The sequence below is a fragment of the Lathyrus oleraceus genome, chromosome 6 (genome assembly GCF_024323335.1).
Source record: "Lathyrus oleraceus cultivar Zhongwan6 chromosome 6, CAAS_Psat_ZW6_1.0, whole genome shotgun sequence".
In the NCBI taxonomy this organism is placed as follows: Eukaryota; Viridiplantae; Streptophyta; class Magnoliopsida; order Fabales; family Fabaceae; genus Lathyrus; species Lathyrus oleraceus.
Window position 1 is genome coordinate 377,626,407 of NC_066584.1, and position 72,089 is coordinate 377,698,495.

At 35.5% G+C, this 72,089-nt stretch overlaps 3 protein-coding genes across 5 annotated transcripts in view; 2 read left to right on the forward strand and 1 right to left on the reverse strand.

Annotated features, from left to right (window-relative positions):
- The first annotated feature begins 5,614 nt into the window (after window positions 1-5,614).
- On the forward strand, window positions 5,615-9,621 carry LOC127091571 (NAC domain-containing protein 53). Of its 2 annotated transcripts, none has more exons than XM_051030241.1 (6): window positions 5,615-5,954; window positions 6,044-6,318; window positions 6,438-6,791; window positions 8,198-8,704; window positions 8,791-8,896; window positions 9,020-9,621. In XM_051030241.1, the coding sequence occupies exons 1-6, from the start codon at window positions 5,798-5,800 to the stop codon at window positions 9,418-9,420; spliced, it is 1,800 nt and encodes a 599-aa protein (XP_050886198.1). In that variant the 5' UTR covers window positions 5,615-5,797; the 3' UTR covers window positions 9,421-9,621. The 2 variants fall into 2 exon arrangements, with proteins under 2 accessions (XP_050886198.1, XP_050886199.1); XM_051030242.1 differs by having other exon boundaries at window positions 9,023-9,621.
- An 18,673-nt stretch (window positions 9,622-28,294) lies between these two features.
- LOC127098517 (malate dehydrogenase [NADP], chloroplastic) lies at window positions 28,295-32,119 on the reverse strand. Of its 2 annotated transcripts, none has more exons than NM_001426978.1 (13): window positions 31,618-32,119; window positions 31,442-31,532; window positions 30,818-30,904; window positions 30,654-30,738; window positions 30,348-30,529; window positions 30,191-30,261; window positions 30,020-30,110; window positions 29,742-29,918; window positions 29,518-29,640; window positions 29,328-29,396; window positions 29,176-29,244; window positions 28,977-29,030; window positions 28,295-28,874 (listed from the first exon to the last, which is right to left on the reverse strand). In NM_001426978.1, exons 1-13 carry the CDS (start codon window positions 31,788-31,790, stop codon window positions 28,821-28,823), a joined length of 1,326 nt encoding a protein of 441 aa, NP_001413907.1. In that variant the 5' UTR covers window positions 31,791-32,119; the 3' UTR covers window positions 28,295-28,820. The 2 variants fall into 2 exon arrangements, with proteins under 2 accessions (NP_001413907.1, XP_050893086.1); XM_051037129.1 differs by having other exon boundaries at window positions 28,444-28,874; window positions 29,176-29,240; window positions 29,324-29,396; window positions 31,618-32,030.
- A 37,660-nt stretch (window positions 32,120-69,779) lies between these two features.
- LOC127091019 (probable CoA ligase CCL5) overlaps window positions 69,780-72,089 on the forward strand; it is a 2,619-nt gene continuing 309 nt past the window's right edge. The window contains exons 1-3 of the mRNA XM_051029516.1: window positions 69,780-71,476; window positions 71,556-71,658; window positions 71,963-72,089. The exon at window positions 71,963-72,089 is cut by the window's right edge and continues 309 nt beyond it. Coding sequence (XP_050885473.1) covers window positions 69,993-71,476; window positions 71,556-71,658; window positions 71,963-72,088 — 1,713 coding nt within the window. The 5' untranslated portion in view covers window positions 69,780-69,992 and the 3' untranslated portion in view covers window position 72,089. The remainder of the gene's footprint in view (window positions 71,477-71,555; window positions 71,659-71,962) is intronic.

The window sequence follows — 72,089 nt, forward strand, 5'->3', positions numbered from 1 at the left end:
GATTTGAAAACTTCTTATCTTTGGGTTTTGTTCGTACTTTTCCCTTTTCCCTTGGAAACAATAAAAGCGCGATGACGACTCTAGTTTAATTGACGTCTAGATTATCCATAACTTGATGGTAATGAATTTACCGCTACACCTTGGGCTTTAAATCAAGCAATATCAATAAGAAAGTAGCAAAATGAAGAGCAATGCATCAAATAAAGATGTCCACATCCAAGCTAGCATCTTCATAGTCTTCTTCTTGATCTTCACATGTATCAGATGACATACTCCTTGAATGGCTCAAAATAAGGCATTAGACACAGGTTCATAGTAACATTTGCATCAAGCTCATGTAGCAGATGAAATCAAATGGGTTCCAATACTTGCATCAGATGAAAGCTCGAATCACAATAACTTGGTTTCAGAAGTGTTGACATTGGCCAAGTCCTTTTGCATAGGGAATGTTGCCTAATTCTAAGTCCAAAACTCAGATCAAATCCAACAGTCCACACAAACATTTTTTAGGGTTTTTGTTGTTTATTAGGTATTTTAAGGTCCTAAGACCACAAACACAAACAAGATACATAAACAAATATATACAACCACAATATATGGCTCAAATGAGTAAAGTGAAAATTACATAAATATAAACAAGTTAAGTGATATGTAAATGGCAAATGGAATGGTAAATGACTTGAATTTAAATGACATAAGGTAAATGACTTGAAATTTAAAAGCAATAAAATAAAAGTTAGTTAAATGTTAGTTGATTAGATGTTAGTAGTGTTTTGCTTTTCAATTGATTAAGTCATTCTTTGGAGAACACTCAACCCTCTATTCACAAGCATGGATCCTTGAACCAAGACATCTTCCAAAGGAAGGAAAAAAGGCCAAGTTTCCACACAATACCATGAAAGAAGGGGACTTACAATCCCACTTACTAGAATGTTATGCCTTTTGGATCAAATTTTAGCTCTATGTTAAGAAATCATAATTGGACTTATATAGAAGTCACAACTATCTGAGGTCGAACAATAGAAATTTAGGTGCTAATGCATGTTAGAGATATGGTGTAATGAACCATACTCCTAAAACATACCACAATCAAAAAGAAAATGATCAAAGGATGCACCTAATCTCATCCATATTTGTATTGGTTCATCTAACATAAAGTTATTGATGAACCAATTAGCCTTAGGATATTGAGATGTCATTGGTCAATGGAAGGGATGAGATAGAATGGGATTGAATATGAAGAGGGATGGGAGATGAGACAAACACAAATTAGTCATGGGAGAAATCTTATCAAATTAAAATCATTCATTCATTTTGGAAGATGAAATGTACATTTCATCAATCCCCTAAATCCAATTATTTTAGTCCAACAAAAGTCAAATCAACCTTGACCAAGGCCCAAACACATAGTCAAACTTCACAAGTCAATACAAATGGCTCAACATAATTTCTACACAATTAATCAATTAAAAATCAAATTAAAATGCATTTAAATTAAATTATGTTTGATCAAAAACCTAAAACCTCTTCAAAACACCAAATAAATGGCCAAGAGATTTATCCTAGGTCAATGAAGGTCAAAGGACTTTAGACAAAAAAATTCATGATTTTTGAAAAGTCAGAAGTATTTTTAAACAATTAAAAATATGCATAAAAACAATTAATTCATGAACTCAAATATGGGTGGATGTCAAGTTGATCCATTTCGGAATAATGGAAACCCTAATTGGCCATCATCCTATATATAAGATATGAACCCAATATACACCATACACAAGCAATTTATCTATTTTTCCCATCTGAAAAGTATTCAAGGCATTAGGAGTACCGATTGAGGAAGAACCATACAAGTCACCAGATGTTCATTATTTGTCTTTTAACTTTCAAGATTACTGCAAAAAAAAATCTCAATATATCCAGGTATTCTTTCAATCCCTTATCTCATATACTAACATGTCGTAGATCCTGTAATTATATATATGTTCGTATTATCTATTCTATTATACACTAAAGTATGTCATAGTATGTAGAACATGTATATGTGATTAATTGTTATTGATTTAATTCCAACCATTCATATATCATAACAATTCATATATTATAGTATGTTAAAATAATTAAATATGATCAAATTATTTATATTAAACATTAAACTTGGATAAATATTAATTTCAACTAACTCCATATGAATAATAAAACTTCCAAATTTTTTCATATATCAATAACATTTTATTCTTCAACTTAGTTAAGAAAGAAAAACCAAATTAATTGCATTAAAACATTCATATTTTACTTATTCAAATTTTTTACAATATTATATTTCTTATTTTATGATTTTTATGACAATATATATATTTTTTATAATAAAAAACATAGTCCAAATACATTTGTAACAAATTTCTATATTATAGTAAAAGATTTTGAAAGACAACTCGAGCTATATCGGTACATAAGTCAGTCGGATAATATTTCAACAACTATTTTATAAAGTTCATTGTCTTATGGGTTGGTGTTGTTGAATGATAGAACATATAGATGAAAATTTTACGTTAGCTGACTTACTAATCAAAGACTTGATATATAAGATCTTTCATATGATTGTTGTCACTAAGGATCTCCTAGATTAGTGAAAGTCACTCATTCTTTATGTTTTATAATATTGTTTTGATATCGATATATACTTTATGTTAAGATTATCTGCAGAAATAAAGTTTATAAGGTTATTATTGTTATAACAATTTCTATATCATTTGTGTAAATATTGAATTTGCAAATGCCAATTTGATCTCAATAAAGAATTCAGTTGGACCCGTTGGAAATATGCATGATTCAGATATCAAATTACATGAAATTTTCATGCCACTAATCAATATCGATCTATGTCATCAACTATATTGATATGGTGATCGTTGGGATTTTGTCACCTTATATGTCCGTGACCACAACTAGGCATGGCAACGGGGCGGGTCGGGGACGGGTTTTACCTCTCCCAAACCCAAACCCGAATCCCCAAACAATCCCCGTTCCCCGCCCCAAACCCAAACGGGGATGGGGAATCAAAACCCAAACTCATCCCAAACGGGTTCGGGTTGGGTTCGGGTATCCTCGCCCCGCCACCATTCATTTAGTAAAATCAATTTTTTAATAGAAATATTTATTTTTCAAAAATAAAATTACATTACAAATAATAAAATAAAACAATCTAAAAAAATTCCATACATACATTTCAAATATTTTAAATAATAATTTCAAATTAAAATATCATATTTAATATTTTAAATTATCAAAACTAAATAATAATGTACATAATAAAATAAACGGGGCGGGTTCGGGGTGGGTATTAGTGTCCCAATTACCCGACCCGTCCCCATATTTTAAAATCGAGGAAAACCCAAACCCAAACCCAGTCAAAGCGGGTTTTTCCCGTCAACTTCGGGGCGGGTTCGGGTTGGTACCCGCGGGTACGGGTTATATTGCCATGCCTAACCACAACCGCGGTGGTCCCATTATTAATGTATCAGGTGAACCAAATTGTAAAGTTGAAATCTAAAGATAAATAGCATTCAAATGCGCGCCTAAAGAATTGTGATATGATTATTTAAAATATATTGCCCAAGTGGGAGATTGTTGGAATATTTTATAATTTAAATATTATTTAATTATTATATTATATATTTTAATTATATTAGTTATTTATAAAATTAAAAACCTTAATTTATTAAAAGGTCAAATAAACTTAAAAGACTATTTAAATTTCTATTTAGTAATTAATTAATTAGATATGAACTCAAATCTGAATGGATATCATGATGATCCATTTTGGAATAATGAAAATCCTAAGTGGTCATCATCTTATATATAGGTAATGATTCCCAATATACGATACACAAACAATTTATCTCTTTTTCCCATTTGAAGAGTATTTAAGGTATTATGAGTATCGGTTGTGGAAGAACCATACAAATCACCAGAAATCTCAATAGATCCAGTTATTCTTTCAATCTCTTCTCTCATATACTAACACGCGGTAGATTCTGCAATTATATACATGTTCGTATTATCTATTTTATTCGGCATTAAAGTATGACATGGTAGGTAGAAGATGTATATGTGATTAATTGTTATTGATTTAATTCCAACAATTCATATATTATAGTATGTTAAAATAATTAAATATAATCAAATTATTTATATTAAACATTAAACTTGGACAAATATTAATTCTAACTCATTCCTTATAAATAATAAAATTTCCAATTTTTGTTATATATTAATAACGTTTTATTCTTCAATTCATTCAATACATTAATTAAAAAAAGTTTTTAGTTAAGAAAGAAAATTCACATTTCAGCTATACAAATTTTTCCAATTTTATATATTTCTTATTTTATTCTTTTATGACAATATTAATGTTTTTTATAATAAATAAAATTGTCCAAATGCATTTGTAACATATATTAAAATAGTTAAGTATGATTAAATTATTTATATTAAACATTAAACTTGGAGAACCATTGATTTTAACTATTTCCTTATAAATAATAAAAGTTCCAAACTTTTTGATATATTAATTTATTCTTCAATTCATTGAATACATTCATTAAAAAAAGTCTTTAATTAAGAAATAAAATTCAAATTAACTGCATTATACATTCACATTTCAACTATAGAATTTTTTTTTGCAATATTATATTCTTATTTTATTCTTTTATGACAATATAAATATTTTTTTTATAATAAACAAGATAGTCCAAATACATTTGTAATTTATTCCTATAGTATGATAAAATAGTTAAATATGATCAAATTATTTATATTAAATATTAAACTTGGACAAATATTGATTTCAACTAATTCCTTATAAACAATAAAACTTCCAAAAAAATTCATATATTAATAATGTTTTATTCTTCATTCATAGAATACATTCATGTCTTTAATTCAGAAAAAAAAATCCAAATTAACTGCATTATAGAATCACATTTTCACTCTACAATATTTTTAATTTTATTATTTTATGACAATATGAACATTTTGTTATAATAAAAAAAATAGTCCAAATACATTTGTAAATATTCCTATATTATAGTATGAAAAATAGTTAAATATAATAAAATGATTTATATTAAATATTAAAATTGGTCAAATATTGATTTTAACTAATTCCTTATAAATTAAAACAATTCTAAATACATGTATAACATATTTCTGTGTTATAGTATAAAAAATAATTAAATATAATCAAATTATTTATATTATATATTAAACTTGGTCAAATATTAATTTTAACTACTTCCTAATAAATAATAAAAATTTTACATTTTTTCATATATTAATAATATTTTATTCCTAATACAATGAATACATCCATTTAATAATTATTTTTAATTTAGGAAAACAAATCCAATTATCTTACCTATATTCTCTTTGACCATTTTTTTTGGTTAATCCTTTTATTATTATTCCTTTTTTCCATTTATGTTCGATTAGTTATCATTCTACCAATTATATCCTGCCACGTCGGATTCCAATAAATTTTTCTCACTCTAACTCAGATGACTCGCGGGTGATACTTTAAATCTCACAGTACAGTTGCGATATAAAAACCCACCACCTGTGTCTTTTCTAAGACACTTCCTTTCTCCTAGAACCTTCTTTCACTGTTTATTTTTCTCTGTTTCTTAGAACCAAATTTTCAAAACAAAATTTTATTTTCCTTTTCATTTCTAAAATCCTCATAATTCTGAAAACCCTAATTCCCAATTTTCTCATCAATTTCGGTTTTGCATCTTTTTCTATGGCTATCTACGACGGTCCCGGGTTCCGTTTCCACCCTACCGATGAAGAGATCATTTGCTTCTATCTGAAGCGGAAGCTCACCGGAAATTTACCACCTTCTTTCGACCATCTCGCTGTTATCGATATCTACAAGTTCGAGCCGTGGGACCTTCCCAGTATGTCATGTTCTTGTTTATCTTTAAGGTATATATATATTTTTTTTCATTTTTCTGTTTGGTGATTGATGTTGTTTTAATTTTCTTAGGTTTGTCGAAGCTGAAGACCAGGGATTTGGAATGGTACTTCTTCACTGTGCTGGACAAGAAGTACGGTAATAGTTTGAGGTTGAATCGTGCTACTGATAGAGGGTATTGGAAGACTACTGGGAAGGATCGTATTATCAAGAACGAGAATGACATTGTTGGAATGAAGAAGACCCTTGTTTATCATTTCGGGAGGGCTCCACATGGTGACAGAACCAATTGGGTTATGCATGAATACAAGATGATTAACGAGGCTTTGGCTAGAGCTGGAATGCAGGTATTATAGTAGTCATGGATAGTGAATATTTTTTTCTATTGTTATTTATTTATTTATTCCACTGGGTTTTGGTTTGATTTTCACATGAGATGAGATTTGTGTTTGTTTTGGTGGAGAAGGACACTTATGTGCTCTGTAGGGTATTTGAGAAGAGTGGTTCGGGGCCTAAGAATGGGGAGAAATATGGGGCTCCTTTTGTAGAGGCGGAATGGGAGCATGTCGGTAGACTGGTGGATCCTGTGCTGCCTGTTAACGAGCTTTTGACACACGAAGTGTCTGCTCCTGCTCCAGCATTTGTTCCTGCTTCTGCTCCGGCACTTGCTCCTGCTACTGCTCCAGCACTTGCTTCTGCTCCTTATGTTGATGACCAGGTAGATCCCTTGCCAATTGTTGGTAATGAGCCTTTGAAACAAGAAGTATCTGCTTCTGCTCCTATTGATGATGATTTTGTTGAAGCCAAAGACCTTGACAAGGTTTGTATTGCATCTCAATTGGCATTGATTGTTTATTGGAGTAATAGTTTTGATTTTTGCTTGGGGTATAGATTGGATGCAAGTTTGTGCAGTTGTACTAATTTCATTCATGCTGTAGCTTTGATTGTTTTGTTAATTTAACTTTTCCTGGGGTGGAGATTTATTTATTTGTTATCATATAGGTCATTCCAGATATGTTCTTCTTGCACAATTTTTTGTCCCTATTCTGCCAAACAGTGAAGCTCGGACATTAAAATTTCTGCAAATAGCACTTGATACATACCGATATGCTGCGATACGTATCGAAGGAGTATCCAAATTTTTTATTTTACACAAAAAGTAAGAATTCCGATATGTCACATCCCTTCTTTAAAAACTTGCTTTGAAGCTTCTAGTGCAACCTAGCTCTCTTGTTGTGAAAGGAATTGGAGTACCTATTCAAGCTCTGAAGACTTGGTTTATTATGTGCATTCAAATTTGAGGCATTTGGGTAGGAAAAGTGAAGAATACATAAGAGTACTAAGATATGGAGCATTGGTGGAGATGTATAGGAAGTTTTGATGGTGTTGGAACTCGTGAAGTTGCATCTAGGGGTGTGCATGGGTTGGGCAAACTTGGAAAACCTCAATGAAACCAACCCAAACTGAGTAAAAAAAACGGGTCGGGCCAGATTATTGGGTGAACATGTTTTTCAAAAATGATACTGACGGGTCGCTTCAATTTAAGGCTTTTGAACATTAGTTATTTTGTGAGTCATGATATTAACTTATTTAGGATGTTGTACTTTTATTAATTGGATGCTAATGCTTGTAAGTTGTAAAGATTGTGCAATTTTGGTTTTTGAAAGTATTTTTATGACAAATTTTATTATATGTTAAGAAAAAATAGTTAGAACATTTTTTGAAAAACATCATTTATAATTTTATAAAGAAAAAGGAAAAAAAATGGGTAACCCACTACCCAATCCATCACACAAATTTGCGGTTTTACCCAAACCGATCCAATGATGTTGTGGGTGGTTATTGTACGTCACCCAAACCGGGGTACCCTATATGGGTTGGGTCTTGTTTTGGCTAAATCCAATGCAAACCGATCCATGTACATCCCTAGTTGCATCTTTGTCTCTTGACGAGCCAAATTTATCAGCCAGAGGAGGCGACATTGATACTACTCCAATATTTTAATTTAGATTTAATATTTAGTAACGTGTTAATAGTTGTATTATAAGTTGGTTTTTGTTGTATCCTATCTTAAATGTATCATATACTATATTTTTTAATGAGTGACGTAATGCCGTATTGGATATCCGATACCCATATTGTTTCTGTGCTTCATGCTGCTGATTGATAGGCATCTTTGATTTTACCTTTTTCTTTAATCTCTGTGATTTGTGATTTCTTTTTCAGGAGTTTGATGATACTAGTGATACAGTTGGAAGTGCTGATTTGGCATCGAACATCTGTTATGGGGAGTCTAGCAGTCATCCTCCTCAGCATTCCCAAGCATTTATTAGTGATCACAAGCAGCAGATGGGACCTGAGCTGTTTTATGGTAATCAGATTGATCAGCCTGATAATATGGCTGATATATTTAATGTGAATATCAATTCTGTGCAAGATGGATTCAATGGGAATCCTCTGAATTTCAATTTTGAACTTGAGGATCCTGATGATCTATATTTTGATACCTGTGGTTATCTTATGAGTTCTGAAGAAGCATATTCAGAAACCAATGATTTTAAGAATCTTGACGATGCTATTCCCACTGAGACAGACCCTTCTGGTGCTGCAATGCTAGACGAGTACCTTGCATGCTTGGATGAAGATATATTCAAATATGTAAGCTTTGATTCTCCTTTGAATGTAGGGAGTGAAAGCCCCATTGCCAACCATGGACAACCTTTTGTTGAGCAGGTTATGCCGAACTCTATTTGTAAGGTCACTTGTTTTACTTATTTGTATTATAGCGGTCTTAATTTTTATTTTGGTATCTTTAACAGAATGTGGAGAGTGAAACCAATGGTAGTTCCTTGGCAAGCAGACAAGTTCTTGAAGGACAGTCAAGTAATGGACCTTCTTTCCCAGAGGTGTCAAATTGGGTCTCAGGTGACATTTCATTCACTTCTCATCCTGATTTCTCAAGCTGTTCTTTTGATGTGTGCTTTTCTAGATTAATATAGTATGTAAACTTGTACTCTATCCCTTCTTATGTTTTGACTATTACTTTAGCAGGAGATGCAAATTATTTTGTGAAGCAAGCCAATAAATTGTTGGCCCACATGCCTGCTTCACCTGCATTTGCTTCAGAGTTTCCTACTAAGGAGTTTGCTCATGGGATATCTCTTGCAGCCGAGTCTTCCAATTCCGCTCACATAGCTGCAGGTATGATCAGCATAACAGATATTTCATTTAGAGGCAATGCGATGGATTGGATGGTGGGCAAGAATGGAGATTTTAACACCATAATGTCTACTGATGTTAACTCTGCTACTTTGCTTCCTCTTTCTGACCTGGTCTGTAGCAAAACTGCATTTATGTTATCTCATGGTTGGGTTTTCTTGGTGGGCTTCTCAGTTGTTGTTCTTTCACTGAGTTTCAAGATCGGAAGCTTCATGTATACGGGTAAATGATAAAAATCAAGGTAGGCTATGATAGAATAATCCAGTCAGTTAAGCATCCCATTGGTTGATGGCACTCGTTGAATGACTAGGATTCCATGACTTTGTAGATTTCATTGCGGGAATTTAGTCACACCCGTACTTAACATTAACATTAACATTTAATTGTAACTTATTCGCCTGCAATTAGTCACTATTATATGGTTAGTTTAATTTCAAAATTTGTAACTTAGCCTCTAACACAAGGAGATTTTGTTTCATTTGATTTTCATTGTAAAAAGTTCTAGGTTCCATCCATTGGAGTGGTGCCGTGGAGCTTTTCCCTCTCCACTTCTCCTCAACACCTGCAACCATATTTACCTTGGCCTCCTTTGAATCACCACCTCATGTAAATTTTGTTATCACAATCCATTTTCTTAAAAACTTCCCATTATTCTTTCATTAAAATTTTCCCCCACTGTAACTTGCTTGCTAATATAGTGGTACTCGTGGCTCTTCTATTATCAAAGACCGAGTTAACGGCGATGGCTTTTTCTGGTGTCTTGTGGTTGTGCTGCGTTGATTCCTCCTCCTACAAGTTTAAGAAATCAGCTGGAAGTAGAATATTTCAACCATTCATTATTTTAATATCAAATTTAACTTTGACAAATTCGAAATATCTGACTAGGTAGAAGTTTGTGTTCTTTCCACGCCACATGATGTTATGGTTAACATAGGTTTCATATGGAGCACTTGATCATGATATGTTAATATAGTCAAGTCATTGAAACCGATAGATGATAACTGGATTAGTCATATTTTGAATTCGATTTCTTAAAATAAGTCATCCCTTAAAACAGTTTCACAACAAGTATCATTTTTTTACAAATATAAATAGTATGACTTCTTTTTTATCTAGTGTTTAAAGTTTATAGACTAATTAGTTCTTAATATTTTATAACTAGTTTTTTAATGTTTTATTTTATCTACATATTAGTCCTTGATGCCACTCATTCATGAAATTCGAGAGACTAATATGACATATTTTTACCAAACTACAAAATGCTTTCTAAAATGTTAGGAATTATATATTATTTTTCTTTTATTTATTTCAAAAACTAAGAAACAATTATACTTATCATTGGTAGTACTTACCCTTTTTTATAGATAAATTGGTATTACTTACCCTTGATATCACCATGATCGAGTTCCTACATTATTTTATATTAGCTTTAGAAAGAAAAAAAACTAGAGAAAATAAAACCTCGTGTAAAAATCAATGACCATTTGTTGGAGAACATTTTATTTTGAAAGGGACCATGAAGGTTTTTTTAATAAAATAATCTTATAAACTTTTAAAGCTTTTATACAAGTATTATTCTTTTAAAATGAAGAAAATAACATTTTTGTTTGACGTGACACTTTACATGTTGCCTATTATCTATAGGATGATGTATTTATATTTTTCATTGAAATAAAATTACTTATTAATTTATTTTAAAGATTAATTACTATGCAATGTCAGTTTAAAAAGATTTACATTATCGATTCATCATTATCATCTGTTTGCATTACTTTATAGATTTTTAAAATAAAAGTTAAACTTATCTTAATATCCAACGTCTAGGATTAACTGAGATTGTAAAATTCTTTTATACTGTCATTGTATTTCAATTAAATCCTTTATTTTATATTTTACATTCTAAAAAATGCATTCATATTTTTCAAAAATTACTTATTAATTTATTTTATATTTTACATTCTAAAAAATGCATTAATAATTTTCATTGAATATATTACTTATTATTTTATTTTATATTTTACATTTATAAAAAATAGTCATCTACTTTGTAATTAGTATTACTGCATTTGTTGTTTCACTTTATAAACTAATCATCTAGTATACTTTATACTTTTTGTTATTATTTATTATTCTAATATGTGTTAGAACTTGATCTATTTTATTTTTTTAAAATCTTATTTGTAAAAATAATACAGCTTAAAACCTTGCACGAAAATTTTATTGCATAACATGTTTTGTATTTTTCATTTAGTGCATTTAATTTTTTTCAATAAACTATTTATTAATTTATTTCTTTTATAGTTTAATCTAGTAATTATTATTATTATTATTATTATTATTATTATTATTATTATTATTATTATTATATTATTATTATTATTATTATATTATTATTATTATATATATTATTATTACTATTATTATTATTATTATTATTATTATTATCTCTTCTTTGAGAGTTTTTTTAAATAAAAGGGTTTCTCCTTTCATTAAATGTCATCAATCAATCGCACATAGTTTTCTTTTCTATTTGTCTCTTATATATATATATATATATATATATATATATATATATATATATATATATATATATATATATATATATATATATATATATATATATATATAATATATTATATATATTATAATTCTCTCTCTCTTCTCTTTTATAAAAGATTTTCTCCTTTCATTAAATGCCATCAATCGTACATCTCTCTCTCTTCTCCTCTCTCTCTCTCTCTCTCTCTCTCTCTCTCTCTCTCTCTCTCTCTCTCTCCTCTCTCTCTCTCTCTCTCTCTCTCTCTCTGATTTTTATACAAGTTCATACATCAACAATCTTTATTCGATGGTTGAATGTTGTATATGTTGCATATGCGTCTAGTTATAACAGGAAATCAAATCCCATCATTAGTGTGAAAATTTTATTTAGAGATTCTTTTTAGGGTGATCTCTAATGTTTGAGAAAAGAACTTGTTAGGGAGATATCATCTGTCATGTTTTTTTGACAATTTGTTTGTCTTTGTTAGGATTTCCTCTAACATGAAAATATGCTAGATCTATAGTTGAATGATTCGTGCAAATATACTCCTCTTAGTCAAAGGTATCTAGATTTTTGTCAAAAATAAATTTATAGGACTTACTTTGTTGTCTAGTAAAGACTTCTTGTAATATAAAATATGCTAGATATGCAAATGGAGAGAATTTGTGAGGGATAGTCCTCAACAACAACATATTTCTATTTAGACTTATGTGAAAATAAATCTCCAAGAGAAATATTTTACCTTTGTTTCTCCATCAATCTCAAATAGTGTTAATTGTGATAAAAGAATATCATTAGATTGGTGGAAGAGCTGCAACATTAGATCTTATGAAAGAGTTAACTTTGAGACTCTCTTCAAAAGATGCAAGATTTACAACATCGTAAAATATTCATAGTCTGTGCATGATGCTTGTTCAATTTCATGAGGAAAATATCTATTCCTTTCCCTAATGCCCATTCCTTTCCATCACATCCTTTTTTCCTTCTTTCTTACGACTCTCTTACAAATATCATAATTGTTCTCTGCATTTGACATTTTGTTTCTTGTCCTTTGCAGAGGCGTTATGCTCGACTCATTTCCCTTTCGCGTCGTTTGAAGATGTGCAGTTCTGGGACAAGTTCTTATTTTAATTTACTTTGTTCGGTGTGCTAAATTTATTAGCCCGAATAATGTAATAATGGAACAATATCATTTATGAGTTTGGCTCTAAGTCAACTCTGTTGTGTAATTTTATTTCGAGACCATGTTGCATATATGAGTATGCACATCTTTTATATTATTCTTATTTTAATTGTCATTGATTTTTAGACATTATTTTCTTCTCTTTTTGTATGTTGTCTTAATTTTGTATATCATAATAATCATCAATATCCCTTGTTGAGTCAATCCTGATCGAGAAATTCCTCGACCATGAAATCCTTGCAAAATTCCCCTAATTCTCTCCAGGAAATGATATTGATCCTAAGAAATGGATAATGATGTGAAAAGGGATAAAAAATAAGAAGAGTAACTTATTGATTTTGACGAGAAGGAGACGCAACCAACAAAATGAAAATAGAAAACACGACAAAAGACAAGAGTTGTGAAAACAAACTTCTCAAATAATTGTTTTGATGAAGACAAACTACAAGAATGTGCTTATGTCAAAAATAATGGATCAAGACTCATTTCAAGAGCTAGTGCAATAAAGTCCAGTTTTCAAGTTTCAAAGATCAAGCTTTGGATGCTCTTAAGGATTGATCATCAAATTTTAAGGTATAAGTCTACAACCTCTCTATGTTAAATATAAATGCTCAAAAATTCATACAAAATCATATCATACTACATTACTATTTTTCTGTTGCATCAACTTGGCAAAACCTTAATTTTCTAAAGTATTTTTTCTGCCAATAGCAGTGGTAACCGTTTACCATAATTCTTGTAATCGGTTACATGTGCTCAATGCTAACTTCTTTGGTCTTTTTCAGTTGGTGTAACCAATTACCATATTTCCTATAACCGGCTACATGCGTTCAAATTTCAAAAATTTTAAACACCACTGAAGCAGTGGCAGTGTTTCAGTTATTTTTTGATGCAAACAAATTTTTGAAATGTCTTTTGAACTATGGCATCTATTCATGCATCTGTACTCATTTGGAGAGGTGTTAAGACACTATATAAACCACACTTTTCAAAATTTGAAAGACACCACTTTCATTTACAATTCAAAACTTTTTTCCTCTCATTTTCAAAACCAAGTGTTCTTAAACAAAAATTTTGTTGAAACTTCTGCACTTAACTTTCATTGCAACTTCATATAGTTTCAACCACATACATCATTGAACACTTGTGTTACATATTGAGAATTGTTTACTTGAAGGAGAAGATCAATCCAAGTGATTGATACATTGTATACAACTTCAAAAACTCTTGTAAAAATTCAGAATATTATTGAATTCCTTGTTGTCCATGATTGTTGGAAGAAAGAGAGTGATTAAGGGATAATTGTTCTCTTAAGTCACTTTGTGTGAATCATAAGGGGATTGTCCTTATTGATTTGTTTAGGATCTTGTGTATAGAGGCTAGGATTGCTTGTACAAAGTCCAAACAAGATAGTAAAATCTCTTACTACATAAGGGGATTGGAGTATCCTCAGATTATGAGGGGAACTGGGATAGATCCTCGTGTTCTTTATTTTTCCGCACTTTACCGCATTCATTGTAACACCCTTTTTTCTACCCCAAAATACTTAACATATAATCAGAGTAAATAAGCACCCATATAAACAAAAGGGCGTCACATCGACGTTTTCAAAAACTAAAAACTTTCAAAACCAACATCATTCATCATCAATACACAATACAACTGGTCATTTAAAATAACACATTTCAATTGTCATGAATATTCAAGAATATGCGTTCGCAGCGGAAAATAATGAATACTCATGCATTTCATCAAATGATTCATGTCCCATACCATGATCATCTCTCAATAATCTCTTCAAAATAAACTAAAACCATAATCAGAATATTTGGCACTATGGCCTCTCAATAGCAATTGCAAATAAGCATGTTCACAAGTAATAACATAATACTTATCCAAATAGGATACGAGTTCAATACTACTAATCTACCCAGTGTTACATGACCAGAGCATTGACTCATTACCTAGTCTTCAAACTAAAATACGGAAACTCTCCGGCTAATCTCGAATGAGCTACCTTCCACTTACTTCAGCAATACTACTCCTGAGTATCTGCGCGATACCCATGTAAAGGTAACATTCAAACAGAAAGGGTGAGAATTCAAATCATTATGAAGAAGTATAATAAGGCACAATGATTAAATCAACAATTAAAGGAATTCATCACACTTCGTATAACCATGTAAATAATATTAACCAATATTTATTTCACATATTTCACACATCCATCAAAACTCAAGGAGTATAATATTCAAATCCAATACTATATTCCCAAATATACACATAACTATAATTATCACACAATCACATATTTTGCCGAGTTATGTATCCAAACATCATCAAATTCAATTACCATATCTCATACACACATCACAATCACATCAATGCATACCCTCAATTATCACATGACTCTAATGTGACTCAATGCAAGACATGTGACTCTATGCATGTGATACCTTAATGTGAACCCAATGTTTCACCGCTTTCCGATTCAATATCTAGAATCCAAGCCACGCTTCCGATCCGGACAAGATCAAAGCCACTACGCATGTTTCCAATTAAGGATCAACGTCTATATGGACCCAACGTTCCACCGCTTTCCGATTCAATATCTAGAATCCAAGCCACTACGTCTATTTCCAATTAAGGATCAACGTCTGCTACGCCTATTTCCATTCAAGGATCAACGTCTAATACCATGTGAACCCACAGTTTCACCGCTTCCACTATGAAGCCGACCATGCCATGAATGAATGTACAAATACCAATACATATGCAATTAAGATCATCTCTACCATCTTAACGTTCCACATATCACCATAATTCAACTCTATGAATTATCCACAAATGGTACATATACACATTCATAACAATTACACCATTCACATAATATGCAATTAAGATCATCTCTACTATCTTAATCATTCCACATATAACCATAATTCAACTCTATGAATTATCCACCAATAGTACATATACACATTCATCATAATCCACTATTCACATATATAAACTAATTATCAAATACGCACAATTAGATTTCATCTCAAAATGATTACAACATTTAAAATCTCAATTTTTCACTTTTCGACAGTGTTAACCGGTTAACGCATTTGGTTAACCTGTTAACGCAAGACAGAATACAAATTTCTAACAGATTTTCAACAGTGTTAACCTGTTAACGCATTTGGTTAACCTGTTAACGCAAGACAGAATACAAATTTCTAACAGATTTTCAACAGTGTTAACTTGTTAACGCATTTGGTTAACCTGTTAACGCAAGACAGAATACAAATTTCTAACAGATTTTCAACAGTGTTAACCGGTTAACTCTTTTGGTTAACCGGTTAACGCAAAACAGAATGCTATTCCTGCGTTAACAAAAAAACAGAATGCAGAATTTTCTGCATTTTTCATCGTTGGAGGACTTTCGGACCTCCGATTTCGATTCCGTAAAAAGCCTAACGTTCAGAAAATTATGACTTATACAATACTCTAAGTATATAACATTAATTTACAGTTTTAACACAATCAAATCACCACAAATCGAGAATAATCATCAAAACCTAACAATTTCAAACAACCATACAAAATTAGGGATTTTAACCTAAACATACTTCTACCCATTGATCCAATCATACTAACCCATAATAATAAGGATTCCCCCTTTACCTCTTCAATTTTATGGAAACCCTAACTTCTCTCTTGTTCTTCCCCTCTTCTCCTTACTTTTCCTCTTCTCTTTCTCTATTGTTGTCAAATGATCAAATGAATCCTAATTCTCACTCTCCTCACCTCTTATATACTAGTATTCTATTTGGGCTTAAGGAATGATACCTCTAATTTAATTAATAGGCCCAATAAGACCTAATATTTAAATATCTCTATTTAATTCAATTAGATCAAACCAACTCAGTATACACACCAAGTTAATTAATTCCATTATTCAATTATATCTCATATCAACTAAATAATTAATTAACACACCAAATTAATTAATATAATCTATTATTATACTACCTAACAACTAATTAATTAATTAACACTCTAAATAAATAAAATATAATATAATAATTAAATACTAAAATTGGGTTGTTACATTCATCACTTAGCATTCAACTGAAAAAACAATCACATTTAAGTCTAAAACCAGAAAAAAAAAAAAGTACCTAATTCACCCCCCCCCCCCCCCCCCCCCCCTCTTTGGTGCATTCCATACTTACATTTTGGCATCAGAGCGGGTTATTGGTAACTTGCTCCTTAGATCCAGAAGATGGCTTTCGCAAGCGTAAATCTGGTTTTCAAAGATGGTGGAAGTAGCAATAAATCACCACTATTTTCCGGTGAAAATTTTGACTTCTGGAAAATATGCATGAAGGTACATTTAGAAGCACAAGGAGAAGAAATTTGGGATGCCGTTGGAAATTTCCCATTTGTTCCTATGCGTATTGTCAACAATGTAGGGACAATAAAGATTAAGAGTTCATGGGACGATGACGATAACAAAAAAGTTTTTTAAAACAAAAAGGCAATAAATATACTTCAGAGTGCTCTTAGCATGGATGAATTTTTCCTGTTTCTCAGTGTGCAGTTGCAAAGGAAATTTGGGATACTTTGGTTGAAATACATGAAGAAACCACTAAAGTAAAAATGTCTATACTAAATACATTAAGTCAAGAATATGAGATGTTCAGAATGCAGCCCAGAGAATTCATCGTCGCATTGCAAAAGAGATTTGTACACTTGACAAATCACTTGATTTCTCTTGGTAAGATTTTTACTAACGATGATCTTAATCTTAAAGTGATTAGATCTTTAATCAGAGAATGACAACCAAAAGTAACGATAATATCGGAAAAGAAAAGTCTTTCTATCATGACTTCTGCATCCTTGTTTGGAAAACTACAAGAACATGAACTTGAACTCGGGAGACTTGAAAAGCATGATAATCAAGAGAAGAAATCAAAAGGCATTGCTTTGAAAGTTGTCTCAAAAGAAGAACAAGAAGATGATGTTCCGGAAGAAGATGAAAACTTCATGCTCATTGTAAAAAGGCTTGGTAAGTTTTTTGGTAATAATGAACAATCCTTGAATTATGCAAAAAGAAATAAAGTTTTCAGGAAAAAGGATACTTTTACATCAACACCAAATTTCACTTGCTATGAATGTGAAAAACAATGACACATAAAGACGAATTGTCCAAAACTCACCAAGAAGAATGACTTCAAAAGTAGAAAGGACTCAAAATCTAAAAGAGTCTACATTGTGTGGGAAGATAATGAAGGGTGGAGATTCTCTCCCGTGAGAAAAAAACTGTATGATGTCCAGTGTTTATCCTTGCCATTAAACTAATTTTAAATTAATTTTATAACCTATAATGAAATGAAATCAACCACTGTGATTGCACTGGAGGAAAATATAACGGGAGAGGATCCTTTCCCATAATGAAGTGAGTTCATCATCTGACTCAGAAAGTGACGAATGTGCAAACCTTGCCTTGATGGCTTCACATTATTCTGATAATGAAGAGGAAGAGGTTAATAATGAACTTTTCGTTTATGATAATGATGCACAAGATGCCATAGATGAACTTCTAAATAGATGCAAAATTCTGTATAAAATAGTGTCTAATCAGAAGAAACAAATCATATCTCTTGAAGAAAATATTGACACCATGAAAAAAGACTTTGAAGTTGAAAAATAAAACTTTGTTAATAAACAAAAACAGAGTTTTGTATGCAAAGAATGTGAATCTCTCTCTTTCCAAATTGTCCAATTAAAAAGAGTCATTGAAAGATATGAAAAGGGACAAATTGGATTGGATGATGTCCTTAGTCAACAAAGATATGCAAATGATAAAAGCGGACTTGGATACTTTAAAATTAATAAATTAAGTTCTAGTAAAACTGTCTTTGCTAAGGCTAGTGACAAATCCAATAAAGAAAGAGTGAATAAATAAAACAATGTTCATCATTATCCTAAAAGAAAAAGATTTGTCAAGAAGAAATTCTATGTTTATAGATATAAAAGTAATTTTGTTCCTACTTGTTTCTATTGTGGTATAAATGGTCACACATCTAATGTTTGCTATGTAAGGAATTTTAGTATGGCAAGTGGGCATTATGTGTGGGTCAAGAAATAAACTAATTATGAAGGATCTAAAACAATTTGGGTATCCAACAAAACCTAATTTATTTTGTAGGTATGCTTGAAGACCACTAAAAATCTATGGTATCTCGATAGTGATTGTTCTAAGCATATGACAGGAGATATCAATAAATTTTCAAATCTAGTGCTTAAGGCCAAGGGATATGTCAATTATGGTGACAACAACAAAGGAAATATTCTTGGCATAAGCAAAGTTGGAACACCACCTTTCACATCCATTGAAGATGTTCTTCATGTTGAAGGACTAAAGTACAATCTTCTAAGTATTAACCAACTTTGTGACAAAGACTTCAAGATCAAGTTCACAAAGGATGAATGCTTGATTGAAGATGAAGTCACTCATGAGGTAAAACTCAAGGGTAGGATAACTAATAATATATTTCTTATTTCCCTAGATGATTTATCTTTGAAAGTAAAATGTTTCATGGTAAACAACAATGACTCATGGCTATTATATAAAAAAATTACTCATATTCATATAGAACATTTAAATAAACTAGTCAAAAATGACCTTGTCATTGGTTTACCTAAGATAAAGTTTGTCAAAGATAAATTATATGATGCTTGTCAAAAGGGAAAACAAACCAAATCAACTTTCAAGCCTAATAATGTGGTGTCCACTTCAAGGCCATTACGATTGTTGAATATGGACTTATTTGGTCCATCAAGAACAAGAAGCTTTGGAGATAATGTATATGCATTAGTTATTGTTGATGATTTTTATAGATATTCTTGGACATTCTTTTTAGTGCAGAAAAGTGATGCATTCAAGGCGTTCAAGAAGTATGAAAAGCAAATTCAAAATGAGAAATCACTAAAAATTGTCTCCATAAGAAGCGATCATGGTGGAGAGTTCCAAAATGCATCTTTTGAAGAGTTTTGTGAAGATCATGGAATCTTTCATAATTTTTCAGCACCAATGACTCCTCAACAAAATGAAGTGGTGGAAAGAAAGAATAGGTCTTTAGTAGAACTTGCAAGAATGATGCTTAGTGGTTTAAATCTTCCAAAATACTTTTGGGCGGATGCGGTAAGCACGGCATGCTATGTAAGTAATAGAGTTATAATTAGACATATTTTGAAAAAGACCCCTTATGAACTCTTCAAGGAAAGAAAACCAAACACGACATACTGTTTTGAGTCTGGTATGTAAGGATCGTCGTTCCGACGGGACTCGGTAATAAGTTGACGTAAACCTTTTATAAATCATTTGTTTGTTTTGATTTTTAATTATAATTTTGAAAAGTTTTACACGAGAGTGAAAACATTAAGGTTTGAGCCAATAAAACGAGAGTGTGAGACTTGAACCAGATAGTAAAAATTTGGCATTAATCCTAAATACAACGAGAGCGCTTTAAGATTAATTAGAACTTATTGTTTTTCAAAAAGTACTTCCTGATTGCAAATAGGCTAGCGAGAGCAGGCATTTGGTCCAGAGGTATAGCTAGAGTCAATAAAACGAGAGCGAGAGATAACGGCTTTTAAATTAATATTTCTCTACTTAAAGTGATTCAATATATTAACACACACCAATGAATTATTGAGTCCCGGAGGTATGTTGGGATACACGTTTTAGCCTCTATTTTCTACTATATTTTCCAATCTTTATTTTAACTTTAGTATTAATTTTCCCCAAATCAAATTTTCATAAGCCTTAGATTTACATAGCACCAATAGATAGAGATAAGATTGACTATTGGTCCTTGTGGATTCGATATCTTTTAAAACTACGCGATACAACTGTGCACTTGCAAATAGATATTTTGATAGACTCACTAAGTCGCGATCAAGTTTTTCATACATTGTATACAACTTTAAAAACTCTTGTAAAAATTCAGAATATTGTTAAATTCCTTGCTATCTAGGATTGTTGGAAGAAAGAGAGTAATTAAAGAAGGATTGTTCTTTTAAGTCGTTTTGTGTAAATCATAAGGGGATGTCCTTATTGATTTGTTTAGGATCTTGCGTATAGAGGCTAGGATTGCTTGTACAAAGTCCAAACAAAATAGTAAAATCTCCTACTGCATAAGGGGATTGAAGTACCTTCGGATTGTGAGGGGAATCATGATAGATCGTTGTGTTCTTTATTTTTCCGCACTTTACCGCATTCATCACTTAGCATTCAACCGAAAAAATAATCACATCTAAATATAAAACCAAAAAAAAAATTAAAGTACCTAATTCGCCCCTTCTTAGGTGCATTCTATACTTACAAGAGTGAAATATATATTTTATTTTATTTTATCACAATCATTTATATATTGATATTTTTCTAGCATTCTTCATTAGTATACTCTAACTACTATACTATCATTTTCACTGTCTCATCTGAATTATATTGAGTCGATACATTTTTAGAAAACTCCTTAACCATAAATGAAAGTGTTTCGGGCCGATCGGGATGACCATCGACCGACTACTCATAGGGAGTTATAATTTATCTAGAATGCTCGCGACGTAGGGGAATTACCCCGTGGAAGAGTATAGACGATCAAGATCGAAGATATACCAACAACTACTCGCATCACACACCTAGCAAATAATAAGTTGTTATAACCACCACCCATATGTAAAGGATATGCACGAAGAATTCAAGTACACAAATTCAAATTCAAATTTTATTTACTCTTTTCCTTCACATACTGACATGAGCATTAGAATGCTAACATTGCAAGCTAGTCCCTCCTCCTCCACATTAGAAGCTTAGATCCATTGTTGTCCTCCAGAACCACAGATACTTTTATCAATATCACATTAAAAAATTCATGAATTTTCTCGTGGATAAGGTGTTGAAGCGAATGCCAGTCCCAAACTCAAAGTTAATCCATATTTTATATAATTATGATACCATCGACAATGAGAGACCTTTATATTGCGGGAATCACAAATCTCATCCCTTATATTTGTGGATAATTTTATTTGTTATTCATTTATATGGTAAGTAAATGATAGCACATATAATATTGATTATTAATTCAATTTATTTGTTATGTTTCATCAATAATTAAGTTGTTATTTTTTAGTATTTCCATATAAAAATTTAGAGGACTAAAAAAAACTATATTATGAGAAAGAGTTTCATTCTTCTGCATCGAAGGTGGCTACATAAGCTGAGAAGGTGTTCATAGTATGACTTGATATACTTCTACCAGTAGTAACAACATATTTTTCGGGAGAGTAAATGAATATGAGTTTGAAAGTGATTTACTCCTCCATTCTTTTTTAAATATCATTTTAAAGTTTAAAATAATATTAATTGTTGTTTTGTCAAAATTATTCTTAATTATTTATTATAAAAAAAAAAAAAAAAACTAAGGATAAAATAGAAAAAAAATAATTATCATTTAAAAAATAACAAAAAATTATTGATATGTATAAAAAACAAAAATGATTTGATTGCTTCTAAGGCGACTAGGTGTTCATAGTATGACTGAAGATACTATCACTAGCAGTAAACCAACCACTTTTTCTGGAGAGTAAATATATATGTCATTCTTTGATTATTTTTAGGTTACTCTCGACTCTCTCACAGGTGTGAAGGTGATGCATATTATATTTTATTTCTATGATTTTCTTTTATAGATATAATTAAAGAAACTTTGCAAATGGGATTAAGGTTGTATTTAACAAATGGAATTTAAAAATAAGGACCAACAATAACGTATATTAAACTCCAAACAATGATCATCTCTAGCATTTTCATTTTTAACATAGGTTCCAAAACTTATGATGAATCTGAGTTCTTTGATACTTGTACACCTTCTTGAGAAGATCCAATAAGAACAAAATTATTACCATAACATGACACAGGTTGTTGATTGGGTTATATCCTCATATAAGATAAACACCACATATCAACAACTTAGGGAGCTTCTCTTGGATAACGTTCTTAATATATATATATATATATATATATATATATATATATATATATATATATATATATATATATATATATATATATATATATATATATATATATATATATATATATATATATATATATATATATATATATATATATATATATAAAATTGATTATGTGATAGTTGTGTTATATATTGATGTAGGAAGTTTCAGTTAGGACAAGATTCAAGAGGACATTGAGGAACCACCGATGAGTCCAAGATAGATTGTAGTTCAACAACAGAATAAATTAGACTCATATTCATGTGGAGTGCATGATTGAGGTGGAATACAAGATTATACATTTGTGTGTGATAGGGAACCCCGTTGTATTACACTTTCAGTCATATATGGATTTGAAGACTTAAAAACATATGCTCTTCTTATCAGTTTAGGAGACCCTTCTACCTTTCAAGAGGCTATGGCTATCTAGGAGAAAGATAAGTGGAAGGGTGCTATGGTGGAGGAGATAGAATCCTTGAAAAAGAATGAGACTGAGATCTTGTTTAGTTGCCATAAGGAAATAGAGTTATTGGTTATAAGTGTGTGTACAAGAAAAAGTCAATAGTAATAGAAACTAATGATAATCAATCTTAATTATTCTTAACTTCTTTCTCAAAGTCAGGAATCTGACGATCTTCAGTCCTTTTGTGAAAATGTTGTCCAACTGTGCTTCATTTGAGCGATGTCTTACTTCAGGTTCACCTTGATTTACATTTTCCCCCAGGAAGTAAAATCTAGTTTCAATGTGCTTACTCCTTCCATACAAAACTGGATTCTTTGCAAATTAATGACTAACTTGTTGTCGTTCTGCAGCACCAGAGGTTTCTTCACTTCGATCTCCATCTCATCCAACATAGATCTGATCTAAATTGCTTGACAAACAACATATGATCCTGCTACATTCTCAACCTCACATGTTGATAATGCCACCACAAGTTGCTTTCTTGAGTATCATGAGATTATGACACCAAACAATTGAAAGAAATAACCATTCATGCTTCTTTGATCTTCCTTATCTCCACATCAATCAGTATCTGAACAGAAATCAATCACAACTTCTTTTCTTTCAGAATCTTGTGGAAACAATATTCCACCATTTATTGATCCTTTTAGGTATCTCAGGATTCTTCTTGCAGCCTTCTTGTGTGACACATTTCGTTTATCCATGTATCTACTTACCAATCCAACTGAGAAATCTATACCAGGTCTACTATTGCTCACATACCTCAGAGATCCTATAGTTTGTTCGAAAAAAGTGATGTTGACCTTGTCCTCCTCTCCATGCTTCTCATGTTTTAGATTTCATTCGACATGTGAGGATGCAGGATATGAATCAACCATCTTGAATCTCTTGAGTATTTCTTTCACGTGCTTCCTTTGATGCAGAATAATACCTTGCTTGGTAATTTGAAGTTCCATGCCTAGGATAGACGAAAAGTTTCCTAGACCCGACATTTCAAATTTCATCTCATCAATTCTTTGAACTTTGACAAGTTCTTCATGCTATTTCTAGTTACTGGCATGTCATCGACATATAAGCAAATGATAATTATATATTGTGCCATGACCTGTACATAAACACCATACTCATACCTGCATTTGATGAATCTCAATTCGACTAAGTATGAGTTGATCTTCTTGTTCCATGCATGAGGTACCTGTTTGAGACCGTAGAGGGATTTGTGTAACTTGTACACTTTCCTTGGTTCCTCCTGTATCATAAACCCAAGAGGTTGTGTGACATACACGACTTCATCTAAGGGACCATTAAAAAATGTTGATTTCACAACTAAGTGAAATATCGACCAGCCTTGCTTGCATGCTAAGTCTACCACCAATCTGACAGTCTCCAATCTTGCTACTGATGCATATACTTCAGACTAGTCGAGTCCTTCTATCTGAATAAATCCTTGAGTTATTAATCTTGCGTTATTTCTTGCAATCAATCCATTAGGATTGTGTTTCAGCTTGAAACCCCATTTTACTTCGATAGCGTTTGTGTGTGTTGGCAATTCAATTAGCTCCCATGTATTGTTTCTTTCGATCGCTTGTAGTTCTTCGACCATAACCGCCTTCAAGTGTTTATTCTTTAAGACTTTATTATTGTTGATTGGTTCAGCATCTGGTGTGATTTCATCGACACCAACCACTTCACAGTCTTGAAGCCTTACTGGGAGAAGTCTGGTTTTTTGAGGTCTTTGGCTTGTGCTAGCCATACCCTTTCTATTGTCTGCTTCGACTTCGACTATGACTGGAATGTCATTAACTGTATTTTATTTGTGCTCACTACTTTCTTCATCAAAGCCATAACTCATCAATGGCTTGTTAGTTGCATCACCTAAATTTCAATCCTAGGAAGAATTCTCATCAATCACAATGTCTCGACTCATCAAAATCTTATAATTGATTGGATTGAATAACCTCTTGGCTCTAGTCTTGTGATATCCTATCAGAATCATAAGTTCCCTTTTATAATCAAGGTTTCTTCTCCTTGCATCAGGAATATGCTTGTAGAAAATAGAGTCAAACATCTTCAGATGACTCACTAATGGTCGTTTACCACTCCATACTTCTTCAGGACCTTGTTGTTTAGTTTCTTCGTAAGGAACCTGTTCAGAATATAAATAGCAGTGGTGACTACTTCACCCTATAATGACAAGTTCTTTTGCTTTAACATGCATCTAGCCATATTCAATATGGTCTTGTTTCTTTTTTTTTATTCCATTATGTTGAGGTGTTTAAGGAGAAATTACATCATGATTAATACCATGTTCTACACATAACTCTTTAAATATATTATATGTGTATTCGCCACCTCCATACGTTTGCATAACCTTGATCTTCTTTCCACTCTGGTTTTCGACAAACATTTTGAATCTCTTAAAGATAGAAAATACTATGTCTTTGTGCCTAATCACATAGATCCAAAGATTTCGACTATACTCATTGACAAATAAGATAAAATACATGTTTCCACCAATGGTATAATCCTCAAATGGACCACATACATCTGAATGTACTACTTCTAGTATGCAGGAGGATCTCATTGGCATAGTCGAAACGAAAGACTTTCTGGATTGCTTCCTTACTAGGCAACCGTCAGAGTTTTTCGGGCATCACAAGACTTGATATACTAGTTACCATATCTTAAGTAATCAGTTGATCGAGTGACCTAAAGTTCAAATGGTCAAACCTCAAATGCCATAGCCAATTATGCTTGTGGTCGACAACTATTTTTAGACTCTGTATCTCAGTCGAACTGATCATGGTCTGAAATGTCCTATTCTTTTCGACATAGGAGATTTTAACACCAAATTATTATGGATGTCGAAAATTTCTAAGGCTCCATTTTTCATAACCATTGAGAAACCTTTTTCGACTAGTTGCCCAACACTTAGCAGATTGCACTTTATTCAAGTACATATAGTACATCTTTGATCATAACTTTTACTTCATTACTCATTTGAATAATTATGTTACCAGTACCTTTTGCTTGCAATGGGCTATTATTTTCAAACATGGCCTTGCTCTTCTTCGACTCATCGAAATCTGCTAACCACACTCTTTGACCAGTCATATGATTGGAGCATCCTGTGTCGAGGACCAAATCTTGGATTCAACATGCTCATCTACGATTGTAGCCATGAGCACCATATCATCTGAATCATCTTAATCTTAACGTGGAAAGTTTCCCCCTTCATCATCCTTACCTTTGTCATTGCCTTGTCTTTCTTGTACCAACAATTATTGGCCAAGTGACCTCACTTTTCACAGTTATAGCACTGCACATTTTTCTTCTCCTGTTTGTCTTTCTGATATGAGATTTTTTTTCTCCTCTTTTTGAGGATTCAAAAGCCCTATCATCAACCTTATGCTTTTGAGAATTCACCTGAGACTTCTTGCTCTGATTCTTGTCTCCTTTACCCTAGAACTTGTTGGAACCACCATGTTTCTTCCATGTTTGGAGCTACAGTGCTTGTATCGAATCTTGAACCCATTTTCTCTCGACAATCCTTAACTCATGTGCTTCCAACAAACCAATCAACTCTTCCAATTTCAAGGTCACAAGATTGTTGGATTCTTGAATGACTATGATAATGTGATCAAAGTGAGAGGTCAATATACACATTACCTTCTCAACTATCATCTTCTTAGGACTTCAGCACAACCTTTCATGAGATAAACAAGACTCTGCACCTTCAAGATAAAGCCTGCAATCTTTTCATCTTCTCTCATCCGTAGTAACTTATATTACCTTCGCAGGGTCTGCAACTTGACAACTTTAACCTTCTCACCCCTTTTATAATACTTGACAAGAATATCCCATGACTTCTTCGTCGATTCAGCATGAGAAATCCTATAAAAATGCATCGTATCTACTGCAGATTGAATAAGAGCGCAACCTTGCAATCCTTCTTCTTGACATCCTTGTGAATGACTCTCTAAGCATCATTTGTGTTATTAGCAAGTTCAAGAACACCATTAGTATCCACTTCTAGCATACTAATTAGTCAGGTTAGTCCCTACCATTAGTATCCACTTCTAGCATACTAATTAGTCAGGTTAGTCCCTAAATTTTATAGGGTTGCTCTTTTCACCCTTACATGTGCATCTCATACATTTGAAAATTCGAAAACGCTCTTCATACATTAGGAGATGCATCTCCGAGCCCACCTAAATCACACTAGAATGTCCCATTTTACTAAAAAAATTGTCAGATTCAGGTAACTAACATACCATATTCAACCGTTTTGATCTTTTATTTATATTTATTTATTAACTTCGAAAAAAAATATTTAAACTAAACTACATAATTATTTATATTAATTTATTAACTACTCTTTAAGTTAATTGAATATTAGATAGTTTAATAAAATATATTAGTATCATTCACAATTGCCAAAATCCAAAACAATCAAAATATTATCTATTGAATCAAATGTCAAAATCCTCTTATGAGATAAAGAAAAAATGGATAGAAACTTTATGGAAAATGAGTAACTTATAACAACTCTATCAAGACTTAATAAGAAAAATCGTCCTGCATCTCCCCCAGACATACCCAATTTTCACAAAATTACTAAAATATGATCAGAAGATTATTTCCGAATGCTATGAGCATTTGAGATTTTTCATGATGAGGGAGGGAGAGAAAGTAAAGATGGAAAGAATAATTTCCAAATTTTAGAGAATTAAAAGGAGGAAACGGAATGAGTAATGAAATTAGAAAGTTCGTTACAAAATTTGTTGCCAGAGATACTCTCCGCACAGGAGCCATTCTGCTCTAGTTTAGAAGTTTTGGAACTTTGGTTTAATTTTTTGTTTTATTCACCATTGTAAAAGTTTTAGGCTCAACTATTTGCACTAATACAGTGTTCAATGTTCATAATTTTCTGGGTTATATCAGTATTACTAAGACACATAAACTGTATCCCAACTTGTATAACACAATAATTTATACCGACCCATCTCAAGCTTCATAACTGAAAATAGGTTATACAAAATTCCACTTATTACATTGTTGATGAGCTTTAAGGTTTTCAAGTCAAATTAATGTTTTGAAATTTATATTATTTATCTTGAACTGCAAGGAATCCTCTCTTTCCAACTCTCACTCTAACACGAGTCTTTCTTCGAGTAAAATCAACATGGATCTCAGTTAGATAGGAGATTCTCATAAAGTGGCGAGACTCGGCTGAGTTATACCCGAGAAGATGGTGAACATTAGAATAAGGGTTGAAAAAAGAGTATTACTAGCACTCCTCGTTATTCTACATAATTTCGTATGATCTTACTTCCAAATCTCCTTTGATGTTCAGAATATTATCTTGTTACATTTCTCCTGGGAGCATGGTATCACCAGGAAGATCACAAACAGCAATTCCCTGATAAGATATAATATAAATGTTTAGATCAAAGTGAATATCACAAATATGCAGTTTTTTTTTAAAAAGGTCAACAATCGCAATTTACGCTATGATATTTACCTCGCCTGTTAGGTGAGCCACACATTTTTTCTCGGCCAATAACTCAGCTTCTGTCTGCAAAATATGATATTTTGACATGAAATTCACTTATATAATAATAATCTCATATAAGTTACACTGGACTATGGTATTTTTTTTGCGAAAAATGAATATAAGTAAAGCATTTGTATATACCAAATGTATCAAGTTTCACACTTACTTTGGCTAATTTCTGTCTTAGGTAGTCATCAAATATAACATCATTGACAAGCTCGTAATCACCATCTCCCTAATGAATAAATAGTTTTGTCATAGGAGACACAAAAGCAATTCATAAGTTATAAAGAATGAAGAACAAGTAAACACACTTGCCTTTGATCTACATGGCATGCTGAACACGATATCTTCAGCTATTCCGTAAGGATTTCCGTTGGTATATACCTGGTATAGAAATTGCAAACTCTGTGATTGAAGTAGATACTTGAAAATACAAAACAAGTTTGCCATTTTTTTGGAAAAGATCAAGTAAATATACGAGGTCGTTTAAGTAATATTAACTTACACCAGAAGAAAACCAGTCACCCTCGGGAGTAGGAGTGATCAAAGATCGTATGGCATCAACTATCGACACTGAAGTTGATGCAGCAGATGATCTTCCCCATTTTTGAATAAGCACGCCACCTCTCTGCCGATCAAACATTAACTTGTCAACTTCTTATACAAGAAAACTAAATATTCTCTACTCTGCATATTATAAAATCCACGGATTCCAATTAAAAACTTTACCTTTTGAACCTTTTCAGTGAACTCTTCCTCTAACCACTTATTATCCTTAATCACTTCTTTGACGGGCAAACCGTCGATTCTGGCATTTAAGAAGTCGGGGACTTGAGTAGTTGAGTGGTTGCCCCATATTGTCATATTCGAAACTTTATCGTAGAAGACACCTGCCTTGAGGGCTAGCTGCACATTTGATCAAAGAAATGCAGGGAAGATTGTAGTTATTTATTTCTTCTTCTGCGGAACAATTGTTTTGTAAAAAAGGAAATTTAATCGCTTTTTACCTGACATTTTGCCCTGTTTTCATCTAAACGAGTTAAAGCATGAAAGTTTTTCGCAGGAATATTTGGAGCATTCTTCAAACATATTAATGCACTGCAATAAAATTACACGAACATTAGCAACATTAGGAACGAGGTGTAACTTCTAGTTTACACATGAAGCGCCGGGCTAACTTGGTATTGCAAGGGTTTCCCACAACTATAACTTTGGCATTACGCGATGCGACAGCATTAAGTGCTTTTCCCTGTTGTACACATGGAAAGATATAATGTCAATAATATAGTTAACAGAGAAAGCTTCGATATGGCTTAAATTTGAATAACAATTTACCTGCTCCGCAAAAATCTGCCCATTTATGTCTAGCAAAGCTGCACGCTCCACTCCAGGTCCTCGAGGCTTTGCGCCTATTAGCAAAGCCCATTCTGCATCTTGGAAGACCTCATAAGGATCAATGCTGATAACAACCTCTCTCAGCAAAGGAAACAAAGAGTCCTCCAATTCCATTGCAACACCTGCAATGTTGAATTATCATGCTACAACGGTCTTCAGAGAGATTTTAACTGTGTCCCTTGAAGTTACAAAGTCATACTCTTACTACAGAGTTGACGCTTCATGACACGCATGTAGGAAGATTACCTTCAAGAGCTTGGATTGACCTTTCTGATCCTAATAATTTCAGTGCAATAGGTTGATCTGGACCGAAAACTTCACCAGATGCAAGCTGACAAAAGAAATTAACTCAGTGGAGCTAAATTGCATGACCATTGAAGGGTCCTGATTTAAATCGAAGACACGCTCACCTTGAAAAGTAGATGATTGGAAATCATTCCAGCCGCACCTGAGACTGCAATGTTAATCAACTTCTTCCACGATTTTGTCTCCTCTTCCTGTAAACACATTGGCCAAATGTTTCCACACGACATCAACACATATAACACAGGCCGACAAATTTAACTGTGTGCTGACATTAAAGAGCCATTGGATTGGATGATCAATTGAATATTAAAACAGAAGCACAGTTCTGTTATGCAAAACAATCAATAGTGTTCTTGAAGCCTTTTGGCCGTCTATCGATAGCACCCGCACTTCAGATTCAAGGTTTGTACAGGGACGCATGTGATTACATTTAATCACTTATACTTTTCTTAAATTATTAGTAATATCTAAAGGTCAATTGTGTCCGGTCAATGTTTGATAGGTTTCAACATCAAACGTAAAACATCTCATCAAATCACAAACTTAACACAAGAGGAGGAATCAAATCAAGCTAAGTAGAGTTAAAGACAGACATGCACCAACTAGTTCCACTTCTATCTCTAAAGCCTAAACACATTATAAAAAGGAAATCATGAATCAACATGCACATATTGACAAACACCATATATACATGGAATAAATACAGAAAGGTAGTGAAGAATACTCACAGCCTTCAAATCATAGGTAAGGCAGAAGACACCATAGCAATCAGGCTTACCCTTGGGATCCTGTGTTTGTGCAGCTGGAACCTGCACTTGACTGATAATCAAAAGCACAAAAATTCATTAAGACCCAAGTAGCTGAATTGAAATAAGCTTGACTAAAAAAGAATAAAGTTGCTTACTTTGGTGCAACAGAACAAGAAATTCTAGCATGCTGAGTTCTGTGAAGTGGAGCAAAAGTAGAGTGATAGTGCCTAGGAAGAGTCCTAGTCCTAGTCCTAGAGAGAAATGAGAGCTGTGATGATGAGTGAAGTTGAGGTTTTGAGCAAGTGGAGTTTAACTGAGTGAGAGCCATGAAGAGTCCAAGAATGGAATTCAAGAAACACTGGTACTGTGGTTCTTGAAAAGAGTGTTAAAAGGAAGAGTTTTGAAGAAGTTGTGTAAAAGGGTATAAGAGAATGAGAGAAAAGATGGAGGTTTGGTTGGAAAGTTGATGAAGAGAAGTGTAGAAGGAAGGAAGAAAAAAGGAGGGTATGTAGGAAGAAAGAGGATGATTTTGAAATACAAGTATAAGGCTATGGAAATGACACTTGTCAAAGTGATTACTCACAGTAAACATCATCCACAACTTGTTTTTTTTTGGGTTAAACATGAAAACATTTAGAGATTGGGTTGTCATTCCATTTATTGATCATCACAATTTTATCTTCTTGTTATGAGACATTATTGGATGATTGAATCACATGGTATACTTTTAGATTATGTAATTTTTATTTATTTATTTATCATTATTATTTTATTATTAATATTTACATGTATTTTTTTAAGGTTTTTTTTTACAGAAAAAACACTGCAAAATTGATGGAAGGAAAGAGCAATAGATCGGACCAACCCATAAAAACAAAATGGTCCCTTTGTAATTGGTCATCTATAATATTAAATAAACTATTTTGATGTTTGGAAATTTACTAATGGAATGTTTGGTTGGAGTGGAAGAGGATGGAAAGAAAGTTTAAGAAAGAAAGTTCAAATTTTAAAATCTTTTTATTGTTTGATTTTCGCAGAAAGGAAAGAACATTTTTATTGGGTCCAGGGTGGCATATGCAAGAGTAGCAAGCTGTCCTAAATATTGGAGGGTTCTAAATTTTAAAATGTGCAATTTTTTTATTAATATTAATAAATATAAAAAATATTATAATAAAAACTCAATAAAATAAAGAAAATATAAAAATTCAATACATAAAAAATGAGAGAGATTAAAAGCTAAAATAATTATAATTAAATTTATTTTAAATTAGTATACAACTATATTTTTATATGTTATTTTTAAATAATTTAATTGTATTTTTTATTAAAAAAAATTAGACTTATTTTTTAAATTAGAAAGGGACATATGGATTGATTGAGCTGGTCAAAAATGTTTCTACTCAAGAATGAAGAGAAAGATGAATGAAATAGTGATAAAGTGTAAAATGTAAAAGGACAAAAAAAAAACTCTAATATCTCATGGTTCATGCATGAGTATTTATATAGTTTTGAAATAAATATATTTCTTTCCTCTCACTTTCTATTCACTTTCGCCCATATCAAACAACTTATAAAAATCATCTTACTTTCCATTCACTTTCTCCTCACTTTTACTCCTTCAACATTTTTTTCCTTACCTTCTTTCCTTCTTCTTTCTCTTTGCATCCAAACAATAGTCATAGTGACATTCCTATTCAATTACTTCAAACCATTTTCAAACACCTCCTAACATTTTCGAGACGTAACCTTCGAGATGTTTTTCATTTTATATATGATATAATTTTTTTTTTAGATTATCCCTTCTTTTCTACTAGATTTTGAATAGAAAAATTATTTTTGTCCTAGAAAGGATTCTATGTTTATTTTGGTTCCTTTCGCATTACTTCGTTTTATTTTCTATTTTGTTGAATTATAGATTGATGATTGGAATGAACAATTTAGAAATCTAAAAGATGAATAAAAAATGTCAGGAATTTTGAAAGATGGAAAGATCATTTTGATCAAATCATATTTGTCGCGCCGCGAAATATATCTGAGCGCATCGCACGCTCGAAGATACAACAGAGTCGTCACCGAACTTTATTTATTCCAAAAGAAAAGAGAAAATATCGATAAAATTCAAGTGAAAGATAAAAAGGGTAAGGAAATCAGTTATGCAAGGGGAATGTATTAGCACACATCACATCTCTTGTACTCAACGAGAACCATTTTGATTGTTCTTTGCTCGAATGAGTGTTATTATCTAAAAATTACTTGCAAAGGATTAAAAGGGGGAAGTGTTTAATAATTAGTGTGCTCGTTGAGGATGGGATCCTCGTGCCTACGTATCCTCATAGTGCAATGAGGTAATCAGAGTTTCTTTGTTCATGGAATCACGGATAGGAAATATTGATGTGTTGATTGTTTTTAGTGAACAATTATAATCGTATCCTAGAAATATGTAGACGTTAGCTGATTCTGATCCTAGTTCGGATGCTCTAAGCTTTTAGTCTGACTGCTAAGGAACTAATTATAATAGTTCTTTTATGAGAAGAAATAAAATTGTTTTGAAAAAGTTTGTGTGATAAATGAAAAGAAGGATTTGTTTGAATTGAATACTAAAGAAATTGCTTGAAGTGTAAACGAGTTGTGTTGTAAGAGGAAAGTGTTGTTTGGACCAATGTTATGTTGTTTGAATCCCTATGGTAGGTGTGTCTGAACCAAAAGTGTGTCTAAACTAAGAATGAGGTATTTTAACCGAGAAACGATGATTAACCATGCATGAGAGGGTATGTTAACCAAGAAATGGTTATTAATCCAAAGAGTAAGAATATGGTATTTTAATCGATATACGGTGATTAACCAATGTAGAAAGGGTATGTTAACCAAGAAGTGGTGACTAACCCAAAGAGTAAGAATATGACCATGTTTTCTTAAGCAGCTTGAGGGTGTATAGAGGACTTGTCCTTTTGTGGCTCAACTTGCCCCTATTTTGGTTCGTTGAAGATGTTCCCTTTGCGAGTGAGTTTGGAAATAGCTTGCCATGAGACGACCTCGAGATGGATTGCCTTAAGTGTTTGAAACTTGCAGTGGTCTGCCCCTGATTAACCAAAACTTGGAAGGATGGACTTCTGATTGACCGTCCTTTGGATAGTTGGACTCATTGAGCTTCTGAGGTGGCTTTCCCCGGTGTGAGTCTCAAAGAGAATTACTTTTTGACTAACCGAATCTTGGGGTGGTTGGCTTGGACTGACCAAAGCTCAAAGTGATTTTGTCCCTGACTGGATTTCTTTCACATGATCAGGTTCTTCAATCGATTGTGCATTCGTTGGAATTTCCTTGATGCCAAGCGTTAACTTGCAAATAAAATTGTTCGTTCAAAAATGGTAATTTTAATGCAATGTTCAGGCAAATTTTGTTTCATCATGATGCCCATGGTCATACCAGTTCAGCCAAACACATGCCAATTCATGTCTCAAGCCTCTAATCCATGTTGTTTCATTTCCATTTGGACCGTTGCACATGATGTATCACTTTGTGACATAAAATGCAAGCCAAAGTGAGTGTAGCAAGTCACATGTGAAGCAAACCGAGCAAAGTCAAAAAGTGAAATATTGCCCAAAATGGATAAAAGCATAGAAGCCTCAGCATCATTGGAATCACTCATGCTTCACCAAAAGCATATTAACTGCAAAGAAAATTGGAGGGAGGCGAATTGCAGACCAAACACAAACCACATTTTCCAACAAGTTCACTCTTTTTTCATTTTTCAGGTTCAATTAAAATCAGACGTTCCCACTCCAAAACTCCAACCTAATCACCCCCACATGCTTCTCTCTATATAGGGGATGTTTCTCTACCTTTATTCCAAGCTTCCAAGCCAGAAAATCTCTGCAGAAATCACACCATTTCCTCTTCAAAAATAGAGTTATCGATTTTGGTCTTTCAGCTATTTTTAACACCACTTAAACACTCAAACACTTTCACCTAACATCCATGAAGCTACCTGAATCATTGGAAGTGTTTGAAACAACCTCACCTGAGCTCTTCATACTCATCGGAACCACCATCTGAAATCAATTTCAACAGGGTGGTTAACTTCATTGTTTCCATCCAAACAAGTTACCATTCAACTCCTTATGATCCACTGATGTTAATCCCTATGGTTTGAGTTTCAGTCATTGAGTATACACAATCTAATTTTATTTTTAGGTTTAAGTTTTCATTCGTGTTCATGTGAAATACTCCATACACAGAGCCAGTAAATGGCTCATGAGTATGGAGAAGGCAACAATGACCTTAGACTGAGTGGAATCCATGGTTGATTTCACTTAAAAATGTGATTTGCAGACTTTCGATTTCTAAAATATCAAGGTTGAAGACGATGTTCATATCGTTGCTTCGCGCATGTTTCTTTTGTTTTAAATTCAAAAAATTGTGTTGGCATCATTTCATTGGTTGTCACGTTTGATTTGGCCTGAGAGTGTGTGTGTGTGTGTGTGTGTTGTGTGTGTGTGTGTGTGTGTGTGTGTGTGTGTGTGTGTGTGTTGTAATACCCCAAAATTTACCCTTCATTTTTCCTGGAGGCATGGGATTATGTTTTACACCTCATTCATGCATTCATTTTTAGGTCATTTAACATTTCATATTGCATTCCATCATGTCAATCAGAATTAGCTCAAAGAAGCTTGAATATCATCCAAGACACTTTGTGGGTTCTATCCGGGTGGTCAGTCAACACAAGGGAATGACTTGAGTTACTTCCAACATGTTCAAATGGGGTCTATTCATCATGCAAAACGTTAATCTTGAAGAAGCAAAGGCCTGTTCCTGAGATGTCATGCTCGCTAGGCGAGCAGCGTGGTTCGCCTAGCGAATCTGAACTGTCATACTCGTTAGGCGAAGCGCACGCGTTTTCCAAATATAACAGAAAAATCTTAGACTTGGACCTCTCTCATTTGAGCCCACAAAGCCACGAAAATCAGGTTATAAATTCAGAGTTTCAGTGGAACAAAACCCTGGTAGAACAGAGAGAGTGAGAACTAATTCATAGCAGCCTCTAGAGACTGAAGGGAACTCATCTGCAAAGAACCAATTCCCTCTCATATAAACCCTAAGATTGCTTTGAAAACCCAACCGGGAAATTCAATTTCATTCGATCTCTCCAATCAGGTTTGCCTCATCTCCACTATTTCGTGCTTTCAATTTGAAATTTCTAAATGTATAAGGCATTACGGGTGAATTTGGAAGAGTGGGTACCGTTAGGTTTCACATGTGGGTTTAGTTATGCATGAATGTGTAGAACAATGCTTTGAATGTTTGATCACTTAATTTCTGAAATCATACTGTTCTCAGAGAAGAATCCAGAACCCGCAGACATTCGCTAGCATCTTCGATAGGCGAATCTGCAGCGAAGCTTCGCTAAGCGATGCAGTAGCGATCGCGACAGTAGCTGCTTTTTGCTCTCTAATCTGTTTTGTGTTTGTTATGACATGATTTCTATTACGTCCGGACACATGTTTTGGTATGTATGTCATGTATTGATGTATGGACCCTCGCCCCCTGACTTTGAATTTTGATACCCTTTTGATGCATTTGTTTAATAAGAGGTTTAGGCCTCCTATCCTTGGTTGCTTTTTGTGAGCTTTTTGTAAACTTTAATAGCATGATTCATGTGGTTGCCATGATTCTCTTGTTTGGTGCAACTCTTGATTGCACCCCGTCTTGTTATTCTAACTTGTTTGTTGAGTTTTTTTGTGAGGGCTCACATGACTCCGGAAGAGATAGCTTGCTTGGTATTCCACTTTATTTGTGGGATACCATTTGGAGATTTATTCTGATTACTTTGCTGACTTGCTTTCTTTGATGGTGCTAGCTTGAGAGATCTCCGGGTTTCTCGTTCCTTTAGTTGCTGTTACTTCGGATCTTTATCCGTGGGGTAGATCTTTTGATCCCTTTTACATCTTTCCCGCATTTTACCGCTTTCTTAGCTGGAAGACCTCAATAAGAGGCAATGTTTTCTTTTGTTTGTTTACTTTTGTGCCCAAAGACCTCCGAGAAGAGGCATCAAAGCTAAAGACCTCCATAAAGAGGCAATTGACGGATAAAAGGGATTAGTAGTCAATCCCCCGTTATTCAGTGTGTCGTTCTTTATGCTCACACTACGTGTCGATGCTCCAGAACAAAAGCCAAGATCTTTTGTCCGGTCAGTCAGTGAAAAGGGTTCCATCTTTCTGAATCCCCACTTTTTGTCATGAGCTCACCCTGTCTAGGGTTCAGAGCTATGAGGTCCTATCCTCATTACCCTTTTGATCTGCTCACCCTGACGTTCAGTGTCAGTGGTTAAGAGCCCATTTGATTACCTTTCCATGGCTTGTTTGTCGAGGTTGATATGACCCCTCTTGACTAAAGCCCTACCCATGTATGTTTGAGCCCCATTGTTGGCATGTTTACTTTATGCATGTTTGTTTTGTATGGAGTGATCGTCTCCCCATAGGATTGCTAGGCTTCATATAGTTTCTCGTTTGCATGTCAATTAAGGTAGCACGGTTCCTTCATCTAGGACTTCCTTTTTTGCATGGGCATTTCTAAAACACAAACAAACTCATTGGTTTTTATTCTCCTAAGAACACGTTAACTCCTTCTACTACATGTGAGTAAGTCTCCAAAGGTCGAGCATCCGGTAGATTGCGTAGTAACGTCGTTCATCTAAAATACACAACCCTTAACCCGTAGGTAGCCGAACTACGGCTTGCTCTGATTCTCATTCCCGATGAGATACGTAGGCATAAGACGCGACGTCTTAGCGAGCACACTCCTCTTTAACCCATAGGTAGCCGAGCTACGAAGACTCTGATTCTCATATTCAGATGAGAAACGTATGGAGTGGATGCGACATCCGTGCGAGTCATTTTCTTTTGACCCCTCTTTTAGTCAATAGTACATTAGATAAACCCACGCCCTTTAGACAAGAACAACAAGAGTGGATCCCGTAGAGTACTACGGATGCGTAGGGGTGCTAATACCTTCCCTTCGCATAATCGACTCCCGAACCCAAGATTTGGTTGCGAGACCTTGTCTTTTCCTTTCCTTTTTCCAGGTTTACTTCGAGCGTTTCCTTTACCTTCTTTGGGATAAATAACGCACGGTGGTGACTCTTCTGTCATATCTTTCGTTTTTCGCTGGTTGTCTCTTTTTCGCATTTAGGTTGCGACAGCTGGCGACTCTGCTGGGGACCAGGTTTCCCTAAGCGAGTCTCTCCTAGATTTTGTAGGTTTCTTGTTGGTTGGGTGTTTATTTCTTTTGTGCAGTTATTTATTTACCTTCTTTACCTTATTGCATTCATGTACATATGTCTATTGTATATGTGGGTTCTGTTGGGTTGTTTGTTTGTTGGGGTGGGATGTTCTATGAGATAAGCCCACTACCCAGGCTTGAGCGTACACACAGGTTTTAGAGTGGATAGTCATGAGGCTTGCGTGGCATGTTGCTACGTTAAGTCGTTCATGAAGACCCACATTCCAGACGAGGTTTCTTTTGGATATATTCTGTCCTACGGGTGTTCCGTAACGGCATAATGTTCCTTTAGAAATCGTCGACTCTGGTGACCATTTCTCGAGAACTCAGTCGAGGCCTCTCCTCCGAGACGCGTTTATGTTAGCTCTGGTGGGCGCATTCTCGCTGCTCAATCCGAGGACCCCGAGACTGGGAACTTGCTTTAGGATATCATGTTGAGGGGAGTCAGTGGAGGTCTTTTATCCCATAATAATGCCAAACCTTCAGGGGTAAAACGTATTATTCTCGACTGAAGGGCTGAAGCTGACGAACTTTTGTTCTTAGAACCTACCAGTGAGGGGCGGGCTAAATTCAGGAAACCTTAACCTTCAACCAACCCGGTTTTCTGGAGCAGAACTTGGATCTTGTATTATATTCATTAGTGGGTTTCTCTTCAGACAGTGCAACTTGACAGATGTTCAAGCAGATACAACAACCCTGATTCCCATGTCACTGCATTGCATCACAACATTTGCATTCATATCATTTAATACATGTTTATCTATTTCTAGGGGTGTTTACATCTTCTTCTTGATTCCGGTCAGGTTTCTCTGGTTCTCTTAAGATGGATATTGGCAGAAAAAGACACGTCGCCTACAAGTTTCCTGTGGTCTGTTTGGAGCCTATTCAACAGCTGATGAAGTTAATGGATCAGGATTATCTAGAAAGATTCCGGAAGGATTATGGTTTGATTCTAGGTTTCGTTATGGTTCTCTCCAAAGATCAACATGATGCTCTCTTTACATTGTTGCAGTTCTATGACCCTCCATTGAGGTGTTTCACGTTCCCAGATTATATTCTGGTCCCTACTTTGGAGGAGGTTGCTAGTTTTCTCAGAGTTCCTATCAAGCCGCAATTGCTATTCTATAGTTCTGAGTTTCTGCCCGACCTCAACATGGTTGCTTCAGCCACATATTTGGGGAAATCAGTCTTGAAGGCTAATATGTGTCAGAAGGGAGGAGTTAATGGTTTTCATCTGAGTTTCTTACTGGGAGAAGCAAAGAAGAAGCTTGAAGATGGTGACAAAAGGGGTTTCAATGTTGCGTTGGCTCTTTGTGTGTATGGGATTGTCCTGTTCCCTAATGTGGCGAAATTTGTGGACGTAGACGCCATACGCCTTTTTGTGTTGGGTAATCCAGTGCCGACCTTGTTGGGAGATTTCTTTCAATCAGTGCATCACAGGAATGAGAATAGAAAGGGAGGATTGGTGAATTGTTGTGCACCTTTGTTTTATAAGTGGTTCAGTTCCCACCTACCCAAGTCAGGAGCGTTCGTTGATGTCAAGAACTCGTTGAGTTGGTCAAAGAGACTGATGGGGATAAGAGCTAAAGATATTTCTTGGTGGTTAGACCAGAGCTTGCTTCAGGCAGATATTATTCATAGTTGTGGGAACTTCCCGAATGTACCGTTGGTAGGAAGAAGAGGAGGAATCAACTACAATCCTTCTCTGGCAGTCAGACAGTTTGGATATGCTTTAAGAACTCCGCCTTTGGAAAAAGATGTGGAAGAATCTCTGTTTTTCCATTCTTCATCTGATTTGATTGTATCCCGTAAGGAAGCTGAGGCCTGGCTCAGGGTGATCAAGAGAGGAAGAACTGTGCTTGGAAAAGGAGATTGCAGGGCTTATCCTCAGTATGAAGAGTGGCTTCAAGGAAGAGTCGAAGAGTTTGGCCTGCCGTTTCCTATTGAAGAACCTTTGTATCCACCTACTCCTGAGCAGTCAACAATGGTGAGCCGAGAGGAGTATGACAAATTGAAAAATGCCATGGAGGAGCTTCAAACTGAAAACTCGGAGTTAAGTGTGAAGCTGCAAGACTGTATGCAACAATTCCATGAGGCAGAATATCAGAAGGGGGAAGCCGTCAGATTGCAAGAGGAAGCAGAGAGGAAATTAGTTGTGGAGGTGGACTTCTTCAGGAAGACAGACGAAGCCCTAGGATCCTCCAGTTCTGAGTTGAGGCAAGTCAAACAGAAGTTAACAGATGCTCTTGGTAAGCTAGCTGGTTGGCAAGAGCAATGGGATGCATTTTCAGCTTCTAGGAAGGTAAAGGAGGAGGAGATGGTGGCCGAACTGACTGGTCAGATGGAGAAGTTGAAGATTTTGCTGAAGGAGAAGAACAATGAGCTCATGTGCGCCCGTTCAACCAATGGTTATATCACGGATCAACTCAACAAGGCTCAAGAACAGATTGAAGAACTCAAGGTGCTGGCGGGTTTGAAGAGATCTAGACTTGAAGAGGTTTTCGGAGAAGATGATGGGAATTACTACAGAGAGCACATCAATGAGTTGGATGGAGTTATTCACAAAAGGAATCTGCTTATCCGGCGTTTGACAGAATCTCCAGATCATCCTGACACAGTGGTACTACTGGCTGAAGTAAGGAGCAACCCTTATGGGTTGCATACAGGAGGCTGATTCCTGATTTTTGTTCCTCTCTTTACTTATTGTATTGTAGTGATGATCCACAGGCTTGTTGTGGAGATCTTTTCTTTGATTGTATCCCTTCTTGAACCCATTTGTATGATGGTTTTCCTTATTGCATCTTGATCTCAGAAGTTTATCCACAACTCGGTCTTCTTGCGCTTTTTGTCTGATGTGAGACTGGAATCAAGGGGGTAGAATGCACATTGGAATGGATAAATATGTCATTGCATTTACATATTCATTTGCATATCTTGCATAACAGGTACCGCTGTGGTGTTCTCATATTATTTGGTGTTCCACTAGCAGGATAGCTGACTCAGGCATTCACCGATACGGTACCCGAAGAAATCAACAGAGAGTGATGGAAAGCCTACAAGCAGAGCTCGCCGAGATGAAGATCCGCATGAACCAATTCATGGATGTGGTTCAGGGGGTGGCTCAGGGACAACAAGAGCTCAGGCAGATGATGCAGAGGAATCCTGCCACTATTCAACCAGAGACAGTGAGTGATCCTCCGGCTGGAGAGGTTAACGGACCCAGTGGACCGGGGCCTACCCCGATCCTACATGTCACCTCCGGTCAACAGCCCGTCCATGATGATCAGGACGACCAATTCCCCTTGTTTCAGGAAGACTTTGGCATGGGACATGGTATGGACCCCATGTTTAGAAGATTAGAGGAGAGGTTGAAGGCAGTGGAAGGACAGAATCCTCTGGGAGTAGACGTTGCTGACTTGGGGTTGGTCCCAGGCGTGAGGGTGCCACCGAAATTCAAGGTCCCGATATTTTACAAATACAGTGGCAACTCTTGCCCAAAGACCCATGTGCAAGCCTATTTCCGTAAAATGGTTGCATACTCTGACGATGAAAAGTTGCTTATGTACTTTTTCCAGGATAGCCTAGCTGGGGCATCCTTGGAATGGTATATGAGGCTAGACAGAGCCCACATCCGCTGCTGGAGGGATTTGGCTGAGGCTTTCGTGAAGCAGTATCAGTATAATGCAGACATGGCTCCGGACAGAACTCAACTTCAGAATCTGTCTCTTAAAAGCAATGAGTGCTTCAGGGAATACGCTCAACACTGGAGGGAGACAGCTTCCCGTGTTCAACCTCCTATGTTGGAGAAGGAAATGGCTAACATGTTCATGAATACTCTGCCCGAACCTTACTTGGAGCGCCTGGTGGGTTGCAATGCCTCCAACTTTGCTGATGTAGTCTCTACCGGAGAGAGGATGGAGAACTACCTGAAGACATACAAGATCCAGAGTGGAGGTGGATCTTCATCAGGGGTGAAGAAGTCGTTCATTCAGGGACAGAAAAGGAGAGAAGGGGATGCAAATGCCATATCTTCTTATCAGAACAGGGGTAACCAGAGGAATAACTTTCAGAACTATCATCAACAACCGTATGTTGCGGCTGTGACCATTCCAGCTGCAGCACCACTACAACAACAACAACCACAACGTCAGCAAACTCAGTACCAACAACAGCAATAGGGTAACAGACCCGCCTATCAACAGAGGCAAAGGATGATGGACAGGCGTTTCGACACTCTTCCAATGTCGTACGCTCAATTACTTTCTAGTCTTCAACAACTACAACTTGTGCAGTTACGCACTCTGGCTCCTCCTGTTGGTAGGCTTCCGGTGGGTTACGACGCCAACGCTAGGTGTAGCTTCCACTCTGGGGCATCTGGCCACAATATTGAGAACTGCAAAGCTTTTAAGCATGTAGTTCAGGACCTCATAGATTCAAAGGCCATCGACCTTGCACCTACTCCTAATGTCGTCAACAATCCCATGCCGCAGCATGGTGGTGCGAATGTTAATATGATGGAAGGGGAAGCCATATCAGTCAAAGAAGTGTTGAAGTTGAAGACTCCGCTGTTGGAAATTAAAGACTACTTGCTGAAGGCCGATGTTTTCCCCGGTTGTGGGAAGGGTTGTTTGGATTGTGCTATACAGAGCAAAGGTTGTTTGAAGCTATAGCAGGGTATCCAGGTCTTGCTCGACGAAGGTACCCTTCAGGTTGAAGATTTGTCTGTCCAAGAGTATGTGGAAGGGGTTGAGCAAAAGGTGTTTCAAGATGCTACTGATGAATTCGCAGATGTCATTCCTACTGATTCTGTAATCCATGATGACGTATTTAATTTCTCCAATGTTATTGCTGATATCCCAAACAATGTGGTTGATTCTGATGTAACTGAACTTGATTCCGATGTTTCGGATGTTTATGTTTCGAGGAATGAGATTTCAGAGTATGACTATGATGTTACTACTATCACCATTTTCTACCAACTAATCAGATCAATGTGCCAGAAGCGCAACCGGCGCCACCAGCGCGACCGTCCACTATGACTATCACAACCCCTGGTCCTTTACCTTTCACCAGCGAAAGGGTCATTCCTTGGCATTATGGGGGGAGTGTATACACGCACGATCATGGGGTGGAACAGCCACCGAAGGTAGAAGAGGGTCGAAAGTTTGAACTTGGAGTTGAAGGTCCCGCAGTGGACAATGTTGGTGGAATCGGGCGATTCACCAGGAGTGGTAGACTGTTCTCACCACCCGTTACCCAAACTGATAATACTGATGTTGCGGCGAAAGCCAAAGGCAAGCAAGTCATGAATGAGGGTGCCTCTACACCCCAGGCTGGTTCTGAGCCCACTTTTGCGAAGGATGTGGACGAGCTTTTGAGAATTATAAAGAGAAGTGACTACACGGTAGTCAATCAGTTGATTCAGACGCCGTCTAAGATATCTATTCTCTCACTCCTGTTGTGTTTGGAGGCACACAGGGAGGCACTTCTGAAGGTTCTTAATGTTGCTTATGTACCTCAAGAGATCTCGGTAAACCAACTGGAAGAAATCGTTGCAAATGTTCATGCAAGCAACGGGTTAGGTTTTACTGATTCTGACTTAACACCAGCTGGACGCAACCATAACAAGGCTTTGCACATCTCGATGGAATGCAGAGACACCGTGTTATCTCATGTTCTGGTAGATACAGGTTCCTCTCTCAATGTGCTACCCAAAAGAGCCCTGTCAAGGTTAGAAGTAGAGGGTTTGGTCCTGAAGCCTTCGGATCTTATTGTGAGAGCCTTTGATGGTTCTAAGAGGTCGGTGTTCGGAGAGGTAGAATTGCCAATTCAGATTGGATCACAAACCTTCAACACCGTCTTCTATGTGATGGATATCAGTCCTTCCTATAACTGCCTGCTGGGTCGTCCTTGGATCCACAATGCTGGGGCAGTCTCTTCAACTTTACATCAGAAGATTAAATTCCCAGTCAATGGAAGGATTATCACCGTCTGTGGTGAGGAAGATATTCTGGTCAGTAACCTATCTACATTCAAGTATGTAGAGGTAGAAGGTGAATTTCATGAGACCCTTTGTCAGGCCTTTGAGGCAGTTCAAATCAAGGACGCAGCTTCGGTGGAAGAAGTTAAAGCGGGTGCCGCTATCTCATCCTTTAAGCAGGCACAGGCCTTGGTGGATTCAGGTGTTGCTCCCGGTTGGGGACGTCTATTGGAGTTACCAATGAAAGAAGACAAGTTCGGGATTGGGTATCAGCCAGCTCTGACTTTTACAACTTCAACACTTCAGACTCGACAGGGGCCGATTACTTTCTCCAGTGCTGGCGTCATCCAGTATAGCCAGGTCTCTGCGGTCAACGATGAAGATGGGGATAGTGATTGCGACATCGACAGTTGGGTGCGTCCAAGGATCCCGGGTGAAGTCATCAACAATTGGTCTTCTGAGGAAATTGTCCAAGTCATTTTTCTGAAAGAGTATTTTTCTTTGTTTATTCATGCATATCCAAGTCTTACGTTCCGCCCAGGGCGTAATGACTCATTGTAGGGCTCATCTATGCGAATACCTGCATTTTTTATCATCAATAAAGGACGTCTTTTTGCACTCAAATATTTCGTTCACTATCTTTCCATTTTTGCAGTTTTCAAAAAAAAAAAAATATATATATATATATACATTTGGCAATGTTTTGTTTAGTTTCCACTTCTTGTTCACACTCATAAGCACATACCATCACTCATGTAGATGCACGTCACCGGATCCTATTGATAACAGTTCTGCTATGGCTCGCTTCGACTTTGAAAATCCAATCTTTCAAGCTGAAGAAGAGGGTGATGAAGACTGTGAACTCCCTGAAGAACTTGCCAGGTTATTAAAACAGGAGGAAAGGGTCATTCAACCGCATCAAGAGTATGTTGAAGTGATTAATCTCGGCACCGAGGACGTCAAGAGAGAAATCAAGATAGAGGCTGCTTTGGAAGACGATGTGAAGAAGGGGTTGATTAAATTGTTGCAAGAGTATGTTGACATCTTCGCCTGGTCTTATCAGGACATGTCAGGGCTTGACACGGACATCGTGGTACACCTCTTGCCTCTCAAAGAAGGGTGTCCTCCGGTCAAGCAGAAGCTCAGAAGAACAAGACCAGAGATGGCTGTCAAGATAAAGGAAGAAGTGCAAAAACAGTTGGACGCAGGGTTCCTAGCAGTTACAAATTATCCGCCATGGGTTGCAAACATCGTCCCAGTACCTAAGAAGGATGGAAAGGTACGGATATGCGTCGACTACCGGGATCTGAACAGAGCTAGCCCTAAGGATGATTTCCCGTTACCTCACATTGATGTTTTAGTAGATAACACAACTCAGTTCTCGGTATTCTCCTTCATGGATGGATTTTCTGGCTATAATCAAATTAAGATGGCACCATAAGACATGGAGAAGACAACTTTCATAACCCCATGGGGCACCTTCTATTACAAGGTGATGCCGTTTGGTCTGAAAAATGATGGGGCAACATATCAATGAGCAACGGTGACTCTTTTCTATGATATGATTCATCATGAAATCGAGGTTTATGTTGACGATATGATTGCCAAATCTCAGACAGAAGAAGAACATTTGGCAAATCTGTAGAAACTGTTTGAGCGTTTGAGGAAATTCAAGTTGAGGCTTAATCCGAACAAGTGTACTTTCGGGGTGAGATCTGGAAAACTACTGGGTTTTATTGTTAGTGAAAAAGGGATTGAGGTGGATCCGGCCAAAGTGAAAGCGATACAAGAAATGCCTGAGCCAAGAACAGAGAAACAAGTCCGTGGTTTCTTGGGAAGGTTGAACTACATTGCAAGGTTCGTCTCTCACCTAACAGCCACGTGCGAACCGATATTTAAATTGCTAAGAAAAGATCAGACTATCAGGTGGAATGACGATTGTCAAAGGGCTTTCGAAAAGATAAAAGAGTATTTGCAGAATCCTCCATTCCTTATGCCTCCAGTCCCAGGGAGACCACTGATTATGTATTTGACAGTACTAGACAATTCCATGGGTTGTGTTCTCGGTCAACACAACGAGACAGGTAGGAAAGAGCATGCCATCTACTACCTGAGTAAAAAGTTCACAGATTGCGAGTCGAGATACTCAATGCTTGAAAAGACATGTTGTGCGCTTGCATGGGCTGCTAAGCGTTTGAGACAATACATGCTAACTCACACAACCTTACTGATCTCTAAGATGGATCCAGTCAAGTATATATTTGAGAAGCCAGCTCTCGCCGGAAGGGTTGCTCGTTGGCAGATGGTACTAACAGAGTACGATATCCAGTATACATCCCAGAAAGCCATCAATGGGAGTATTCTGTCAGGCTATCTTGCTCAACAGCCGATTGATGATTATGAGCCGATGAAGTTTGATTTTCCAGATGAAGACATCATGTTCCTCAAGATGAAAGACTGTGAAGAGCCAGTTGTTGAGGAGGGACCTGATCCAGATGAAAAGTGGACTTTGTTGTTTAATGGGGTTGTCAATGCCAGAGGAAGTGGAATTGGTGTTGTCATTACTACTCCGAAAGGCGCCCACATGCCTTTCACCGCTCATCTGACTTTTGAGTGCACCAATAATGAAGCTGAGTATGAGGCCTGCATCTTGGGTATTGAGCAAGCCATTGATTTGAGAATCAAGACTTTGGACATCTTCGGAGATTCAACTCTGGTAATCAATCAAGTGAACGGTGATTGGAACACCCTCCAGCCTACTCTGGTCCCCTACAGAGATTACACGAGAAGACTGTTGACTTTCTTCACAACAGTAAAGCTATATCATATCCCTCGTGATGAGAATCAGATGGCAGATGCTCTTGCCACTCTATCCTCCATGATCAAGGTGATTCGTTGGAACTATGTTCCCAGGATTGATGTTATGCGCCTTGATAGGGCCGCGCATGTGTTTGCTGCTGAAGTAGTAGTTGACGACAAGCCCTGGTATCACGATATCAAGTGCTTTCTGAAGAATCAAGAGTACCCTACAGGGGCATCCAACAATGATAGAAAGACTTTGAGAAGATTGGCAAGCAGTTTCTTCTTGAACAAGGACAATGTGCTGTATAAGAGGAACTTTGACATGGTTTTGCTCAGATGCGTGGATAGACACGAAGCAGACATGTTAATGCAGGAAGTTCATGAGGGCTCCTTCGGTACTCATGCCGGGGGACATGCAATGGCTAAGAAATTGTTGAGAGCAGGTTATTACTGGATGACCATGGAATCTGATTGTTTCAAATATGCTCGGAAGTGTCATAAATGCCAGATTTATGCTGATAAGGCACATGTGCCACCGAATCCTTTGAATGTGATGTCTTCGTCGTGGCCTTTTGCTATGTGGGGCATTGATATGATTGGAAAGATTGAGTCGACCGCCTCCAATGGGCATCGCTTCATCCTTGTTGCCATTGACTATTTCACCAAGTGGGTCGAAGCAGCATCGTTCGCGAATGTCACCAAACATGTGGTTGCCCGATTCATTAAGAAAGAAATCATTTGTCGTTATGGGATTTCCGAAAGAATCATTACTGATAATGGTTCTAATCTCAATAACAAAATGATGAAGGAGTTATGCCAGAACTTCAACATTCAGCATCACAATTCTTCCCCTTATCGCCCTAAGATGAACGGCGATGTTGAGGCAGCAAATAAGAACATAAAGAAGATTGTGCAGAAGATGGTCGTCACGTACAGAGATTGGCATGAGATGCTACCCTTCGCCTTGCATGGGTACCGTACTTCAGTACGTACATCGACCGGGGCAACCCCTTACTCCCTTGTGTATGGTATGGAAGCAGTCCTACCTGTTGAAGTGGAGATCCCTTCTCTAAGAGTCCTGTTGGATGTCAAGTTAGACGAAGCTGAGTGGATTCGAACAAGGTTCAATGAGTTGAGTCTTATCGAAGAGAAGCGAATGGCAGCCATTTGTCATGGGCAGTTGTATCAGAGTCGGATGAAGAGAGCCTTTGATCGGAGAGTGCGTCCTCGATGTTTCCAAGTTGGATATTTAGTGTTGAAAAGGATCCTTCCTCCTTAAACAGATCACAGGGGCAAGTGGACTCCTAACTATGATGGACCGTATATTGTCACCAAGGTTTTTGATGGTGGGGCCTTAATGCTTGCAACTATGGATGGTGAAAACTTCACTTCCCCTGTGAACTCAGACGCAGTTAAAAAATACTTCGCATAAAATAGACGCGCTGGACAATAAAAAGAATAGTCCAAGCAAAAAAATGGGCATCCCGACGAACCAAGAAAATGAAAAGGTTCGGGCAAAAATTAGGGAGTAAAAATGAAAAGATTGTACACCCGGTAAGTTGAAAACCTGAAAGGGCAACTTAGGCAAAAATGGGTATCCCGGTGGATTGAAAACCCGAAAAGGGCGATCCATGCAAAAGTTAGGGATTAAGCGAATGACTGCGTTCTGAGTAGTTCTGAATATCATCTCGTGTCGATAACCGGAAACTTACGAAGGATAGGAAACAGTCCAATCACCTTTTTCGGAAAGCTGATCATCTGGAGGATCTTGAAGACGAGCGAGTCATAGCAGAATTGGAACCCGATAGAAATCCTTTTCACATTGCCATTAGATTAATTTTTGTTTTTTGTGCGATTATCTCTTTCCAGGGATTGCTTCCTGATGTAAATGCCTATTCAGAGGCCATTCAATCAATAAAATCATGTTATTCAGAATATTTCCATGTTCATTTTCATTTTACTGTTTTGTTTGCAAAAATGACGTCCGAATTTTTGATAAACATTGCATCATGAAACATTAGAGCTTTACAGGTACATGCTTGATAAACATTGAAAATTGTTGTAAATTTTGAGTGCTTTGGATCCTCTATCCAGAACAGGTACACTCGGGGCATTTCCTTAAAGTCCCCATCAGATGATCGCGGATGTTTTTCCCCAACAGTTGGAATTTGGTATCTTATCCCTGCAGAGCTGGTCTGAGCGTTGGATTCTTTAATCACCCAGCAATCTCTCACGGTTGTACTTCCCCAAGCATTTGTTTCAGACTATACACTCCCCAGTAGAGTTGACAGTGCCAGACTGTATATCCCCAGCGGAGTTGACAGTGCCAGACTGTATATCCCCAGCGGAGTTGACAGTGCCAGACTGTATCTTCCCAGCAGAAGCGGCTGCTCCTCAGAGTTCGATGCCAGATTGATGATCTCGATGCTAGACCCATGGTCTCTTTCCTTGAAGCAGAATCTCGGTACCGTATCGGTGTTTGCTTCCCCTACTGAGTCGTCTCTCTCGCAGATTATGGTTGCCAGAACCACTATCGCTTTCCTCAACAACAAGTTTTCAGTGTCGTTCTCTCCTTAATCAGAGCCTCGGTATTTTGTTATTCGCCAGAACACCGTATGGCGGGTCATTTCCCCACAGAGTTCTTTGTGATGTGCATCTCCAACAGCCTCGCCAGGGTCTAGAAGGTTGTGATCATTTCCCCAGCAGAATTCCTTGCCTCAGCTTGGCGTTCTCTCTAATCAAACATTTCACATCCCTGCATGTAGAATCATATTGCATTGCATCCTCCCAAATCGCGTAGCATTTCCATTTTTATGGAGCATTACGCCATTGAAAAATTCAAACATACGCATATAAAACATAAAACATTCTCGGTATCCCAAGTGATAAACCAGAAGTTGTTTCCAGTACTCAGACTGAAGATTGTTCATGACTTATCTTTATTATTCCCAGCAGGGGTCGTTGGCCCGCGCGCCGCCTCAATTATCATTCTCCCTATTTCTGCCGATGCTGACAGGCATGAATTTTTTCCAGTATTCAGACCGAAGTGGCATTCAGGCCAATTTCCAGATGTTTAGATCGAAGAAGTTTCCGACGTTCAGGTCGATGCAACTTGTGGCATTCAGGCCAGGTTTCCGGTACTCAGACCGAAGTGGCATTCAGGCCAATTTTCCGAGGTTCAGATCGAAGAAGTTTTCTGACATTCAGGTCGATGCAACTTGTGGCATTCAGGCCAGGTTTCCGGTATTCAGACCGAAATGGCATTCAGGCCAATTTTCCGATGTTCAGATCGAAGAAGTTTTCCGACATTCAGGTCGATGCAACTTGTGGCATTCAGGCCAGGTTTTCGGTATTCAGACCGAAGTGGCATTCAGGCCAATTTTCCGATGTTCAGATCGAAATCATTTCCAGTATTCAGACTGACGAGCAGCATTCAGGCCATGGTTATGTTTGTGTTACCATTTATTTTGGTATCCAGGTTGACATTCTTCTTCGGTATTCAGACCGACTCTCACCGTACCAGACGGATTCTTCTTTCAATACCACCTCTTTACCGATTCTGACAGGCATTGTTACTTCATTTTTTCACTTCAGTGTAAATTTTCAGGCTTTTATCGTATTTAATCCCTTGATACCTCGAAAGTGCAAAAGCCGCTGCTATCTTCTTTTCGGGTCTCCAGTTGATTGAATAGGGGCAGCTGTAATACCCCAAAATTTACCCTTCATTTTTCCTGGAGGCATGGGATTATGTTTTACACCTCATTCATGCATTCATTTTTAGGTCATTTAACATTTCATATTGCATTTCATCATGTCAGTCAGAATTACCTCAAAGAAGCTTGAATATCATCCAAGACACTTTGTGGGTTCTATCCGGGTGGTCAGTCAACACAAGGGAATGACTTGAGTTACTTCCAACGTGTTCAAATGGGGTCTATTCATCATGCAAAACGTTAATCTTGAAGAAGTAAAGGCTTGTTCCTGAGTTGTCATGCTCGCTAGGCGAGCAGTGTGGTTCGCCTAGCGAATCTGAACTGTCATGCTCGCTAGGCGAGCAAATCCTTCGCTAGGCGAAGCGCACGCGTTTTCCAAATATAACAGAAAAATCTTGGACTTGGACCTCTCTCATTTGAGCCTACAAAGCCATGAAAACCAGGTTATAAATTTAGAGTTTCAGTGGGACAAAACCCTGGCAGAACAAAGAGAGTGAGAACTAATTCAGAGCAGCCTCCAGAGACTGAAGGGAACTCATCTGCAAAGAACCAATTCCCTCTCATATAAACCCTAAGATTGCTTTGAAAACCCAACCGGGAAATTCAATTTCATTCGATCTCTCCAATCAGGTTTGCCTCATCTCCACTATTTCGTGCTTTCAATTTGAAATTTCTAAATGTATAAGGCATTACGGGTGAATTTGGAAGAGTGGGTACCGTTAGGTTTCACATGTGGGTTTAGCTATGCATGAATGTGTAGAATAATGCTTTGAATGTTTGATCACTTAATTTCTGAAATCGTACTGTTCTCAGAGAAGAATCCAGAACCCGCAGACATTCGCTAGCATCTTCGCTAGGCGAATCTGCAGCGAAGCTTCGCTAAGCCTTCGCTAAGCGATGCAGTAGCGATCGCGACAGTAGCTGCGTTTTGCTCTCTAATCTGTTTTGTGTTTGTTATGACATGATTTTTATTACGTCCAGGCACATGTTTTGGTATGTATGTCATGTATTGATGTATGGACCCTCGCCCCCCTGACTTTAAATTTTGATACCCTTTTGATGCATTTGTTTGACAAGAGGTTTAGGCCTCCTATCCTTGGTTGCTTTTCGTGAGCTTTTTGTAAACTTTAATAGCATGATTCATGTGGTTGCCATGATTCTCTTGTTTGGTGCAACTCTTGATTGCACCCCGTCTTGTTATTCTAACTTGTTTGTTGAGTTTTTTTGTGAGGGCTCACATGACTCCGGAAGAGATAGCTTGCTTGGTATTCCGCTTTATTTGTGGGATACCATTTGGAGATTTATTCTGATTACTTTGCTGACTTGCTTTCTTTGATGGTGCTAGCTTGAGAGATCTCCGGGTTTCTCGTTCCTTTAGTTGTTGTTACTTCGGATCTTTATCCGTGGGGTAGATCTTTTGATCCCTTTTACATCTTTCCCGCATTTTACCGCTTTCTTAGCTGGAAGACCTCAATAGGAGGCAATATTTTCTTTTGTTTATTTACTTTTGTGCCCAAAGACCTCCGAGAAGAGACATCAGCACTAAAGACCTCCATAAAGAGGCAATTGACGGATAAAAGGGATTAGTAGTCAATCCCCCGTTATTCAGTGTGTCGTTCTTTATGCTCACACTACGTGTCGATGCTTCAGAACAAAAGCCAAGATCTTTTGTCCGGTCAGTCAATGAAAAGGGTTCCATCTTTCTGAATCCCCACTTTTTGTCATGAGCTCACCCTGTCCAGGGTTCAGAGCTATGAGGTCCTATCCTCATTACCCTTTTGATCTGCTCACCCTGACGTTCAATGTCAGTGGTTAAGAGCCCATTTGATTACCTTTCCATGGCTTGTTTGTCGAGGTTGATATGACCCCTTTTGACTAAAGCCCTACCCATGTATGTTTGAGCCTCATTGTTGGCATGTTTACTTTATGCATGTTTGTTTTGTATGGAGTGATCGTCTCCCCATAGGATTGATAGGCTTCGTATAGTTTCTCGTTTGCATGTCAATTAAGGTAGCACGGTTCCTTCATCTAGGACTTTCTTTTTTGCATGGGCATTTCTAAAACACAAACAAACTCATTGATTTTTCTTTTCTTAAGAACACGTTAACTCCTTCTACTACAGGTGAGTAAGTCTCCAAAGGTCGAGCATCCGGTAGATTGCATAGTAACGTCGTTCATCTAAAAAATACAACCCTTAATCCGTAGGTAGCCGAACTACGGCTTGCTCTGATTCTCATTCCCGATGAGATACGTAGGCATAAGACGCGACGTCTTAGCGAGCACACTCCTCTTTAACCCATAGGTAGTCGAGCTACGAAGACTCTGATTCTCATATTCAGATGAGATACATATGCAGTGGATGCGACATTCGTGCGAGTCATTTTCTTTTGACCCCTCTTTTAGTAAATAGTACATTAGATAAACCCACGCCCTTTAGACAAGAACAACAAGAGTGGATCCCGTAGAGTACTACGGATGCGTAGGGGTGCTAATACCTTCCCTTCGCATAATCGACTCCCGAAACCAAGATTTGGTTGCGAGACCTTGTCTTTTCCTTTCCTTTTTCCAGGTTTACTTTGAGCGTTTCCTTTCCCTCCTTTGGGATGAATAACGCACGGTGGCGACTCTTCTGTCATATCTTTCGTTTTTCGCCGGTTGTCTCTTTTTCGCATTTAGGTTGCGACATGCGTGTGTGTTTCTCCAAGTCAACGCACATTGGTATTCCCCATTGATCAGAACCACTCATTATGCATACTAACTTTAAGTGATTAGATCCTATGGCTGAGATGGGCCCATATGTTAGTTTTTGTTTAAAGTGTTTTATTTGTTTTATTGAATGCGCTTATTATCAACCGAGAGCACTTGGCTTAGTGGTTGGCGCATGGGCATGTGACCCTGGGGTCAGGTTTAACCCCTAGCGTCCCCTTTCCTTCTTCTTTTTTTCCTTTTCCCTTTTTATTTTTTTATTTTCCTTATTTCTTTTTCTATTTTAATTTCTTTTCTTTTATTGATTATTTATTTTAACCAGACATTTTTGTAAATACACTTAAATATTTTCCATCCATATATTTCATTTATCCATTAATCATTTTATTTTTATCATTTTAATTTGACATTTTCACCCTTGTGTTTGATTATGGTTGATGACAAATCTATTGATCATGGTACTTGATTTTAGGGTTGACCTAATCTCCAACATTTCAAACATGTTAATGAATGATCAATGGATCATTCATGACACTTTAAAGTGTTGATAAATTTATCCTATTTGACCATGTTTAAACCATTTGATGCATAGATGAGACTCTCACTTGTTGATTCTTACTTGTTGATTATATTTGACTGTGTTATGCCCATTGACCACTAACCATTAATACTTGGATTTGAATGTTCTAAATTGTATATTATTTGACCCTTACACTTGAAATTACTTGGGTGATATAATCATCCGCTCTTCAAATCATTGATAGATGGACTTAGGGTTGTATAACTTTCTTTGATTTAAATATACTGTTAGATGTTCATGGATCATCTTCAATACTTTATGTCAATGATAAGTTATCCCTTGATGCGCCATATTTTGAGCCATTTGACTTGTGGGTGGATAATCCATAGGTAGTTTACCTTGGGCATTTTGTTTGCTAACCGCTATCTATTCATTACTAACCATTGATATTGTTGACCTAATTTATCACCTTGTGATTTATTTTCTTGTCAACTTATTGTATTGTCATTTACTTTATGCTCATATTCATCATCATTATATATACATCTCATACATCTTTATTATTTGACATTTACTTGATGTCATTGCATAATCAAAAACCACAAAAACATGATAAAATCAAAAGACCAAAAAAATACATTCATATGTAACCAACTGTCGGACTTAGAGGATTTCATTAGGACCCTTGCATGTGGACCTTTTCCTAATTCTTGACCCATTGCACTAACTTGGATTTTCATTTGTAACTTGCAATCTTTTATTGTAAGAATGACATTCATGGCACTACCCTAGAGAGACATGTTTTTAAGACCATTATCTATTTGTTAGCATATGTCACTTTGCACACACAAGGCTTTCTCTTGGGCTACCTTACAATGAGACCTTTTATTTCTCACAATTATTTTCTTGTAAATATTCATGTGTGTCACCATTTAAAAATCTAAAGCAATAAACCCTTGATCCAACGTCAAGTGGCATTTTCTTAATCAAATTTAAAAATACAATAAAAATACGATTAGTATTGTGCGCCATGAGCCTTAAATGGTGGGGAATGAGTAAGGATGAAGCTCTCTTACCTTTATCCTGATTATTTTAGACACAAGACGATTGACTTGCTTGTCTGAAATATCTGCCTCCGTCCATAGTCTTTAATGCAATCTAATAAAAAACACTTTTTTTTCATAAACCATAAAACAAACAGCAACTCATCAAACTTATTTTTGCGCCTTAGGACATCACACTGAAAACTCTTTTTCAAGGTAAAATCAACCAACACATAAATATTTTTTTACTCCGAACTACGGAGCTCTGATTCTTTATTCCTCGACTAATGATACATAGGTACAAGGGCCCCAATCCTTGGCGAGAGCAATAATAAAAAACCATAATCCCGTTATTTTCCCACTCTTTTAATAATAAAGCAATTATATAAAAAAATACTAACGCACACAGACAACTTAAATGATTTTCATGGAGTACCATGGACGTGATGGGTGTTAATACCTCCCCCTCGCATAATCGACTTCCGAACCCATATTTGGTTGCGAGACCAATCCTTTCTTTTTTTCTCTAGAAGTTATCAACTATTTTTCCATTCGTCTTTAGAAATAAATAAAATTCGATGGCGACTCTCTGTGTCATTTTCTTTGACGATTAGTCGGTCAATTAATTGTTTTTTACGGTAGCGACACATGGCATACCACGGTCGGTTCCAGTCGTACCATCTAGCATTAATGGATGGTTATGTGCTAACATGGTGAATATTATCGCCATAATTAGACAGCATGCAGTGGTTGTGATGTTTCATGGGCGTTGTCTGGATGGGTACTCAGAGTGGTACTATAGAGTATTGCATCCTCTCATTATCCCTCCTGGTTCAATAACCCTTCAAATTTTGTTGAAACTTTAGATGAGATTCCACCACTACGTCCAGCGCCTAGTATGATTGATCAACAAAAGATATAAATTATAGCTCTTCTTTCTGATATCCTCATGAGTTTGATAAGCCTAGATGGTGAGGCTTATGCTTTAGCAGTGCAGATTTCACACGTTGTACGTGGTAGACCAATGTCGATGTTTTATTCCTACTTGTTGTATCATGGTTTATTGTTGTTTCATTACTTTTTGTTGTTTCATGACTTTTCAATGTTTTATTACTTATCATTGTAGCATTACTTGTTCATGACTTATTATTGCATAAAATAAAAATTAACTTGACATAAAAATAAATTAATTTGGTATTACTTGACACATGTCATACCCCAATTCTGCCCCTCACTCAGTAAATCGATACACTCATGATGAGTTTTGCATCATCTGCATATCATATCATGCATTTTATATTGCATAATGCCTGAAATTTCAACCAGAATAAATTTTTGGATTTATAGATAGACCGGTCGAACTGATCCTCAAATGTACGTAAAATTAGCGGGCTAAAATTTTCAAGATCGATCTTGCAGACGTCAATTTTATTAATCTACGGTTCGCGTAGTTTAATATGGCGTGCTCGTTTTAATTTATCAACTATTTTTTCAGTCGCATTTCGGTCAGTCTGAGCCTTTTAACCGGTCAAATTTTATTTCAAAATTGGTTCAAACGTTGTATATTTCTGAGAAGTTTATTTTGTACTAATCATTTTGGTGCTTTCAATTTAATTTTTCGGACAATTTTGCACCCAATTTTTATTCATGTTGAATTCATTTATGTTTCTTTTTTGTCAAAATGTTCGAAATAAATAAATAGAATTTTCTATGTGTTTGTTTCGTACTAATTTTGATTATTTAGATTAATATATTTTTATTTGATTTAAATTGTTTATAACTTTTTATAATTATTTTCACTCATTAAGGGTACATTGGACATTTAATAAAAGTAGAAAAACCTAGTATGCACTATATAAGGACTATAGAAATAAACCACAACCTTCGAACACTCAATCTCAGTAAACTTTTGAAAGAAAGCACATCACTAAAGAATTATTTCATGGTGATGTACCTCATATCTCTCTCATACCACATATTCTTCACTCACCATTACCACAAATAATAACCAACCTTCACAATAAAACTACATATCTCTCACTCTCATAAAACCAACAGAGGGAGCTACTGCTCCACATCCATCTAGTGTTACCTCAAGTCAAGGGCAATTCCATGTGGAAGCTCCTCATCTACCAACATATGACCCTCCCTCAGGATGTCATCATCAACATCCTCTGCCTATACCTCCTCAAAATCACTGAATTCAGGTTCGAAACAAAAAATCAGAATCAGAACAAGGGGAACAAAGATCATAGTAACCCAATTCCATTGCCATATAGCAAGCTCTACTCGTAGCTGATCCAAAATGCTTTGGTGACTCCTCGAGCTCTCACACCTACGTCGTCATACCTGTCATGGTACAATCCAAATTCAATATGTGAATTCCATAAAGGGATGGTGGAACATGACCTGGATTCTTGCTTAGCGCTGAAAGCCATGGTACGAGAACTGATTAATAAAAAGAGCTTAGTCTTCAAAGAAGATCACCCGAAGGTCAAGTGCGGATACCATGGGGCACTCTATCGAGGAATGCAAGAGTTTTAAGCTCAAGCTGCAAAGATTGATTGACATAAGGTCACCAACACTCAAGGAGAAAGGCTCAGGTACATATATCTTGATTTCTGGGTCAGGTAATGAGAAAGACAAATGACCCCTGAACCCCTTAAGGTTTTGTACCATAAGGAAGAGGTCAGGGATGTGACTAACGAGATATCATCGTTTCTCGGTAAGAGCATTGAGATATCGCCTTGGATTTCCAATGTCATAACCCATGCCAATGGAAGAAAAGGAGAAGTGAGTAGTGGATCCAAGAGGGTTGCATCCAACAATGAGATTGAAGAAAACGAATTTGAAGATCGGTGTGGCAATGTCAAAAAGCTTGTTGATCATAACCTTTAAGTGGCTGAAAATGAGCGGTTAGCAATGCCAAAAGTGTTATGCCAGCAACCGTGGCAAAGTCCTCTGAATCAGCCAACTCAGGTTCCACGTCAGCATCAACGTCAGAATCACCGAGCTCAAAATCCAAACAATCAACTTCGGCATCAGAATCAACATAGACCTCTAATTCGACAGGAAAGAGAGACTCTCCATATTGACCCGATCTCGATGATGTATAGTCAATTGTGGTCTCAGTTGGTACAAAGCTCCTCGATAGCTCCTAGAAAGATCAGGCCCATGAAGTTCTCATTCCCTCCTTGGTGCAACCCGTATGTTCAATGTGAGTTTCATGATGGGGTAATAGGGCACTTAATTGAAGAGTGTAATGTTTTACAAGAAGAAGTGCAACATATGATCAACAAAGGGCAACTGACTTTCGATGGCCCTAATGTGATGAATGGTCCATTACCCTCATGAGTTCGAAGACTTTAGAAGGCTCTTCCCAGAGCCAGCAAATCAAGACAAAGAAGCTCATCCTTAACACTGACAATTATTTGGCTATTTTAGCATTTCATTTGTATTTCTTTGCACGTTAAATGTTGTTTGCTTTTAAGCTTTGTTTCTTTTAATGGTAATATTAATGAAGTGATAATGCATTTTGAATCAATCCATTCGTATTCACTCTTGATTTTCCCCTTCATTTATGAAAAAAAATGTATTTCTCCCTTCCATTTTATTTTTTAAACTGTTTATTTTAGAAAAGATTTGAGGGAGGATGATGAAAACCAATTACCCATAATTGATGTGGTGTGCTTTCAAAGAAAACTTCGTTGATGATGTAAGGCATTGTTTCAAATCCCCAAACACCGGAAAGATAAGGAGTTAGTCTCTAGTCAACCACTTTGAGCTTTGAAGTTAGTATTTCTTTCGGAACTAAAACCCTTAATCTTAACCAGGGGCAGGGTAGTTTGTTAAGTTAATCTGAGTTTACATTTAAATTGCAAGAGGAAACATCCCACTTAAAGAGATCAACCATATGCTTGAAGTGTCGAAGAAGTTATGAAAAACCCAATATTATAGCGGTTGTCACTCAATAATCAATGACATGGCAGTCACGAAAAAAATTCATCAAAAATAAAAAGTCCGCTAGGTTGAATACAACAAAAAATGACTTAGGCAAAAATCAGGGCATCTCGGTGGACCAAAAGCTTCAAAGAAGCAGTCCAGGAAAAAATTAGGGATATAAAAAAATCAAAAGAGGTCACATCATCCTCAACAAAAACAAAATAAGGTGGACACCATTTCAAGAAAATCTCATCTTGAATCCTCATTTTCACCCTCACACCTTCGAATTCGAATGCATGTATTGAATTAACTGAACGTAGGAACTGGAGATCATCAAGAAAAAGGGGTGGGTAAAAATTAAATTTTGAGCCTTATATCCTTTTGTTTCAAAAAACCATGAATCAGACCACGTTACAATCCTTAAAGACCTAATTGAGGCATGGTCTATTTTGAAAGCATATCACAGCAAGGTTGTGTTAACTTGACTCCAAACGATCTTTGTTAATCATTTATATCGATCACATCATCTTCCACCTTTTGAATGACTAGATCATCATTGTGTTCTTATCAATGACACGTTCATTGTATTTCATCCGTTCATATCAATAAATTTTGATTTCAATTTTTTGCATAAACACCGCATTAAAATTACCATTTTTGAATGAACAATCTTAATTGTGAGTCAGCACTTAGCATTAAAGAAATTCCAATAATATACAGTTGAGGAACTTGATAAAGTGAAACAAGTCCAGTCAGGGGAAATCACTTTGAGTATCAGTCAATCCGAGCCAATCACCCCAAGTTTTAGTTAGCCAAGAGTAATTTGCTTCAAACCTCAGACGGGGGTAAGCCACCTCAGAAGCTCATTGAGTCCAACTATCCTAGGACAGTCAATCAAAAGTCTACCATTCCAGGTTTTGGTTAATCAGGGTCAGGTCATTGTGGTATTCAAACATTGGGGCAAGTCATCTCGAGATCGTTCATATCAAGTTGTTTCAAACTTACTTTCAAGGTGAACATTTTCAAAGACCCAACAGACTAAGGCAAGATGAGCCACAGAGGGGCAGACCCCCTTCATGTTTTCAAACTACTCAAATAAATTCTACCATACGTCAACAACTATTAAGTTTAAGACGAGTGCCTGAAAATTATGCTAGCACGATTCATTAATCCTCCAAAAGGATCCCATTGGCTAAGTTGTAGATGTCAAGCTTGAAATAATTCTCCTTTGACAACATCTGTCACAAAATATTTGGTTGAGTTCTCGGTGTTGAGGAATCATGATCTCCATAAAAAGCCTATATAACTCCCAGTCTACTCAGGTGTCAGCATTTTCATATCATGATCATTCATATATCATGCATAAAAAAAATCCAAATCATGCATAGACGAAATGTACTTCGTGCTCATTTTGCATTGACCCAGGTCTTGTTGTTGATCCTATATCATTTGACCTCTAATTCCAGTTTTTCTTTGGTTCCCTTAAACCATCATCCGGTTTTCCCAGTCATTTTCAAGTCCAACTCAGTTGGCACCTATCAAAAAAAATTTCATGAGGTTCAATTCCTTTTTGGATCATCCAATGAATTTCCGGATTACTCCTTTGTTTATTGATGTATTTCCATAACTTGTATGTTGTGTTTCCAGATGTTTGCCTACCTATCTGATGTATTCTCAAATATGTTTGTCTTGTATTCTAATGTATTTCCAGAATTTCCTCGATGTATTACTGGATTTGTCTGTGTTCTGATGTATTTCCAGAATATCACTTGTAATTCTGATACATTTCCAGAATTCGTTTCTTTTACTCTCTGATGAATTCCCTGATATTTCATTTTTGTTCTGACGCACTTCCAGAACCTATATGTCATTCCCTGGCATTATTTCAAGCATTATTGGTGTCTCCTAAAATTCAGTTGTCACTGGCATTATTCCAAGCCCAGTTATTACTAGAACTCATTTAAAACCCAATTGTCGTTGGCATCATTGTCACTCCGTTTGTAAATACAATTGTAATTGGTATCTAAAGTTTGGTTGTCACCAACATCATTTCAAGTCCAGTTATTACTGACAAACTCCTTATAGTCGGTATTTATTTTACTAATTCCTTTGGTCAAGTCCAATTGTCGTTGGAAAAATCCATTAAAAGCTGGTTGTAATCCAATGCTTACGGTCAAAGTCCAGTTGTTGTTGGAAAAATCTATTAAAAGTTGGTTGTAATCCATTGCTTATGGTCAAAGTCCAATTGTTGTTGGCAAACTCTGTTAAAAGCTGATTGTAATCCATTGCTTGCGGTAAAAGTCCAATTGTTGTTGGCACGCACAAAGAGTTTGATCACCATGTCTTTCCTGATGATTTCGTGAAAGTCATGAGCGACTCTTCATTTTAAGGAATTCCAAGAAGCTTGGATGTTATTCTTGTTGAAAAACTCCAATGATGTTTGTTTTGATTGATTTCTTCATAAAGAATCGTCATAGTTTATTTTGTGTGGATGATCTTTCTAATGAGAAAACTCCAATGTTTTGTGTGGATGACTTTTTAATGAGAAAGCTCCAATGTTTTGTGTGGATGATCTTTTTAATGAGAAAACTCCAATGTTTTGTATGGATGACCTTCTAATGAGAAGACTCCAACATTTTTTATGGATGACTTTCTAATGAGAAAACTCCAATGTTTTGTGTGGATGATTTTCTAATGAGAAAACTCTAATTTATTTTTGTCTTGGATAATCTCCCTGTTAGGAATCTCCAAAATCTCTGATTGGATGAATTTCTCATGAGAAATCTCCAGAATTGACAAATATACTCTAAAGTTCCGTCAAGTCATGTTTGAACCTGTTGATAAAACTCCCTTTGATTTTTTCCAAGTATTATCAGGTCATGTATGAACCTATGGGTGAAACTTTCTTTGAATATCCTAATGTTGAGGTCATGTATGAACCTATTGATTAAACTTTCTTTGATTTTCTAGTATTGTCAGGTCATGTTTGAACTTGTTGTTGAAACTCTTTGATCTTTTCCAATACTATCAGGTCATGTACGAGCCTGTTGATGGAACTTTCTTTATATGTTTTCCAGTATTGTCCGGTCATGTTTTAACCTATTGATAGAACCTTTTAATATCCCCCAACATTGTCAGGTCATGTTTGAACCTGCTATTGAAACTCTTTGAATATTTCAAATGGTCAGGTCATGTATAAACCTAATGATGGAATTCTTTGTTTTTTTCCAGCGTTGTCAGATCATGTATGAACCTGCTGACTAAACTTTCCTTGATATTCAGGTTGTCATCAGGTCAATGTCTGAACCTATTGTTCAAACATTCTTTGTATGTTCCCTAATGCTGCTCGGTCATGTTTGAACCTATGAATTGAACATTCTTTGAATATTCTGGTGTTGTTAGGTCATGTTTGAACCTATTGTTGAAAATCATTTGAATATTCCGGTGTTTGTCAGGTCATGTACGAACCTATTGTTAGAATCTCTTTACATATTCTCTAGTTGTCTTTCCTCCATCAGGATTGTTAACCCCAACAAGTTTTCACCTTCATTTTCGTTTCATGTGGGCCACCGTTATAACATGTCTCCGTCATTCCCCACAGGTCCATTTGTCATTCTTCATCTATCACAAAATATCCAGTTAGGGTTCATCTCATATCATATCCCTAGCAAATCAAAATAAAAAAAATTCTGCATGCATTCATAATATTTCATATCATCTACATTTAGGGACAAAATTAAGGTATTTTTAGTATTTAACTATCTCCCACTGCGATCATATGAAGATTACCATTCTTCATATTCTCTGGTTAAAGATATTTAAATAGGGGCAACTGTCATACCCTAATTTTACCCCTCACTCAGTAAATCGATACACTCGTGATGAGTTTTGCATCATCTGCACATCATCTCATGCATTTTATATTGCATAATGCTTGAAATTTCAACCAGAATAAATTTTTGGATTTATAGATAGACCGGTCGAACTGATCCTCAAATGTACGTAAAATTAGCGGGCTAAAATTTTCAAGATCGATCTTGCAGACGTCAATTTTATTAATCTACGGTTCGCGTAGTTTAATATGGCGTGCTCGTTTTAATTTATCAACTATTTTTTCAGTCGCATTTCGGTCAGTCTGAGCCTTTTAACCGGTCAAATTTTATTTCAAAATTGGTTCAAACGTTGTATATTTCTGAGAAGTTTATTTTGTACTGATCATTTTGGTGCCTTCAATTTAATTTTTCGGACAATTTTGCACCCAATTTTTATTCATGTTGAGTTCGTTTATGTTTCTTTTTTGTCAAAATGTTTGAAATAAATAAATAGAATTTTCTATGTGTTTGTTTCGTACTAATTTTGATTATTTAGATTAATATATTTTTATTTGATTTAAATTGTTTATAACTTTTTAAAATTATTTTCACTCATTAAGGGTACATTGGACATTTAATAAAAATAGAAAAACCTAATATGCAATATATAAGGACTATAGAAAGAAACCACAACCTTCGAACACTCAATCTCAGTAAACTTTTGAAAGAAAGCACATCAATAAAGAATTATTTCATGGTGATGTACCTCATATCTCTCTCATACCACATATTCTTCACTCACCATTACCACAAATAATAACCAACCTTCACAATAAAACTACATATCTCTCACTCTCATAAAACCAACATAAACTTCATACCAAATTCTCCTCTAAAATAACCTACACTCAACAAACCACAAAACTTCATTTCTCTTTCCATGATGGTACTTTAATTTTTTTTTTTTGTTTTATCTTTGTTGGATTAATATTTTCTTTTTGATATTTTGTTTGAAAAAAGTAAGAAATACATTATTATTTTGAATGTTTAATTTGACAATAAATAGAGTGAGAGAGCATGAGAGTGAGAGAACAAGTTTTGTTTTGTTTTCTTTTTGGCATGTTTTTTTTTCTTAAGTTGAAATGAACACGAAAGAGGGAGGAAAGATATTAGAAAAACATACTGCATTGCTTGTATTTATTATGTCTATATATATATATATATATATATATATATATATATATATATATATATATATATATATATATATATATATATATATATATATATATATATATATATATATATATATATATATATATATTGCGATGTGTTAATTTATGATTAGGTGATTAGGTGTATCACTTGTTGTTACTACTATTTATTTCTTAGTATATGGCTTGTTAGAAATTTTTATTTAGTGTATCATATTTTGTTTTATATTTTTGTAATTAATTTTTTTTAATTTCATTTTTACGGAGCTTCTTCTAGGAGGGATGTTGCTCCATCAATATGTATGCTCATGTTTTATTTAATATTTTCTTTTCCATTTTTTTCCTTTTTATTTCATATTTTTATTTATTTACTTATTTATTTTTAAAACCAGAGTTGGACTTCTATTAGAATCTTGGACCTTTTGTCTTACTAACTTATACCCTGTATTAGTATACACCCTTTTGTAGTTAATGTTTTATTTTTATTTTCTTTTGTTTATTTAATTATTTGTTTAGTAATTAATAATTTTTTTAATTATTTGATTATAGCCTTATTTATTTATTTGCTTCTCTAATTACTAGAAGGTTTGTGTGGTTATTTTTCTAGTCGATTGCGTTCAGATTTAAGAGTTAAAATTTGATTTAACTTTCGAAATTCTTTCAAATGCATAGATTTTTGCTCGACTTCTTATAGATTGATTCTTACATGAATCCACTATAAGTTAGCTTAGCGCTGAATTCGTTGCTTTCGATTTCGGTTGGATTTTGGTCTTGTGGCTTACTCCCGGGCCTTCTTACAATGAGCACTTGATCCACATCAAGTCAATTTTCAAACTAAACCCAAACTATTTTCGAAACCATTTTCAACTAGCTTCAAACCATTTTGTCAATACTTTTTTTAAACAAACACGAAAGAAGAGGACCGTTGGAATCTAGCATTCTGGTGGGAATCCTCGAATAATCGGTTCCGAGCCATGAATTTTAGGTTAACCGTTCTTTCTTTTCTTACGTTCCTTAAAACACTTTAATTAATTTGGACAAAATAAGGGCCGTTGGGATCAAGCATTCTGGCGTAACTCTTTGAACAATTGATTCTTATCAAGTGTTCATTGTCTATCAAACAATTTTCTTAAATAATTTGAATGAAAAAGGACCGTTGGAATCTAGCATTCCGGTGGAACCCCGAATGATTGATCCTGAGGCTTATGTCTCATTCTCATTGAGCATTTGTCATTCACCTATAAAAAACATCCAACCAACCAAACACTTTTTTTACCGTCGTGCGATCTTTAAAACCCTTTTATAAACGAAGGATATCTTGTCTTAAGATGATACAAAGCAATGTTTCGTCCACAATTGTTGAGTTGAGATAAGTGACGTTTTTCTGAATGTTGATTTGTAAATCCATTTGATGTGATGTATATGTCCGCTCCTCATTTGTTTTGGGTAAAACAATGTTTCCTGTCGATTAATACAAGATAGCTTTCGCTAAAATCGACCAACAAACAAACATTTTTTATCCAGAACTATGTAAGCCTTGAATTCTCTATTGCACCCGGAGATACGTAGGAGCAAGATTGTGAAATCTTGTCAGGCTCGTTAAATAAAAATTTAGGTTTAGTTCCTCTCTGCCCCCTAATAATAAAAATCTTTTTAGGTCATCTCTCATTAATAAAATTCAAACATTTCTCTTATCTCTCTGTTTCTATCCCAAATAAATAGAAGAATAGAAACTAACATAAGCTAACCTTCCAATCGAAACTAACTAAATGGTTCTCGTTGAGTACAACGGACGTGAGGGGTGTTAATACCTTCCCCTTGCGTAATCGACTCCCGAACCCTGATTTGGTTACGACGACCATAATCATTGTCGTTCTTTCTTGGGTTTTATCGATATTTCCCCTTTCCTTTTTAGGAATAAATATATGTTCGGTGGCGACTTTGTTCAGTCCATCATTGTGAGCGTGCGATTGCACTTCGCTTAGTCGTGTTCTCATTTTTCGAGGTGCGACAATAACCATAACATAAACTTAACATAAAAATAACATAATTTGACATAAATTTAAAATAACACTTCATTATCACTAGTTATGTTGGAACATTTTATCATTTTCAAAATATTATTTGCTGATATTGCAAGTTTCACATCTACCTCGATAGGACTCTTGGTTTTTTAACAGCGAAATGTACTTCACATTACTCTTACATCTTCATTAGTCTTGAGTTTCAACTTTACTGAACCTTATCTTCCTGTCAACGTCAATCGTGAGGAACGATAATTGATCTTAACCACTCTTCAATTTTTGTCATGATTTTAAGAGATTCTCGAGTTTTTACTTCAGAAAGATCACATTTCTATTTGTTGTGGCAAGTCCATGATTTGATAACGAGGATAAGGAGACGTTCTCAGAAAAAATGGTGTTTTCCCCCTATCCACCAAAGTACCAGTAAAAAGGTCAAATGTTAATCGAATGTTCGGGACACTTGAAACAAAATCAATCACGTCTATCACCAAAGAAGTCAGTCATATATTCTTAATAAACAAGGTTTTATCAACTATCAAATATAAATGGCCACGAGAATATGCAAACAAAACAATTTACATATAACATGATAATGCACTGTGTCATGTGTCTTTGGATGATGAGTTTTGCATAACAGTTTTTATTGAGGGAGGGTTTGCATCTGTTTAACTTTCCAACCTCCTAATTCTTCTGATTTATATGTATTGGATTTAGAATTTTACATCCATTCAATAATTACAGCAAAAGGAAGTGACTAATTCAGTTGATGTACTTATTCAAGCTGTGGAAGAGTCATATGGAAATTATTCATCCAAAAGCTCGAACAAAAATTTTCTCACCCTTCAGTCGTATATGTCAATCATGAAATCTAAAGGATCCAATAACTAAAAAATTTCCATTTAAAGAAAGACGGATTACACTTAAGAGAGGCTTATTACCTGCTCAAAGAAAATTTGATCCATAATTATTTTGTGAAATTCTTGAATATGTGCATAGTGTTAAAACTTGATGATCAAATGCTTATTTATACACTGCTTTATACTTTAATGTAACACTAGTTTATACTTTGTGCATGAATGTAATTGTGCCAATCTTTTTACTGCATAATTAACTACATTGCCAATTTTCATTTCTTAAATTATGATAACTACAAATGGTTATAATTATGAGAATCATTTCATGTTGTCTATCTATTGCAAAGAAAGGTCAACTAAATAATGCTTATAAACAAAGAAAATCCATTTCATGTTCAACTAAATTTAAATATTTTTTATTAAGAAAAAATATTTTAGTAAAAATATTTGAATATCCTTGGTTAATATGATTTTTAATATGTGTGAAATGTTCCTGGGAGGGATATAGTAAAATGAATGTTGAAAAGAGATGAGTTGGAAAAATCCTCTAGTTGGAAAAATCTTTTAGAATTAAACTAAGAATTGGTTTGTAGACAATGCAGGTCTCAAAAGTTTTCTTACACTTTTCTGAAAAATGCTTCATCTTCAAACACCCCCGTGTTTCCTTTGTTGCGGCTTCATCATCATTAGAGATAACATTTCATTTCCAAACGAAGCATCTTGAATTTGGTTGGTCTATCCATTCTCATCGAGTGAATCTTCAACAATGAGAGAAGAAACATTTTCTGAGTCGTTGTCAATGTCCAAATCAAAAGAGAGTCTTTCAAACCATTTTTGTGTGGATGCCAATTTTAAGAGAAAAAAAGAAGGTGCATATGGTGCAAAGAAGATGAAACTTAGAAAAACAACATGTGTTTTTGTAGTATCCAATACACCTAGGAAGTTAAAATTTGTTTCTTGGAAACATCTCATACAAGTACACTACATGTCCAACTCTAAGAAATTGAATTACAAACTTTACGTGTTGGAAAATAAAAGTTGACTTAAAGAGGGGGTATATTAGGAATTACAATATCAAAAAATTTAATAATAAAATTAACATTTATTTATAATAGTGACTAAAAATTAATTAAAGTGTTTTCTTATAATAGTAATCGAACTGCATATATTTAAACAAAAATTCATTGGATTCTACAAAGATATTACATTCTTCGGTTATTTATAATAAATTTGACTTTTTATATTTTGACAATTAATATATAATTCATATATAAATTAGATATATTAATAATAAAATATATCAAAAAATTCAAATTTATATATAATAATATCCCATTATCTAATTTTAACTTGAAGTCCTTAGTATTAATGAGTCTTTGTCAATAGGATTGATGAGATTTTGTCTCATTGAAAATGTTTGATGTTTCCAATCCCATTATCATTGTTTAAAATGAATAAATTACACTTGTTTTCTTAAATTATTCTTCACTATCACTCTTGAGTTGTTTCTCTTGATATGACACTTAAACCTTTTCGTTCCCTTCACAAATCTTGTTATTTATAGGAACAAAATATGGCTTAGATATTTCAATTAGATCATGGATAATCGATGCGCAAAATTACAACTATTATTACAATTTGTAAAGTGTATTTGGAGAAGGTATATTAGTGAAAGAAATTAATGTTTAGAAGAAAGTTTAAATGATTTGAATAAAATATATTGTTTGGCTAAAAATATGAAAAATTGTGAAAATTTATGAAATATATTTTTTTAAATTAAATGTGAAGGTTGTGAAATAATATGTAAAATTTAAGAACTTGAAATTTTTGTTGTAGTATGCGAATGTTAAATTGGTTATTGTTATTCTTTTCAATTATATAAATTGGTCTTTATATTTTTCAAAAATTTCAAATTGACCTCTAAAAGTTTTAAAAATAGCAAATTGATTTTTGATAATTTTAAATTTTGCAAAATGATCCCTTTACATTTTTTTGAAAATTATAAATTGAGTCATACTTCATAAATTTTAAATTTGACACAGCTTTAAAAACACATAAAAATAACCTAGAAATTTAACAATAAATAATTTTAATACTATATCCAAAAATAGAAAATAAAAAAATAAAATAAAAAATAGTTCCAAGAATATAGATCATCTAAGCCCAAGGTTATATTCATATTTTTTAAATTAATGTATAATCAATCTCAAGGAAATAGTTCCAAGACTTTGAAATGTCCATCCCTTTTTCAATGCATTGGAACTATTGTAATGGTTTGACTATAGTGCACCATCATTTAAGGAAAGAACAGCAACACTCTCTCAATTATTCAATTTTCTATTGTTGATGAAAAGAATATTTATTTTTCAATTATTTTTCTTGGCCTATGCAGAGAACATCAGGTATATATCTTCTAGCTACTACTTGTTATCTATGTCAAACACTCTCTTGGCCGGCCACAAAAATCAAGGACAAAAATATATTGTCTTACTAACCTTAACTAGGAGTTAACAACGTTAGTCCTAGTACTTTCCGAAAAAATGCAATGTATATATGTTGTGTATGGTTAACTCTCTTTTCACCTCAACCTAGTACGTTAGAATTGATTATTTGCTTAACAAATCAATCAGTTTTGCAAGAAAAAAATGTCTGGAGAGGAAATTTGGCCATCTGTTGAAAAAGAATGTAAAAAATCACTGCCTCAATTTGATAACAGTAGTGGCTATAATTCAAAAACAGGAATATATCACTCTCTTGAAAAGCTTGGCACCAAGCATGAAATCCCAACAGAGCAAAACCTTAACATAGCAAGTCTTGTCCTGTCACAGTTCCCACGAGCAGAACTTGCTGACGCGAAAATTGCGTTTATTGATTTAAATACTAATCATAGTGTAACTTACGGTGAGCTTCGGCGATCGGTTTACTCGCTTGCAACAGCTTTGTTCCATGGACTTGAGGTAAGAAAAGGCGACGTCGTGTTTTTATTGTCTCCGAACTCGGTTTTGTACTCGACCATATGCTTAGCTGTGTTATCAATTGGTGCAATTCTTACCACTGCGAACCCTCTCAATACGAAGACGGAAATCGCGAAACAAGTACATGATTCGGGTGCTAAACTAGCCATCTCAACGCCAGAAGAGTTGCACAAACTGGTTCCAACAGGTGTTCCTACACTTCTCACCTCTAGTTCATCTGATGAAAAGTTTTTATCAGTTGAAGAGTTAATAGAAGGCTGCTATGATTCACAAGAGTTGCCGCATGTTCATGTGGAACAATCGGACACTGCTGCTATACTTTACTCTTCAGGGACCACAGGAGTAAGTAAAGGTGTTGTTTTGACACATTCAAATCTCATAACCATAACGAAACTATTCTGCTGGTCTGCTGATGTATCAGCATCTCAAGACGATGTTTTCCTCGCCTTCATTCCAATGTTTCATATCTACGGACTGATGTTCTTTGGATTCGGGTTGTTGTGTGTTGGTGTTACAACAGTTTTGATGCAGAAATACAATTTTCAAGGTATGCTTATCGCTATCGAGAAGTACAAAGTTAATAACATACCAGCAGTGCCGCCGGTGATCCACGCTTTGGTGAAACATGCAAGCAAAGATGGGTGTGACTTGTCTAGCTTAAGAAGGATTGGTTCAGGAGCAGCACCTTTGAGTAAGGAAATGTCACAGGAGTTCAGAAAGATGTTTCCTTGGGTTGAACTAAGGACGGGGTATGGACTAACAGAAAGTTGCGGGGGAGCAACCTTTTTTGCGTCGGATAAAGACGCTAAGGCTCATCCAGAAGCATGTGGAAAGTTGATTCCGAGTTTTTGTGCAAAAGTGATGGACATTGAAACCGGGAAGCCTTTGCCTCCTAACAAGGAAGGAGAGTTATGGCTGAAAAGTGGCTCTATCATGAAAGAATATCTAGGAAATACGGAGGCAACAGCTGCCACAGTTGACTCAGAAAGATGGTTGAGAACAGGTGATCTTGGTTATATTGATGAGAATGGAGTTGTCTGCATAGTCGAACGAATAAAGGAGCTAATCAAGCACAAAGGGTATCAGGTAGCTCCTGCGGAACTGGAATCTGTGCTACTAAGTCATCCTCTTATTGTTGATGCAGCAGTTATACCGTATGTTAGCCTCGGACTTTTTTCACTCTTATTTTTGTTCTCTCTGTGACTTCTTTTAAGTGGAAAAAAAATGATGCAGGGTTGAAGATGAAGAAACTGGACAGATACCAATGGCATATGTTGTGAGAAGAGCTGGTTCTCAACTTTCAGAAGACCAAGTCATTCAATTTGTTGCAGGCCAGGTATGCTGCTCGCGGATCCTGATTTTGTGCAGAAAAAGAAATGCTGCAGTACCTGTAACCATTGTTGCTTAGTTGTTGGATGATGATCAAACAATTCATATTCTAAGTTTGTATTTTACACCTGATTTATTTAAGTTAAATTAAACTTAATAGTGACTTCACCTAACTAGGTTTAAGATACATACTTGATAAAGTGACCGCAGGGAATTTGACTTCATCAAGCCCATTTCTAACACTCATAGATACTGTTGTTTTAATTTGTTTCTTTTTTTTTTTTAGTTAAACTAATTTTGAGAATTTTCAGGTGGCTCCCTATAAGAAAGTGAGAAGGGTGAGTTTTATTGACAATATTCCAAGGTCAGCTGCCGGCAAGATATTGCGCAAGGATCTTGTTTCCCAAAGCAAATATCAACTTGTCTCTAAGTTATGAG

Coding starts and splice junctions, on each gene's coding strand:
- LOC127091571 (XM_051030241.1), top strand. CDS start 5,798: ATGGCTATCTACGACGGTCCCGGGTTCCGTTTCCACCCTACCGATGAA. Junction 5,955..6,043: donor CGAGCCGTGGGACCTTCCCA/GTATGTCATGTT, acceptor TAATTTTCTTAG/GTTTGTCGAAGCTGAAGACC. Junction 8,705..8,790: donor GACAACCTTTTGTTGAGCAG/GTTATGCCGAAC, acceptor TATCTTTAACAG/AATGTGGAGAGTGAAACCAA.
- LOC127098517 (NM_001426978.1), bottom strand. CDS start 31,790: ATGGCTCTCACTCAGTTAAACTCCACTTGCTCAAAACCTCAACTTCAC. Junction 30,905..31,441: donor TTACCTATGATTTGAAGGCT/GTGAGTATTCTT, acceptor ATGTGTTTACAG/GAAGAGGAGACAAAATCGTG. Junction 29,031..29,175: donor TAAGACAGAAATTAGCCAAA/GTAAGTGTGAAA, acceptor CATATTTTGCAG/ACAGAAGCTGAGTTATTGGC.